The sequence below is a fragment of the Mesoplodon densirostris genome, chromosome 4, assembly GCF_025265405.1.
Source record: "Mesoplodon densirostris isolate mMesDen1 chromosome 4, mMesDen1 primary haplotype, whole genome shotgun sequence".
Taxonomy (NCBI): domain Eukaryota; kingdom Metazoa; phylum Chordata; class Mammalia; order Artiodactyla; family Ziphiidae; genus Mesoplodon; species Mesoplodon densirostris.
Genome location: NC_082664.1, coordinates 167503960 through 167576048, shown reverse-complemented (window position 1 = coordinate 167576048; position 72089 = coordinate 167503960).

Below are 72089 nucleotides of genomic sequence, written 5' to 3'. Positions count from 1 at the left end.
GGTTGTGTTGTCAGAGTCTGCTTTTCTCTTAGATCCTTCCCTCCTAATGAGCCACATTCGCGTTGATAGTCTGTAACCAGGAGGCTATAACATATTTCCTTTGAAGTCTTTGAAATCTGCTTTCCTAAAGTCCAACATTTATGTCTAACTGCTGAATATTTAATTTCCTTGCTCCTCTGGACTCGTGGATGAGACTTTCACTTAATTCTAATGTCTCTGTCATATCTTCATCCTCAATAAGATCAGAATAAGTCTGAAGTAGACTGTATCTTCTGGACCAGGAAATTATCAGCTAAGAAAAGCAAGGCTGTATGAGCCCCATGTTGCAGTAATAACTGCAATGGTTAGGAAATTTAATTCTAACAACTTCTTGATGATGCAAGTATATTTATTCTCCTTTACAAATGGAGACCTGGAAGTTGTCAAGGATAATTCCTTGCCTGAACTCAGGCAGGTAGCTTCTTTCTGGGACTGACCACGCTTCCCAGCCTCCCTTGAAGTTCAAGCCAATGGAATGTGAATGGAAGTGATTCATGCCATTCTAGTCCAACCCAGTAAAAAGTCCCCCTCACCCCATCCCCACTCCCTTTCTTCTTCCACTGGTGCGATGCAGATGCCGGAGGGTCCTGGAAGCCAAATGTGGAATACAGCAGAGATAAAAGAATGAAGGAAGCTGGGTTACCGAGGCTGTGTTTGAAGAAGAGCCTCCCATTAATCAGGAACACCTTTTTTGAACTTAACATAAGTAAGAATGAATTTTTTATGTCATTGAGACTTGAGATTTTACCTGCTACTATCCCCAACGTTACCCACATTACAACAGTAAGAGCAATTAAAACTATCTGCAATGAAAACCCATATTTAGTTATAACCTCCAATCTTCAGGTTCTCCCCTTATATAATAGGGATGGTAACAGTACTATCTCAGTGGTTGCTGTGGGCACTTTGTGAGATAATGCTGGTGAAGTGCTTGGCAATGAACGGCCCAACATTTAGGTTCTGCTCAGCAAATACACAGCAGGACTAATATGATCAAGACATTGCACCTCCCTGGAGCCAGATCTGCCTCTAGAACCACTTTGTAAACTCTTTACAGTGACTTTATCGATGCCATTTCCTTGGCTGAGTGGTCTTTTATATCGTAACCCCGACACATTCTTTCTAATTATCTTTCCTTTACCTACACCTACATGTTCTTCTCTGTGATTTTTCCCTCAGGCTAGTACAATCTTATATAGAAAAATGAAGACCTTTTTTATTGAGTACTATGGGTGTAATCCATTTATTTCAGATTAAGTATACTTTTCCTTCATTGTCATCATCATAAAGCTCATGTTACCAAACATAATGATATATAGTCATCCCTCAGTATTCATGGGAGATTGGTTCCAGGACCCTCATGGATACCAAAATCCAGGGATGCTCAAGTCCCTTATATGTAATGGCATAGTATTTCCATGTAACAAATGCACATACTACAGTATACTTTAAATCATCTCTAGATGACTTATAATACCTAATCCAATGTAACTGCTATGTAAATAGTTGCTAGCACATGGCAAATTCAACTTTTGCTTTTTGGAATTTTCTAGAAATTTTTGAATTTTTTCTATCTGTAGTTGGTTGAATTTCCAGATTTGGAACCCACAGATATGGAGGGCCAACTGTATTACCTTGGAGATAAGATTTGACTGCTTGGCTAAAATTTTCAAGTGACTTTACTCCAACTTCTGTTTAAGGTCTGAGACAGTCTTTTAGAGCAGTGCATCACAAACTTTCATTTGTAGACAAATCACCTGGATATCTTGTTAGGATACAGAATCTGATTCAGTGGAGCTGGGGTGGAGACAGAGATTTTGCAGAATCAACGAGCTTGGAGTAGCAAGACTCTAGAGGTTTATAAAAATATTCATCAACCACCAATTTGGTTGCATTTCATTTAATTCATGCCAGGTGATAAACTTATTCTTTGCAAAAGCCGGATAAAGAGGAAACCAAGCCATTCAATAAAGGAGAAGAGAAATTAATAGGTCTTTTAGGGCCAGAATAAGAAAAGTCAATGCAGAAAGTAAAACTCTATTTTCAAAAGATTTAGAGAAACAATCTCAGAGTCTTTTAATGTACTATATAAGGAAATAGAGAAATACATTAAGAATGAGAAGGGTAAAAGAAAATGTTGTCTTTTATTAGCAGTAGTTCTCAAATTCTCAAATTGAGCACACATCAGAATTGCCTCAAGGCTGGTTAAAACATAGACTGATTATTCTGTGGTCAGGACTACCTGATAGTTTGCATTTCTAACAAGTGCCCAGGTAATGGTGATGCTGCTGGCCAGGGGACCACACATTGAGAACCTCTGGATGAAAGGATGGGAAAAATCGTTGGCAAATGTCCAAAAAGTCAGGCTATTCTATTTCAGTCTATACACAGGGAAACCTGGGAATAGAAGAAAGGAAAATGAAGCAAAATAAGAGAAACAGTTAAAATCCATTCCAGGCCCTGAAAACTTGAACTACAAACACTTAAGAACATGCCCAGGGGCTTCCCTGGTGGCGCAGTGGATGAGAGTCCGCCTGCCGTTGCAGGGGACACGGGTTTGTGCCCAGGTCCGGGAAGATCCCACATGCCGCGGAGCGGCTGGGCCCGTGAGCCATGGCTGCTGAGCCTGTGTGTCCGGAGCCTGTGCTCCGCAACGGGAGAGGCCACAGCAGTGAGAGGCCCGCGTACCACAAAAAAAAAAAAAAGAACATGCCCAGAGTAATTTCAGGATCATCAGCTATCATTTTAAAGATTTTTTTGAAGGGTAAACAATTTGACCAAAGCAGGAATGGAACAATTCAGATTCTTCTTCTAAACGGAGAAAGAAATGACCCTGAAAAAGCCCGGACTTCTAACTTCTCTACATAGGAAGTTAGGGAAAAAGACAGAGGAAATAATCACAAAAACTATTGTCAAGCACCTTGAAAAGAAGAGGGTGATGAGTAATAACAAGGATTACTTTCCAAAGAAAACGTTCTTTCACATGGTTTTGGATTTGGAAAGGATCTTAGAATCACGTGGCCCCAGCAGCTTATTTTAAAGCTAAGAAAGCTGACGTACAAAGACATTTTTTTTGTACCCAAGGTCATGCAGCAGATAGAGATGAGGGTCTCAGTCTCCTGGGTCATTCCTGAAGCAGCTGCGGGTTCTGCTGCTTTTAACTGGTAGGCTCAGCTATACCTAGTCCTTGAGCTGGTCTGATGAGGGAAGGCAGCATATTGGGAGCCCCAGTGTACATCGTGGCCAAGTTCAACCCATGTGCAGCATCCTAGGTCCTATTCCCAAGCACTGTCCTGTATGTCACATGGCCACTCAGACTCTTCCAGTCAGGTGGGACAGGGGTGGCAGAGAGGCAGCTATCTGGCTGTCCTGGAGAAGCCCTGTATCTAACTGCCTTATGACAAGACTGCTCATTCCATGTGTAAAATGGACTCATCAATACCTTGGGGAAGAATAAAGTATATGGTAATCCATCCAGCACTAGTAAGTGCCTACAACACACAAGGGAGCATTGCTCCGGACACCTGGGAGCCTCAAAGGAGAAAAGGTTTCCTTATCCCCAAGTGCTTCCTGGGTCCACGGCGGTATCACCAAAGGGCCATCATCTCCACACTCACAGAACAGAGCACTTAGTACCATCTTTGGCACAAAGTGTGCAACGTGAGGGGGTTTAGAATCCTTCAAGTCCGACAGCTTCAGGTTACAGCACCCACAGGTGAGGCTTGGTGCATCAGATCATCACTCATTTGGTGAAGAGCTTGGACTAAACTCTGATATCCTGGCTCCTGATTCAGAGTTCTTTCTACTTCACTGCACTGCTGTCAAGACAGATCTTCTTAATGTTAATGAAAGGCCTTCCTATTATTGTCAAACTGAGGGAGGGAGAAAAGGCTGTGGAATACGCGTTTAAGTCACTCTGTTCCGTGAATAAAAGGGATTCTCCATAGCAAGCTCGACTTCTCAGCCTCAGCTGCATGCTACACTCACCCGGGGATTGAGGCCTGGCATCCACCCCAGAGACTTGTACTCAGTAGTCTGGTGTAGTCTAAGCACCGGGGGCTTCAAAAGAGGCCAGATGATTCTAATGTATGGACCAAGTTGAGAGAATCATTGCTCTATAGGAATTACCCTGAGTCCATTTTGACCTAATGGAGGCAGAGAGCTTCAGAGATGCTGGCGGTGTGGCTTCTTACAAAGAGAACACACATCCCAATAAAGGAATGAAATCCAGAATCTCCTGGTTCCACTCGTGAAGGGAATTTCCAGGCAAGGGGAAAGGCTGAGGGTCCTTCATGCCCTTTGCCCAAGTTTCAGCTTTCCTTGGGAGTCTCTCCTACTATCACCACCATCACCATCGCCATCACCACTGCATGTTCACATCAGCCGTGGCCCAGAGGCCTTTCCTTTGTGCAGTTGATAAAGGCTCTAACATCAGTCATATTGCAGAGAACAAGAGGAGAGAAGCAGAGCCAGAGCATGGGATAGACATGTTCTGCCTTCCAAAGTACAACATCTGGAGTCTACCTGAGCCACCTTGCCCCCTGACATATTGCCATTGAGTCATGAGTCCAGGAAAGGGGTCCCTTCCAGGGAAGTCCCCTCTCAACCCCCCTTTAATGTTCTGTCTCTTTTCCCCGGTTGAGATCAGGCTCTGTGTGGCTCTCCAGCACCGCCTTCTGTGATGAGGGAAACATCCTGCACCACCCTGTCCCATGCAGCAGGCACTATCAACACCAGTCACAGGAGCTACTGAGCTAGTGCAACCGTTGAACTGAATTCTTGTTGTATTAATTTTAATCAGTTTAAATTTAACTTGTTATATGTGGCCAGTGGCCAATGTGTTCAATGGTAACACATGAGGATGCTGTCTAGGACGTATTCTATTCTGCAATACTCACTCGTGTAGTTCTTAGTTCTGAAATGAAAAAAAAAAATAGTGCCCTTTTGTGGAGTTGCTTCAGAAAGAAGGACAGTGAAACACTGTTCAGGACCTCAACATGAGCTAGAAGGCTCTGTCATCTGGCCAAGCCACGACCCAGGTAAAAGTTAAACGCATCATTGGCAAAAACCTCTGAGAAACCAACGCTTTATTTGAACTGGGGGAAAAGTCAAGTCGAAATGTTGCAATAACCACCTTTTTTCAACAGTTTCCAGCACTTCCTGATTTCTTTGGTATCAAATGACTCTGCCTGTCACATTCCTGTTACATTAGCACTTCCTGGTTCCATAAATACTGGAAATAGACATTCAGGATCCCCAAACCAAACAAAGCAAAACACCAAGGGTTTTGTTTTTAGTAACTTAACCTTTTGAATCTCCTTGTTGTTCATTCCAGTGGGTAACAAGGGCCGGACTTAGATCCTCAGATAATCTGAAAGACAAGGAAGCAGTATTTAACTCAGAGTTGGAAAGTAAACGATTAGTTAAGATCTGCAATTAACATCTGAGCTCATTAAACCTTTAACAGTTGCCTTGGCCCTAACTGACTTGCCCCCTACCCGTTGTCCCTCCCTCTGTCTGGCCCCTCGGGCTCTGTGCCCTTGTGGTTAAGAGCTGACCTCTGGACTCAGACTTCCTCGAGTTAAAGACTCACCTGAGTAGCTGGGTGACCTTGGACCAGCTACTTAATCCCCTGGCTGCATTTTCCTCACATGCTAAGCGGGGATGATAATCATCTCATTCACAGAGTTAAGAAATAGATGAGTTCATGCTTATAAAACACTTAGAAAAATGCCTAGTACATACTCATTTCTTAACTCACTTAAGCCATTGCAACTAGTGACATTAAATTTTTACTCTGCAGCCCAGCCCACTGGTTATGTAACCTTCGTCTACCTGCTTCCCTTCTAGGAACTTCGGTTTGTCTCCATTGAAAAAGGACAATGCTCAGAGGGCTGTCGTGAAGAGCGGAGGAGAGAGCACTCATGGAAGTGGCATTAGACAGGAAGCAGGTGGGCGTTTCCAAAGGTTCAAGGGGCAATGGCAGCTGGGCTCCCCCAGAGCCTCAGGAGGGTCCAGGTCTACATGCTGGACCTCAGCTTTGCAGACTTGAAATCTAATGGGCAGCACAAGTGTTAGACCCATCCCACCGGGGGGAGAGGGAACTGACCACAGCCATGCCGTGGTGCACTCCAGACAAAGGGGTTTCCTGGGCACAGGTGGTGACTCCACGTGTGTCCCTGTCTGCAACAGGCTGAGGATCCAAGCTGGGGTCAGACGGGTTCCTTCCTCTGGCCTGAGCACTCTCTCCCATTCGGTGTTGAAATCAGCATCACCAAAATCTTGCCTCCAAGACCCACCCACACGGATTGCTGACAAGCACGTTGCTTCATAGATGCGCACATGCTCACTGGTTATTTCCTCATCCTGCGGACCAGGAAGTCATCTGGTCCCTTTTCACTGGTCTCCATGCTCATCCTTTAGATGTCAGTGTCAGCGTTTGATGCTCACAGGATAACCTTTTTTCCTCCCCGTTCTCAGGGACTGCTTCCCACGTGCCTATAACAAAAGGCTAAACAAATATGTGATTGCTTTTATGCAGCTAGTGATTTCAGTTACCTCCTGAGAGAGTCTGAGGCCATTTTTGTCCCTAGAGTGTGTTTATTTGGTTCTTTGTGTGACGGATGCCTTCTCTTTGATCCTCCAGATCCACACTCTGTCTTCTCCACCCTCCTTCCTGCCCCAGAAGGCTGATGGATATGGATTCCGTCAATGGACTCCCTGACTCCAGACTTGGCGGAAGGCAGGGAGGTAAGAGAGGAGCTCAGGTTATTTACTGCCCTCAGCCCCATTTCTGAGATATTGCGATGGCCTATCTGCGTTGCTCAAGCCAACGTCCCTGCCCCTCTCCGGAAGGTCTCCGCTATTAGTGGCTTAAGAATTCCAGACATCACTCCCTCCCGTCGTCTCCCCGGCCTTAGTCATGGTGGCTTCTCTGCTGCTGTTAACCCCAGGTTACTGCAATATTCCTTTGTGCTTCCCTACATTTTCATAAAGAGTCCCTTTGTGAACCAGCCTTTGAAATTTCCTAATTCAAGTGAACCATCTGTTCCTTGTTGATATCCTGAATGATGCGCTTTGTTTCGGGTCTTAGTGTTTGCAATTTTCCATGTCGATGTATGGAATGTTAACATCTGAAGGGGTGAGTGAGCGACCTCACGGCAGAAATACTTCAATGGCGTGGGAGGCAGGGACTCTGGGTTCCCTGGCTCAGACCCCAGTGGCATCAGCCACCACCCAAAATCCCTACCCACAGCCCCATGCCCCGAGCTACAGCTGCAGGGATACAGGAAATGTCTCATGAGTGTGCACGGCCCCTCTGACATCCAAGAAAGAACAGGCAGGGACATGAACAGCAGCATCAGGAGAAGTCACATTTAGTGTATTTTTATTAATTACAGACACAAAATTTTTAGAGCCAAAAAGTTCATTATAGACCCCAACCCTTCATTTCCCTTGTAAGGAAACAAGCCCAGTTCTACCAAGCCATTGGAGATAAGATGTTTCACAGAACCTGGTCAGGGACTCAGCTTCTTCATTTCCAGTCCTGTGACTTCTAGAAGAAGACAGCTACTCCTTAAAATTTAAAGAGCCAGACTTCCATCAGAGGTTTTTAAACATTGAAGACATTTCATTTGCTTAATGCAGAAGTTGTACCAACTTGCTTACGATTTAGAGTTCCATTAAAACGCATCAAAAAAAAAAAAGCACGGGAATAAAAAGAATTTTTCAGATACATCTATTATATTTGCACATATGTGCATGAAGGTATGTATACCCATACGTGTGTATGTGTTGTGTGTGTGTATGTTTCCTTCTTAGCCTGATCTTGGCTCTCATTAGTTTAGCTTGCTGTAGCCCTAGGCAGTGCCTCTCTTCATGGCTGGTTTAGCATTCACACTTGGGAATTGTGACAGGCTCTTTCAAACCATGAGGAGAGAGCTGGATATTCGATAGAAAAATAACCCATCAAATCACATTTTCTTGATGTGAGTTAACTTACAAAAAATTAAGAAGAGTCATTTCTTAAACTTGCTATCTGAGGGTAAAAAGGGACTTAAGGCAATGTCAGAATATTGAAATTCAGGCAAAACAGGGAGGATTGGGCTTACCAAAGGCTTGTCATATGTACTTTGACTTTTTACTCAAATTCTTTATGGGGGGACTTTTTGAAATTTGAAGTTTCATTTTGTCACTTGAGCATGTCAAAAGCAAACATTTTCCCTTTTGATATACTTTTCTTATTTGGACAAAATCAAGTTTAAAAGGCCAGATGGCATCTACAGAGCAATATTATACTTCAAAACCCAGGAGTTAAACCCAAACTCTGCCACCTGGGGGCCCAAACCCCAGGAGTCAAGGAGTGAGATTTCCTTCTGGGCTGTCTCTTGTCTCTGGTGAGCTGGAAGACACGGCACCAGCACGCAGAAGAAGGCTAACTCTTGGTTCTGCAACAGAAAAAGTGGCTCTTAAGAAAAAAAAGCCAGGAGGGGATTCAGTGGAAGTGTCTGGAGGCTCCTGGAGCAGAGGGTTGCCGAAGGAGAGACTTGGAGGATAGCAACTAGAGCAGCTCGGGAAATCCACGACCCAGGAAACACCGGAAGTGCCTCTCGGCAGAAACAGTCTGTCTAGGAAGCTGCTGCTGCCCCTGGCCACCCTCTCACTACCACGAAAGTTCCCATCCACATTTGTCATGTGACACTAGCATTATTTCAGCATCCCTGGCAGGGAATTCTAATCAACCAGACCAAGACCACACATGCACATAAAGCTTGGCCTTCAGGGACAGGGAAAGGGATGGTCTGCCACCTTATCTCTGCTTTCTGTAGAGGGCACCATCTCCCACTCAAAGTGCAGGCAATGGGGGACTTCCTTGGGCTAGGCAGGGTGGGCAGGTGCTGAGCAGCCAAAACACTTAAAGATGGAAATGGAAACAACCAACCACTCTACTTCCTAAGGGACCAGCACTAGGTTCTGTGTTTCCTACCCAAGGCACGTGGTCAAGGAGGCCTTGTGATAGCGTTTTCTTTGGTCCCAGATGAGAATTGTCAATCTTCTAACATGCAAAGTGAGAATAGGTGTCTGAGTGGATTTCCAGCCAGAGTGGGAGGCAGTGGGAGAGATGGGGCTTTGAAGCAAGAGAAAATAGCTCAGCCAGGTCATCTCACCTAGTGGCCCCCAGTTCCCTCCTTTGTGAATGGAGCTGGCAAACATCGGGCTGGTGCGGGAACTAAATGAGGTAACGCCCAACTGTCCTTGGTCCAGATTTAGCCTCCATCCCTGTAGCTCTTTCCGTCAACGTAAGTCTTTGCAGTGGGGTTTACACCGCATTCTGGAGTCCCTGAAGCAGGCTTTCATTGGATCACAGGACACCTTCCTAGACTTGTTAGTTAAAAATGTCTGAGACTTCACCATGTGTAAACAAGGTCACTGACATCACCTACCTTAGGAGAAGCAGCTTATCTCCTGCTCACTTGCTCCACCCCTGTGCAACCCAAATCATAAGCACACAGAATACCTGGGTCTCACTTCCTTACAGGAACTACCCCCAGAATGGGTCCCCACTCTCTAGCATATTTTGGATAGATTTGGCTGAACTTATTTGAAACCAAATTTTAAAAGTAATCAGTTGATATAACAGAATTTTTTTTTTTTGCGGTACGCGGGCCTCTCACTGTTGTGGCCTCTCCCGTTGCGGAGAACAGGCTCCGGACGCGCAGGCTCAGCGGCCGTGGCTCACGGGCCCAGCCGCTCCGCGGCATGTGAGATCTTCCCGGACAGGGGCACGAACCCTTGTCCCCTGCATCGGCAGGCGGACTCTCAACCACTGCGCCACCAGGGAAGCCTTTAGCTTTTTTTTTTTTTTTTTTTTTTCCCAACAGAATATTTTTACTGACCTCCCAGTTCTAGAAAACTTCGTACCTTTGGGTTGAACGTGAACATTGGACTGAGGTTTGGGGAGGACCACTGAACGACGACGGCTTGATTGTTCTCCGATACCACTGATATGCGCAGAAGGGAAAGTGCAAGCCTCTGGGGCATGAGATGTGTAAGGGCGATTCCAGAGGAGGTGCCCAGTGAGCTAGTGAGGGAAGGGCAGGGGCCACTAAAAGCCAAGACAAAGCTTCCTAACAATACCCTGGGCTTCTATTAATGATTCCAGGATGATTTCCAGAAGCTTCTTCCTGTTGATAAATGCTGGCATCTCAGCTCATGTAAAGAAAATGAAACCTGACCTTGATGTGCTTTTTTTTTTCCAACTTCCCTCCCAGAGCAGCACCTGCTGGGCTGGTGTCTCGGGGCCTGGGTGTCAGTGGTTAGACACGGAGGTCTCCTGGTTAGCATCCAGGAGAAAGCTGTGCCTGAGAGCACACAAACGGTCCAAAGAGGCATCAGTCTGAAGCAGCTGTTAAAGGCAGGTCCAGGTGTGAAGCTGCAGGACTCAAAGCAGGAGTGAAAGGGGTTGTCATGGGGACGAGGCAGCATCTGGAGGGAACACCTGAGTCACTGGAGCACGACAACCAGGAAGTTTTATGGGAGCCTAGAGGGGCTGCTAGGACGACTTGCTGCCCCAGAGACGGAGGGCCTCGCTTTGGAAAGCAGTTTTTCTTTGCCTGACAATTTGTGTTTGGAAATCGACCTACTTAGAAAGATAAACTAAAAGAAACTAAAGCACAAAGGAAAGTCTAAGGCTTTCTCATAAAACGGGTTTGCAAATGTCCGGATGGCATCTGGAAAGTAAGAGCAGCAGGGAGGCGGGTAGAGGAACGCACTCAGGGGGGGCCCAAGTCTGTGCTCTTCAGCTCAGCCTCATGGAAGTTTCCGTGATCTTCTCCCCTTGGGGGCAGGGCAGGCCTGCCTGAGGTGCAGTGGCCTAGGAGTGTTAGAAGAGTTAACCTGGTTTGTAACCCTTAAAAGTCCAGGGGTCCTTCAGTGGCAAGAGGCGTATATGCCTGTGGATTTTCATCAAATGGACTTTCTCTCCACCATGCACCACAAGGAGAGTCACTGTGGCCACGAGCCACTCACTGAGGAAGGGGCCTTACCCTGCAGAGGCTTTGGGGCATAAAAATGGATGAAAGTGCAGCCTTTGTTGGTTCCACTCCTGCCTTTGTGATTCCTTCACCTTTATCTGCCCTCCAGTCACATCCCGCGGTGGAACATTTGGACATCTGCTGACGCCGAGACCCTGGTGAGTCTTACACACATAAACGTGGATATACTAGGGCATCTAGTCCTTAGCGCTGACCACAGCATGCCAACTTCTGTCTTCCCACTTTCCATTTTTATTTCTATTTATTATGCAGCCATCATATTATTTCACTGACAACATAGATTTAAAAGGTTCTATTGGCTTGAGATTTTTTTCCCCTCCAAGATTATTCATTTGGGGAGAGGACAAACCACAGGAGATCCTGCCAACTTGAGCTCCCCAAAGGACAAGACCTTGATATGTTAAAACAGCACTAGGTGCCTTCCCAGCCCCGCTCTCAGGATGCTGGTTCTGGTTTTGAAAGCTGACCAGCTGGGTTCATGTCTCGTCTCCACCACGGACTGGCTGTGAGAACTTCTTCCACAAGCTACTAGACCTCTCCTAGCCTCAGTTTCCTCCTTTACCCAGTGGGGATAATGAGAGTGTCTAACTGAGATTGTTGGGAAGATTAACGGTGTTTGTATCTGTAAACACTCAGAATGGAGTGTGGTGCAGACTAAACTCTGGCCCTGGGGATTGGTGATGATGGTGATTCTACTCCACGTTGGTGTGAGAACTTTCTTGGGTTCCAGGAGCTGAGTTACAATACCAAACAGGTGTGGGATAAACAGGACATTTCCCCTACCACTGGGAAGGCCCTCGTGGTGAGGCATATTTAGCTTGAAAACTGGCCCTGCCCCTGCACCAGTGCATGCCAGAGACCTTAAAACAAATACTGATAGTTCTTAGGGCTCTGCAAGTGACTGTTAAACAACCCTCTCCACTTCCCAGGGTCATTGTCAAGTATCAAAGCCTCCTCCTCACTTACATGCTGACGATTTTCCTTGAGATGTTGAGCCCCCTCTCTGAATAGACCAGCAAGTAATCACCAAGGATTGGGAATTTGTGTTTATTAATGTACCTTTATCTTCCATTCAGACTGTTTTTAATCTTGTAAATCAGTAACCAACCAAGGTGATTGCTGCTGATTTTAAATACTTCATGTTGTTTTTAATGGGTTTTACAGAGCTGGGGTCTGATGAGCATACATGTAATAAAAATACATCCTCCTCTTTTTTTTTCTTAAACACATTTTCCTCATACGATTTGGCAAAAAGCAAGATACTTAGAGAGTAAGTTCTTTTGCTGTTTATATTTCTCCTGGCAGAGCTCCAAAGAGCATTTAGCAGTGTATTAATCAGCCAGAATGTGAGCTCAACAGACCACTGCATTTTCCTACCACACCTGAGAACTCCAGCTGAATACTCAGCACTCTGGTTGAGCCAAAAATGTCTTTCCAGTGTATACTGAATTCATGGATTGCCTAGTCTCACCTTTTCCTTCCAGGTGAAGGCAGAGATTGCTAGTGGGACCTCCTAGCCCTGGGATTGAGGCAGATAGGAAGCATTTGCCCCTCTAGACCTCGGGGAAAAAAATGGTGAGCTCTCTCTTACTCATATTACACCTTAGAAATGTCCAACAGGATTGCCAATAAGGGTGTAAGATGAACATAGCCATGAAAATGGGACAGTGTGATTAGTTATCCTCTCCTTGGTGATGGATTTGAACAGGGGGGGCAGGGGCAAGCTCGACTTGAATGAAACTCAGCTGCTAAGTTTTTTTTTAAGTAAAAATGGAATAAAAGGATGAAATGGATTTTGGATATTTTTGTACAAGAAAATCCAAAAAGTCAATTTATCTTCCTTTATTAGATTTGCACAGATCCAGGAACTATCATAAATTTCAAGTAATCTAGCAACTTTTCTCTAGAAAGCTGTGCTTCTAGGTCTTCCGAGGCAAGAGTTGCTTCTTACCTTGTCTGTTCTTCTTGGAGACTTTATATAATAAGCTAAACGTGTGAGTTGCCAGCTCTGAATTACACAAGAGAAAGGAACGCTGATCTCAGAGGCACTGAGCGCTGAAGTAATTGCCTCAAGGAGTATGAAGTCAACAGTGTGCCCGGCACTGGCAGGAATAATCTAGAACGCATAGCCACCTTTTAACAGTCCTGCCGTATCAGCAAAATTCAATCCCTGGACATGAGCATTTTTTTTAATTTTTATTTATTTATTTATGGCTGTGTTGGGTCTTCGTTTCTGTGCGAGGGCTTTCTCTAGTTGTGGCAAGTGGGGGCCACTCCTCATCGCGGTGCGCGGGCCTCTCACTATCACAGCCTCTCTTGTTGCGGAGCACAGGCTCCAGACGCACAGGCTCAGTCATTGTGGCTCACGGGGCCAGCTGCTCCGTGGCATGTGGGATCTTCCCCCAGGGCTCGAAACTGTGTCTTGCATCGGCAGGCGGACTCTCAACCACTGCGCCACCAGGGAAGCCCCATGAGCATTTTTTAATTGGACTTATTGCCTCTAGTTGTGAAGTGTGTGTGTGTGCGTGCACGCACACGCATTTGCACACAAACAAAGCTATGAAGCTATGCCATGAAAACCTAGCTTGGTTTACAAACTGCCCCAAAGCAAACTTCTGAGTATAATATTTCCGTAAAGGTATGTCTTGCAAACAAGGAAGGCTCCTATATTTGTATATTTTCTCTAGCTCTGTTTTATTCTTGGAAATCTGAGTTGATTCCCTGGAGCCTGTTTATAACGATGCTTCGGGTTCAGCTGTGTGTCCCCTTTGGCTTTCTTCCTGAAGCAGAGAAGCATTTGCACAGAGCACACCAGGTGTTACTTTCATATCCTTAGACATACTAGAATACATTAACGCAAACACTAAATCAAAACATAGCAAAATTAATGATCATCGCCAGGGTATCTAGACCAAACTCCTTATTACTGCGCAGAATCTGTGTGCATTGCGTCTCTGTTCTCATTTGATATTGAGATTGGACAATTTGATACTGATACTAATCAGTATTTTTAACAGTTAGTTGATGTTCACATAAATTATAGACCAGAATTCATCTCTTTTAGTCAGCATCATGTCATCCGTTTCCTTTGGCTTGTTAGGTAATGACATATCCAAAGACCGAGTTCTTGGGGTTTCATTTTGCTGGCCTGGACCCAAAGAAAACTCACTCCCCTGGCTTGAGCCCCAATTTCATGCCTGGGAGCTAAAGCACATGACAACTGTTCATCATTCCCATTTCTTTCTTTTATTTTTTCCCCCTACTATCTGGAAACCAAGTCAACAAAGGAAACTGGTAAAACTCTTTTGTAAAACGTTAATGAAACTGAAGTGTGTGGGTGTAGCTTTCCTAAAGATGCCAAGGGCACAGGGTTACTGGACATTCCACAGACCTTTTTAATTGTATCCACACCAGGCAGCTGTATATGTGCCCAGTCCTCTCAGAGATAAACTCCATCCCATGCAGCTCAAGCAAAAACATAATTACCTGTCACCTCTTCTGTTAGCTGTACATTCTTCTATTAACTCTTAATACAAATGTTTCTATATAAAATATCATCTTTCTGATTCTACTTTCTGAGTTCAGCCATGGTAACCCAGCAAAAGGGAATGTATAATTTTCTCAAAACCTATGAATTTGGAAAACAAAGTTGCTGTAAGCTACCTCAATTTATCCAGCTTACAAAAACTGCAGAAGTGAACATAATCGGTTGCCATGAAGAGAGGAATGCAAACAAATAAATCTCATTCAAATTTCTCAGTAACTGAGTGTTTCCCCTTCCCCACAAAGGAATGACCAGTTTTCCTCTTACAGTGGCAATGGAGGATTGAGGAAGATCCTGTCAATCCACTGGAAAAAATATTGGGGAAGGATTTGACCCACAGGATCCTTGGGGGACCACCTTTCTGGACTCCAAGTACATCTCTCTGTCTATGATAAACCTGAATTACATTCCTGAGAAAGTTCCTGAAAGGCCAGGACGTGTATTGAATGACAGGTGACCAAAGGAGATAGGGAGTTCCCCAAAAGAAAGCAGAAAATGATTTATTCATCAACAGGGGAGTTAGATATTGTGAAAATTATTGAGTCAAAACTTTGCCCTTTCATTCACAAAGGAAGTTGGGGAGAGCTATCAGAAGCAGATGGTAACTTCCCAGATGGGGATGGAGGAAACCCTACGTAAAAGAATAAGGAATGTTCTGGTCTCATAATGAGTCAAGGACTTAGAATTCTTAGGAGATTGTGCAATTTCATGGCCCCATAGGTCTGTCTCTAAATTCTGAAGTAAAGAGAGGGTGAAATGAAAAGAATTAACCTGTCTAAGCTTTAATAAGTAACTGTAAACTTGAGTAAATATTTTAAGAATCTGAATGAGGACAAAAGATGAGAGAGTGACAGTGCAGGGGATTATTTTGGGGTCCGTCAGTGGTGCTTCTCTATACCTGCTGCCTGAACCTCCCCAATTCTCTCTCTGGTCCGTATCTACTCCTAGGCACTCCGCGGCAAAGGAGTTCATGTCTGGTTCATTTTCTCAGTTCCCAGGATCCTGACAAAGAGAAGATGCCTACAACAAACCTGCTCGCCTCAGAAATTGCTGCAGGTGTTTCTTCCTACTCTTTTGTTTCACTTTGATTTACTTCAATTCGAACCCAAAAGTGACTGGTATGCACTTAGTGTGTGCTAAGCCCTGGACACGGGTGACAAAGATGGGCAGGACCAAGTCCTGACCACGAGATGCTCAGAATGTAGTGTGGGGGTGGGAGGGGGCAAGAAACCAGCCAATGACCGGGTGATGGGTGTGATGTGGTGACGCAGAGGACGAAGAGCAGAGGAAAGGGCGGCTCTAACTATGCCCCAGGGGATCCGGGAAGGCTTCCCAGAGTACATCAGAGACATGTCTCAAAAAGGGAGGTGAAGTGTGCAGGGAGGGCAAGGTGGAGAGGGAGTCCAGGGAGTGTGGGGAAGGGCGCTGAGGAGGTACCAGGAATGCGCCATGCTTTAGAAGCTACAGGGAGTTTGATGTGGGTAGGCTTTTTTCTATGGGAGATGAGAGGGAGAGAAGAGGCTGGAGAGGAGGGCAGAGTCCAGAGGGAGCCGGGCCTCACGTGACAGACCAAGGAGCTCACACGTATCTGTAGAGGATGAGGTGCCACTAAAGGACGGTAAGCAGAGAAGTGACACCATCAGCTCTGGGTACCGGCATGGGGCATAGGCTGGAAGAAGGCAAAACTAGAAAGTCTGGTAGGCGTGAGGTCCCTGCAGTGCTCCAGGTGAGGAAGTGGAGCATCCAACTGACCGATCACCAAAGGTCCTTCTGTTGACCAGACAGATTGAAGCAAACGCTCTGCCTTATATCAGGTCCTGCTTTCCTTCTTGGGACAGTGCTGTGGTCCTCCAAGCTCATGCAGGTTATGCAGTCAGGTAAGGAACACCTGAGAATATGGACAGAGAATAAAAATGGGCTGCTTCTCTGGGCTGCAAATGGTCCCAAAGTCACCTGGTGGAATACATCCCCATTAATGGTACCTGTCACATAGTTCCATGAGTGGCAGCTGTGGAAGTGACCAGGGGTCTCAGCAGCCCTCGGCCACAGACTGGCCTTCAAGTCCACATTCTGCCTCAGCACCAGCCAGAGCAAAAGCTCACCTTTTGGGGCCACCTTAGTTAAGTGCAGTATTTTGAGCACTGGCCAATTTAAATCTATAATTCAGCTAAAGAGTGACAATAAAAAGTTTTTCAAAATTTTCTCTTAATGTGATTTTTCCAGGGTTCAGAATTTCCTCACCCATCAACCTCACCACCAAAGTCAAGACTTAAAACAACATAAAAAACATTCCACTTACCTGAGTGCTTTAATAATGCTATTTTTTTTCCTACCAGAATTTGCTGCCACTATTGGTCAACATTTAGAGCTTTAGTTCACCAATATGACCTGACTTAAGGAAGGTTTCATTAGTCGGTAAGTTAACAAATATTTATGGTATGTCTCCTGGATCAGGATGCTTTCAGTTGTGGAAGATGAAGACCCAATTAAAAGTAGCTTGAACAACCACAGATATGCATTATCTCGCATAAGAAGTTGGCCGATAGGTTGGTTCCAAGGTTGGTTAATCAGTCGTAGCTCAACAATGTTGTTAAGTCCCCAGAACCTTTCTTCTTCCCACTCTGCCATCAATGGATCTTAGCTTGTGGTCTTGAGTTGACTCCCCTCATGATGCCAAGATGGCTGCCACAAATCCAGGCATCACATTGTCCTTTTCTAGGGGCAAGGACAACAGTCACAAAAGCATAGAACGTGCCCATTCCTAAACCAACCACTAACAACAAGAATAGGAAAACCTAGGATTGACTTAGAATGATTACAGCACACCCTCTGGGCCAGGTTGAGGGCTAGGCTTTTCTGAAGCAGTCAAAACTAGGGTCGTGTCAGCAAGGAAGCAGGGGCAGCAGTTGATAGCTAAGCAGCTAATGAGAGCTGCTCTGTTATGCTTAGCACCAGAGACCCATCAGCACACAAGCCCCACAAGATTCTGGCTCTCAGGAAGTTTGCTTTCTAGTTGAGAGATGGGAATGCTGGTGGCCAGCTTAAAAGGAGAGAGGGGCTTAGCTGAAGTAGCTACCAACCTCAAGAAGTAAAGTAACCTGATGCACATCTCTCTGGTTGGGTGAGTTTTAGTTTCATCAGGTGTATATGAAATATATTAAGTATCAGTACAATAGACTTCACAATTGAGAGAAACATTTTAGATCTGGGAATGTAATGGGCAAATAGGAATAGGATGGGAACAAATTAATCCTCACTTAATTTCTGAGTATCTAATGCATGTAGAACACTGGGCAGGACTCAGAAAAGGTGTAAGATATAAACCTTGGCCCTGAGAACGTCAGCGTAGCTGGGTGACAATGGACATGTGATGGGTATGAAATGTAGCAGGAGTTCCGAAGAGGACCAGAGATAACAGGGTTGTCACTGGAATAAATCCCATCAACTCGGTGTTTGGAAAATAATATAGGAGGAAAGAATATAAAGGGAGTAATTTTAAAAATTATATAAATTAATGGGTAGCTAAGAAGGAAGGTAACAAAATTAAAATTGGAAGGACCAAGTGTAAGAGCATAAGCTTGAAAATAATCCCAATGCATGTCATTGACTAATATCTAGAAAAATTAATTATATAAGAACAAGTTCTACACACATCAAGCAAGATTCATCTCAGCGGTAACTACTGGATAAATAATACCAATATGATAATAATGGTAGCTAACACTTACATAGCACTTTCCATATATGAGGCCCTCTCTAAGCACTTTACATATCAGATTATGTAATCATTACATACACCCTAAGTGTTACTTTTATCCTTATTTTACAGATGAGGAAAATTCTGGAGTAGGGAGATTAAGTAACTTGCTCAAGCTCACATAAACCAGTGTCAGAGCCAGATTCAATCCCAGGCAGTTGGATTCCCAAGTCTCTGATTTCAACCACTGCTTTAGCAGGAAGGAAGCAAGCCCTGAAATAGCCAGATTATCAGAGGGAAAATAAAGCCCATCTGAGCAGTTTCCTTCTCAAGTTGCAGAAGAGGCCCGGTGAATCTGGAGCATACTTCTTTGCAACTCCGGCCACCTACGTAAAAGCTGTTTAAAAAATGAGGTGCTCGCATGGGTGTCTGGCTGCTGTCAGGGACGTGTGGGCAGGAAGCATCCTACCTGCAGAGGATTTAGGGGGGCTGAGGAGAGAGCTCCCGTGGTCCTACGCCCCCGGGCACACATGCGGAGGGGTCACCCCGGGAGTCTGTAGCTAAGGCCATCAGGTCTTAAAGGGTGCTGCTCCCATCCTTCTGATGGGGACTCATAGAATGAAAGCTCAGCAGTCATAGCAGGGACACACAGCGTAGAAGCTTCCAGAGCAGCCGACAGCCAGGAGGACACATCGCAGGATGTCCCCAGCTCACGCCTGACGCTTCACCTGCCCATGCTTCCCAGCTCAGCCTCCACTGGGTTGCCCCAGGCTTGTCTTTTGGCATCACGGTTGCCAATTCCTGCAGTTTCCATCTTGTCCTCCGTCTCATAAAAAGACCCTGCTGGGCTCCCTCATAGCGGCTCCCCAGCTACTCCACACCTGGGAACCGGGCCCCTTGGCCATCATACAGATGCTGAAAACCACGAAAGAACTGAAGTTTTCACCAGCCCAGCAGAAGTCCCTCGGCCTCATCCACTTGGAGATGCTCTGCATAGTGAAAAGAATACTGGATCAGGCTGCGGTGGTCCCGGAACACCAACCCTTGGGGCGATTTCAGACAAATTACATAAATTATGTAGCCTGTTTAATACCTCAGTTTCACCAGCTGTAAAAAGGCAATAAAACAACTGGCCACCGGCAAAGGGTCATAAAGGTATTATGAGAACCGAATGAAATGCCGTGCGTGAAAGCCACCCGAGAGGGACGAGTCACAGGACAACAGCACAGGGTTATTTTTCCTCTAGTCCTCTTGCCACAAACCTGCTGTAAGGGAGGGCACACACCTGCCAGGGGGCTCAGACCTGCCCCCCCACTGATCACCACACAAACAGCTAGGCTTGAGGGTACCTCTCAAGATACCACAGAGTAGCGGCTTAAACAACACAAACGTACCTTCTCACAGTTCTGCAGGCTGGGTGTCCAAGGTCAAGGTTCTGTCAGGGTTGGTGTCTGCTGGGGCCTCTCCTCCTGGCTTGAGGGTGGCTACCCCTCTCTCCACATGGCTTCTCTCTGTGTGGGAACAAGGACAGGGACCTCTGGCATCTCTTCCTCTCCTTATGGGGACACCAGTCCTATCCGATCTGTGCCCCACCCTTACGATCTCATGGAGCCTTAATTATCTCCTCAAAGGACCCATCTCCGAAGACAGTCACATTAGGAGTTAGGGCTTCCAATAAGAATTTTAGGGGAGCCCACTTCACTTCATAACAGACACCCAGAGACAGGAGTGGGCTGGCTGAGTCTTTTTAAGGAGTCCGGCGGTCTCTGCCCTGTGCTGTGGGCATTGTCTGCGACAGGGAGTCCTAGCCAAGCCCCTGGGGCGTCGGTTTTGGCTATTTCTAGAACAAGAGGACTGGTGACCAGTTGGTATCCATCAGCATAAATCAATATACAGGAGGGTGCTGTGCTTTTAAATGAAAGGAGAGGGTTTTTTGCTAATGTCGTTGTTTTACTGATTTGGACAGAACCACCTGAGAACAGGGCAGGGGGACATCGGCCCCAAGACACACTTCATGGCGGCTTGGAGTCCTCTGCAGGGGAGGGTTAGCGGCAGAGGCTGAGGGTGGGCTTAGAACCCATCTCTCCCGGGACTGGGTAGATCTGAAACATGACAGGCTGGAACCTCAGCTCCCCTTCCATCGAGTTCCCAGCCAGCGGAGGTGGATGGATAGGTGCGGGGTGGGAGCTGTCTGGCTGCATCTGTGAGCATCCCAGACCTCAGGGGACAAGCGTCAGGGGAGGGAGGTGAAATGGAGATTGGCTTCACAAGATTGCAGGCAAGAATATTTAAATATCGTATTTACATGACTTTTTGAGTTAGATGCTCACGGTGCTAGATTTCAGGGCCCAGGTTGAGGAAAGGGATGAGAAAAAGCTGAGAGAGCAATTTCTGACGGTGACCTCATGGGGCCTTACGTCCCCAGTACAGGTAGAGCTCAATCCCGCAGGTGCTTACAGAGAGAGGTTTGAGGCGGACTCTAATGGTGCCACATCTCCTGGGACAGGACACCCGTGGTGTCTAATCAAAGCACAAGCTACCAAGAGGATCAGCCCATTCAAGGGTTGTAGGTGAATAGAGGAGCCAGGGTCCAAGGCTCTCTTCTCCCCTGGAGCAAGGTCAGCAGAGTCAGAAGACCTGCTCTAATCTTGACCTTGTTCATCTGACCAGGGTAGTCGGTACCTGTCATAGCAAGGATTTAGTGCCATCCTTACACCCTGATAGAGACCAGGTGTAGGGACCCTTAAACTTTACTAATCCTTTAACCAGGGAGACAGTTTCCTTGGGTCGCTCACTCGCTCGTGTGAATGCCGTCTGAACAAAGCCCGTGAACTCACAGCAGGGACTGAGTGCCAGCAGCAGAGCGGCCCGGTGCCAGGGATGGGGACTCAGGAATATGCTGTCCTGGGCTCGGAAATCTCCCTAGCCATGGCTCTGTCGCCAGAAGAGACAGCCGGAGTGTGCAATGACTTAATCAGAATCCGCTGCTGCAGCCAACAGGGCAGGTGGGAGGATGTTTAGAAGTTGGTCTTGGGAAAAGCCAGAGAGAATAAGCATCCGCCTCTAGTTTGCTGGAGGATCGCAGGCAAGCAGGCAGGCAGGGAGGCTGGACCCTGAATAAAGCTCACAATTGTGAAAGAAAAAAACATCTCCATTAAGATCTCCTGCTCGCAATCTCTGAATGAGCTCCGATTTATTTCAAGAACACATTTTCCCCCAGCCCTGAAATAAGTGTGAACCGAACTGTGAAAAACAGACCGTGACCATATTGTTGTCACTACCAACTCACAGCAACAATCTTCAGTTTCGAATTCTCACCCTCTCTTTCTTTTTTGCATGGAAGGATTTGGAGATTTAAAGAAATCTCTAGCCAAGATGACTCCAAAGATTTCCATGTTTGAAATTGTGATGCTTCTTCTCCCATCCTGCAGCTCTGCAGAGCATCACCCAGGGGTGCTGCCTGGGATGTGCCTCAGGAGAGGAGACCTTCTTTCCCCTGGGTCTCCGGTGAGGTCCCTCCAACATCACTGAGCTCTCCTCCTCAATGAGGGGGGACTCCCCAGGGAAGTCAGACCTCCAGCACACACCAAGCCTGTTCTTTTCCATCATGTTCTCAGTCCATTTGAATGCATTACAAACCACAGAGTCGCAAATTGTATTTGATTATTTATAACCATAAAATAAATGGAATAATGTAGATCTTGTGAATTTATTTTTCAGTGACAGATAAGGCAAGGAACAGAAAGCCCCAGGTGGGGCTAAATGATTAATGCATGATGAATTCATAACCTTCTTGCATTTGATGACCTTTCTTGAAGGAGTGGGAACAAGTGTCCAGGGTGTGATGCCTAAAGTTTCCGCAACTTTCAGGTTTCCTAGCCCTGAGCTCTTTCATAAACTACTGGGGTTCAGAGAAATGCATGAAATTTGAAGAAGAATACATATTTTTACCCCCACCTGGGCAACTCATCTTCTCATGGCAAAGGCAACAAAATAGTATCCTTTCACCTGCTTTTAATTTGGTATAAAGGCAGAAATAATATGCCTAGGTATTTACTTCTAAAATCATGCTAGAAGAATACTTTGAGATGAAAGGGAGTCTTGTGAGTTACTGTCTGTCATTGGCTTCCCATGATTAAAGGTAGGGTACCTATGCAACCTGGACAAACCACATCAAAGCCTTTATCAGGCCGACAGGTACGGTGCCTAGCATCTGACTACAGTGATGCTCTGAAGTTAATATGCTTTCATTTGATGAAAGTCTGGACTCCTGACAAAACAGTGATATGGAGACAGCGATGCTGTTTCTCTATGCTCCCTCCTTTGCACGGACGTCTCTTCTTTGTGAAACTTCGGGTAGCTGGACCACAAATTCCCTTTGTTGTTGTCATTAGTTTGTTAATGGCTGACATTCGTTGACTTATTTGCTCAGCACATAAGTGTCAAATACTTCAGCCACATTATCTCATGTAATTTCTACACTGAGACTCTGGGATGGGTTTTACAGGTAAGGAAGGTGTCTAACAGCCCACAGCAAGGAAAGGACACAGCCAGGGTCCCCAGGCTAGACTACCTCCCCATTTCGACTTCCTACTGTCTACTCAGTGAGAGGAGCTAAAAGACCCAGAGCAGCCTGGCCTGTGAGTTCATTCAAGGATACCCTCAAAGGGCCACTTATTAGCAAGGAGTCGTGCAAAAGTCAGGTTAGCCTGCCTGGTGGCTGCTCTCTTTTGGAGTAAAAGCTAAGGAAAAAAATCACCCATTTGTTTCTTTCTGTTCCTAAACCTCAAAGTCTTTGCAAAGCAGTCTAAATGAACCCAAGAGTTCCCCTGCCCCCTAAAGCATTCATAATCCTATACTGGTCCCCTAAGGGTTACAACAATGAAGATCTTATGCTCCAGCGGAGGGGAAGGGGAAAACAGTAAATACGAGAAGCTTCCAGCCCCACAGTGCAAGAACCTTCTTTGAGAACACCTGCAGTTCCATGGGCAGGACGTGGAAGCTGGAAGTAATTGCCTATAAGGTAGATATTAAGGCTGTGAGAGCTGCCAACACTCCCATCTGACGTGTGCTAACGGGTCACACGTAGGATGCATGGAACTATTCCACCGGGAGAAATGTGTCCCATCAGCCATGCAAGTGCAGCCCGGAACAGCTCCTCTGAGCAGGCTTCATGGCAAAAACTACCCCTGCCTTGAAGAGAGAATGTGCTAGAAACTTAGGACCTCTACTATACCTAGACTTAGGAACAGAATATCCACCAGCCTTCCACAAACAGCTGTGAAGTCTGAACCCAGACATCAAATTGACATGACATTGCTGCTGAAACAAACATGCTGACCACAGAGAACTATTGTGCCTGGGACACTCTTTTTCAGTGGTAACAAACTCCATGGCTGCACAATTGGACAGGCATCATCTGTACCCATCTACGCCATCAAACTTCCTGGTGTTCCTGAAAGTTCGTCTAGAGTAAACGGTCCACATCTTAATATCTTTCCATACGTTTTATTCTCTAGAATTGGGGCAAGGTGAAGAAACGTTTGCCTAATACAAAATTAAATCGGCAGGTGTCAGAACACTCCAGTGCTTTCCTCTGCCCAACACTTTGCATGGTGAGAAGACAGAAAGGTACAGAAAAAGCATCCAGGACTGCAAGCATGCTGATGTGTCTGAAATCTGGACTTCTTTTTTGTCTTTTATTGCTAACTTTCAGAAGTAATTAGGGCACTCATTTCTAAACTAATGCCTTCTAATGGTCACTTAATTCTGCACAAACTGCAGAGTAGTATGCTTTTGAAACTAGAATTAATTGTTTAAAAGACATTATTGGGATTAGTCTGGTAAATGGAGAGAGAGAGAAAAAAGATCTTTTACTGAGACATTAAAAATAATGAAGTCCCCTCCAGTTCCAGACCTCATACGTTTTGTGGGTTTTTTTCTTTCTTTTTCGGAAAGTAATCAGCCAAGAGAATGAGGCAATACCAGAGACCTTTACACCTGTTTATGAGAGTTCAGTGATGTCTGCTATAATTGTATCAAATCAGTCAGACTAAGAAAGGGAAAACACAGAGCCAGAGTGGGCTTTGCTGCAATTATTTTTCTCTCCTCTGTCATTTCAAAACATCCATCTAATCACTGCTGTGTTCAGAGTCTCAAAAAAGCCCGTATAAGGCACAAAGGGAATAAGTTTCAGTCTTCTATAGCTACAGGCTACCGAGGGACAAAGGCATGTAAACTGCAAAGAACACAGCGGCAAATGCTATGACCAAAGTGCAGAGAGGATTCAATAAGAATCCATCAGGTTACGGGCTTCCCTGGTGGCGCAGTGGTTGAGAGTCCGCCTGCCGATGCAGGGGACACGGGTTTGTGCCCCAGTCCGGGAGGATCCCACATGCCGTGGAGCGGCTGGGCCCGTGAGCCATGGCTGCTGAGCCTGCGCGTCCGGAGCCTGTGCTCCGCAACGGGAGAGGCCACAGCAGTGAGAGGCCTGTGTACCGAAAAAAAAAAAAAATCTAACAACTGAGACATATTTCTGTCGTGGAATCCTCTTGGTGAGCATTAGTATGAGACACAAATATCTCATTCTGGACCCATTCCAGTAGGTCCAGTAGGTCCACCAGCATGCTGCCCTCCAACCCTCATTGTCTCACAAGTCCTCCAACATTTTTCCTTCTGTGCAGCTGACAATAGACCTACCATTAACCAAGCCCTGAGCATAAGCTGGTATAGATTTCTGATCTCACGTTCTCTCTCCTTTCTGACAGCGTGGCTCTGAGATATTCTATTCAGTTATTTGTGCTGGAAAAAAATGTCCTTTCTCCACTCCCCTGAGGACCACCTGTGATAAATGCAGCTGTAATAACACAGCAGTCCCTTTCCAGTGGGACTAGCACACTCACACTTAGCAGAGCCATCTGGAAACGAGGCTTAAAAATGATTCCTCTGTAGCCATTTTTCATGGGGACCTCCTAGAAGGTTATAGGGCAGATTCAAGAGGGTGTGGCGGAGGGGGGGGAGTAGTTACCCTGGGAATGTGAGCCACGTGCTTATGTAATTGACTTGTGCTCTCACAACCTGCTTGATCCCTGCCTCATAGACATTGCTTCCATGTGATGAAGGCTGTCTGGGGATGTCTGAGTTTATGGCGAGGGGAATCAGATAATCCTTAATCCATCACCAGCACCATGAATCACATGGTGGCTTGAAGTTTGTAATACCAAAGCCCAGTATAAAAAGCTTTCTTTCAAAAGGAGAATATTTTCTAAAAAAGGCATTGTTTTGCTCCAAAATTCTGGTGATATCCCATTAGGTGTTGCCAGTGTTTCATGTGGTATTTCTATTTTCCAAGATGCTTAAAGCACCAGAATTCTGCTGGGCCATGAGGATTGAATAGTTAAACAGCTCATCCCCAGCTTGCGTTGACCAGATCAACATTTTGCTCTAGTTTGCACCCAAGTCTTTCAATTCACCTTGTAAATGGATTAGAACAGGATGTGCAAATGTTGTTTATATTACCTCCAAAACCCAAAGAGGCGCCCCTCTTAGTGATATGAAGCCCAAGGCACAGTTTTGTCTGGAGCACCTAGAAGTTAGCAGTCCCCATAATGTCACCAATGCAGTTGTGCCCTATATTTTCAAGGGATTTATCTCAGATCCTCTGGTTAGCATGTGTCTTACTGAGGCATCTAGAACTATCCTTTCAATTTTCTAGGTATCAGCAGCAAAACACTATAAACGTAATGGACCAGCACGATGCTGTGTGGGCTGGAGAAAAGATCAATTTGTTTCTGGACCATATGTGGCCCAGAGTCAGAGTAATCTGAGGCAAAATTGTGACAATGTATTATAGACTTTACCAGATAAAAGCAAATGAATTCTGGTATTCTTTGTTTAACGAGACTGAGAAAAAATATTCTTTAACTTAATACCATATTCCAGGTTGCAGAAATGCAATAATTTACTTCAGTAAAGAAAACACATCTGAAACAGCAAGTGAAATTGGAGTCACCCTTCATTCGATTGATGTAACAGTAATATACTATGATTCTCCAAGACCCATCAACAAGCCACAGTGGAACATGAAATTAGGATGTAATAAAAATCACCATACCTCTGCACTTTTCAAGTCTTTAAAGATGCAGGATTGCTCTTGTAATACTATGTTGGTGAAGAGAGGACATCCAAGGATATTGATTTGGTCCTCCCTTCACAGATCAGGGAGCCAGTGTGCGTGGCTTTTGTCAGTTGTCAATGTTACCTGTTAACTTGATGTGGTTGGACTGGGGTAAACACAAGGGGTAGGTTTAGGGTCCCACTGAGTCATGATGAGGCAGACGTGGGTCAAAACTCCATTTATCACCTGACCTACTGCTTTTTCTCCTCCGTCGAGGACTTCTCCCTCTCCGTCAGATCTCTAATCACCGAGAGCAGTGGTCCAGGGCTCTGATTGGCACTCATCTCTCTTTTCTATGCACGAATACACGCATATATACATATATGCCTGAACTTCTCCCCTGGGCTTCTATCTTTTCCCACTACATACCTCCATTTGGGTGTTAATAAGCATCTTAAACTAATAAAAGAGAATAGTTGATTTCTGCTCCCCACCAGACAAGCCTGTTCTTTCCCACGCAAGGCTTCCACCATCTACCTAGTTTCCCAGAATAAAAATCTTTGATGTTATTTTTTATCCCACTCCCATGTCCACATTTAATCCGCCTGTAAGATCTACTTACAAAATATACCTCGAATCTGATTATATTACTCAATAGCTGTGGCTACAGCAACACTTGTCTGTACAGTACCACTATCATCTCTTCTTTGACTAAGGTAAGAGGACCCTAAATAATTTTCACTCTCCCACCCTTGGCTGCCTGTACAGTACACACCAGAATCGAGGGGGTAGTTTTTCCAAACAGATATCAAAACATGTCCCTCCCATGCCTTAAATTCTCAAACATTTTTCCACTTCGAACCCTTCAATGGCTTTGAAATATGGACTGTGCAGTAACATCCAAACTCCTGGTCACAGCCTACAAGTTTCTTCCAGGCCCAGCTAACCCTCTGCTACCAACTCTTCCTAATCTCCTTCACCTTCTATATACTGCGACCTACACTAGCCTTATTTCTCTCCCTGGAGACAGTGACGTACTTTTCCATCTCAGGATCCTTGATCATCTGTTTCCTTTGTTTGGAACTCTATTCCATGACTGTGTCTTCCTCATAATTCAGGTTACAATTCAAACAGTACTCCTTAGCAGTGCCCCAAATCACTCTTTAGTATCTTCCCTCTTATCCTTCTGAGAGCATCTATCAGTTCCTGAAATTAACTTATTTATTTATTACCTCTTTCTTCCATTATAATATAAGCTTCTTAAGGACTCTATTTTGCTCACCACTGCATTTCCTGCATTTATTTATTTATTTGGCTATGCCACATGGCTTGTGGGATCTTAGTTCCCCCACCAGGGATCAAACCCGTGCCCCCTGCCGTGGAAGCATGGAGTCCTAACAACTGGACCACCAGGGAATTCCCCGTATTTCCTGCATTTAGAATAGCGCTTATCACATACTAGGTGTTCAATACATATTTGTTGACTGAATTACTGACCCCCTGCAATTCCTCACTTTGCTTGGTAGACAGCAGCATTATTTGGGGTACCAGAAATTAATATTAGCTCAATCCAAGGTCTAATGACCCCTAGAATGGTTTGGGTATCTCCTTTGTCTCATATATGGTTACCCTGATTAACAGCCCCTTGCTTTTTTGAGGAAACCTAGGAGGATGTTTCTGGGCCCTACTTGGGATTTTATTGCACAGTTTTCAAGGATTCTGTCCTTTCCCTTCACTTCAGGGGCTCCAGCACTAGCACAGCTCTGGGAATAGAATGAGGGGTTTTCACTTTCTCAATGTGCCTCAATTCAGACCTTTCTTCATGCATCCTAGAATTTTGTTGTCTACTTAATATAAATAGGGTTTTAATATAAAGTGGGACCTTAAAGGAACGCCTCTCTCTCTCACTGTTAGGAGCCATCATGGATTCACTACAAGCCCTGGGATATCCTGTTGGTCAACACATTCTGCTCACCAGGAGGAACCTAAAGCCAGTCATGCTCACCTTTCTCAGTTTGCCTCTAGCTCTTACTCACTGTTGCTTCATCTCTGTCACCCCAGGATTCTGCTAACCACATGGAAAGAGGTATGTTAACTGTAGGGCTCATAGAAAACAGGCACTAACAAGTTTTTCAGAGATGATGGTCCATTTTTACCAAAGTCCTCATGAATAATGTCTTCTAGGCACCCTTGAGGGTGAAAAAATAGGACAACTTACAAGAGTAAATTCACTCCAGCATTTCTAATGCTGAGGAATTTGAATTTCTTATTTTTAATTTTACCAAAGTACATCCCATCTCAACTTCATGTAATATAGTCCACTGTTGAATATGGGTTGAGTCATCTAATGAGGAAGGATGTAAGCCACTACTGCAATCAGGAAGAACAAATCTGACTCCATGTTAGATCTGCTCCTTTTCCTGTGCTTAGTCATGCTGGCTGTGCACCTTTTGTAAAAGAATGTTGCCTATACCCAGAAATATACAGGATAGCCCATTCTCAAGGCTTTGACCTTTAAGAGTCCATTCACATAGAGATAAAAAGTTGCAGAACAGAGAATAACATTTGTCTCCTTGGAGGTTTACAGGAACATCGTGACCTGACCTACATGGACAGCTGCAAAAAGAAAGGATTCTGACATTAAGAAGTTTGCAACAGCTAACCACGCCCTTCCCTCAACTTTGCCTTTAAAAGTGCTTTGCTGAAACCCTTAGAGGAGTTCAGGGTTTTCTGGGCATGAGCTACCCATCTTCTTGCACAGCCCTGAAATAAACCTTTCTCTGCTCCAAACTCTGATGTTTTGGTTTGTTTGGCCTCACTGTGCACTGAACACATGAACTTGTGTTCAGTAGCACTACCAGGGCTCAGAGTAACTCACTGGAAGAGGTATGGTCTTGTCTCTCACTCAGATTCACACAGTGATGTGTTCTCGCCCAAGTAGGCAGGGGGATTCAGATTCTAGGAAGCTAAAAACTGTTACATATAGACTATGCAGGGGTGGAAGGAGAGGATATAGGCTATGTGAAAGGTGGACTATCAAGGGAAAAGAGTAAAAGCGGGAATCCATCTGGGGGGATATGGCAGCTACCCAGGTGAGAGAGGATGGTGGCTTGGTCTAAGGAGATAGCCAATGAGATGGCGTAAAAAAGTAGGACTAGGGCTTCCCTGGTGGCGCAGTGGTTGAGAGTCCGCCTGCCGATGCAGGGGACACGGGTTCGTGCCCCAGTTCGGGAAGATCCCACATGCCGCGGAGCAGCTGGGCCTGTGAGCCATGGCCGCTGAGCCTGTGCGTCTGGAGCCTGTGCATCCGGAGCTTGTGCTCCGCAACCGGAGAGGCCACAACAGTGAGAGGCCCGCATACCGGTAAAAAAAAAAAAAAAAAAAAAAAAGTAGGACTAGAAATGGATTTTGATCACAGAGCTGACTGGATTTACTCTCTGGATATAGACGGGACATAAATAGAGAAAGAGCAAGAATGAGGTCTACATTTTTGGCTTGATATCAGGAACTAAGGTGAAGAAAGCATGTGGAGTAGTGGAAAGTGAAAGGGGTATTCTGACTCTGCCTTGGTGCTTCCAATCAGTTTGTGACTCTAAACAGACACCTGTTAACAACTAACAGAACTTGGTCTGTGCCACAGTTGTGACTGAGGTAATCAGACACAAGAGAGGAGGTACAGCTAGATTTGTTAGGAGAGACTTTACAAAAACGCTGAAGCCAGTGATCCTGCAATCCCACTCCTAGGCATATATCCAGAGAAAACTCTAATTTGAAAAGATACATACACCCCAATGTTCACAGCAACACTATTTACAGTAGCCCCAAGACATGGAAACAACCTAAATGTCCATCAACAGATGAATGGATAAAGAAGATGTGGTACACACATACAATGGAATACTACTCAGCCATGAAAAAGAATGAAATACTGCCATTTGCAGTACCATGGATGGACCTAGAGATTATCATATTAAGTGAATTAAGTCAGACAGTGAAAGACAAATATATGATATCACTTATATGTGGAATCTAGAAAAATGATACAAATGAACTTATTTGCAAAACAGAAGCAGACTCACTGACATAGAAAACAAACTTACGGTTACCAAAGGGGAAAGGGGGGAGGGATAAATTAAGAGTTTGGGATTAGCAGATACAAAATACTATATATAAAATAGATAAGCAACAAGGTCCTACTGTATAGCACAGGGAACCATGTTCAATATCTTGTAATAAACTATAACGGAAAAGAATATATATACATATACATATATATATATAAAACTGAATCACTTTGCTGTACACCAGAAACTAACAAAATACTGTAAATCAACTATACCTCAATAAAAATAAACAAACAAATAAATAAAGCTGAAGCCAGGAGGATGAGCAGGAATTCAACTGAGAAGGATGGGGAGTAGGTACCTGGTCCCAGGGAAGAGGGACCTGTACAGGGCCACTGCATCTGTTGTGCACCACACACCTCTGGGTCTGCCATCACCCTGGCTGTGTGTAAGTTCAGACTTAGAGGCGGAGGAATGCCAGGCACAACATTGGGATGGTAAATGAACCAGCATAGCCAAAGCAAAGGGTAGAGTTAAAGAAGGTTAGTGGAATTAAGACATTAGATGAATCTATGATTTGGACATTAAAGGATTCATTTTTAGGCATATTTGAATAATCTTAACTCCACAGAATCCAGCAAGCATGGGAAATGTTAGTAGGCACTCTAGTCACCCAAATCCCCTGTCAACTCATTATCAAGTATTAGATCATCCCGGCTCCAGGAGCAGAAGGGTCATAAACATTTTTTATGAGAAACTTTTTCTTTCATTTGTTCAGGTGAGACAGATGAATCTTCTAGTCCTTGTTCCAAGAAAGCACTCTGACTGCTGAGATTAGACTTGGTTTCATCAATAAATGAGCTGTTAAAATTGATTTCTCCTCATTGAAAGGCACTTCATTCACAAATATCCTCTGCCACATGGAGACCATTTTAGTCCACAATCTGGGCTATTCCAAATGGAACTCTTTCATTACAAGCATGCCTTTCAGAACTCTTACTGGTGGTATCAGCGTGTAACGTCCTATATTTTTCCACATATTCGCAGTACCTCCAACTTGAATGCCAGTCGGGGTTTCAGGGCTCTTTCATCCTTAGAAACAATGTTTGTGTAGATAGAAAGCATTTTATTCCTGTCACGGCCCCCAGTGAGCTATTTGGGAAGGATAAGTATCACTTAAGGAAAGATGATTTGTGATTGCCTTCTTTATATCTCGTGATAGCATGATTCCATGTAGCACGTGGGCAAGAGAACATTTACTATGTTACTGCCATTTTCAGGGAGAAAAATACCTCTACCAGAATAACATTGCTCATATTTTTGGAAATCAGGGAAATGTACAAAAATATAGCTTTAGAAAAATATGTGGGCTGTCAAATAACATCTCCATTCTTTTGACAGACTATAGCGAGAAATTAACAAGCCAGCACAGGGTTGGGAGACCTCAGGAGTGGGAAATGCCTGTGGACACCATCTCCCTGTCCCTTTTTTTTTTTTTTTTTTTTTTTGCGGTACGTGGGCCTCTCACTGTTGTGGCCTCTTCCACTGCGGAGCACAGGCTCCGGATGTGCAGGCCCAGCAGCCATGGCTCACGGGCCCAGCCGCTCCGCGGCATGTGGGATCCTCCCGGACCGGGGCACGAACCCGTGTCCCCTGCATTGGCAGGCGGACTCTCAACCACTGCACCACCAGGGAAGCCCCCTCCTTGTCCCATTTTTGCTGCCTATCTATTTTGTTTCATTCTGAGATTCAAAGAAGGAACATATAACAATGTGTAAATTCAATGGTAAGCACATTTGAAAAGATGTCTGGGATCAACCTATTGTGAAATAAATATAATTTTATGGATAGTGTCCTGAAAGTGCCTGATGAGAAATGTTTAAATTACCGAGTCAAGATGGTTAATACTGTTTCATTAGGACACAATCCAGACTCAGCAAACTCCTTGCCGAACCCCTGGTCCACTCTTCCCCACACAGTCCAAGGTGGACGCTCCTTCTGTACTACTCCACACCCAAGAAAAGCTCTTTATTTGTCTGTGCCTAGTTCTATACGTTTCTTGTGACATCTGCTGGTATTTCCATTTAAAATAAGAAGATCGTTGTAATTTCCAACCATATCTGTTCTTATTTTGGGATGTGAGCCATTTTGCAATGCCTTATCCTTGAAGACTATGATTTGTTTGGGTTCTATGTATAACATCTTGGTTTAGGAAAATGCCTTTTTTTGCAAAAATATTTGCAAACAGTCCAGGGCGGGAGCTCAGCACTGGGGTAGACATGAGACAATGAAGTATTCTTATTCTTTACCTTTTGCTTTTTCTCAAACTGTTTACAATAAGAAAGGGAGGGCAGGTTTTGTTCCTTAGAAATTAGGAAGGAAAGAAGAAAAATGATTATCCATTACAGATAATGGGTGGCCAGCAATTACATAAAAATGGAACAAACATTCCGAAGGGCCAAGCTATTCCATCAGCACAGCTGCACAATGACAACCATATGCTCTGGCCTGAGGGGTTAACTATTACATTGAAACTGATTAGAGTAGTTTATCTTCACGGAAAATAGCTCCATTTGAACTCATCATTACTAGCAATAGGTAAACATCAATGGGTTAAGAGCTTGCTTTACATACCTCCAACTATGCTCAGAACGATATGCAGGTTAAAAGAATTGATTATCCAATCAGATGTAAATTCACACACTGACATTAAGCAAGGGTTTTTTTTTTTTTTTTTTTTTTTTTGCGGTATGCGGGCCTCTCACTGTTGTGGCCTCCCCCGTTGCGGAGCACAGGCTCCGGACGCGCAGGCTCCGGACGCGCAGGCTCAGCGGCCATGGCTCACGGGCCCAGCCGCTCCGCGGCATATGGGATCCTCCCAGACCGGGGCACGAACCCGTATCCCCTGCATCGGCAGGCGGACTCTCAACCACTTGCGCCACCAGGGAGGCCCCAAGCAAGGGTTTTAATAGCATGAAGTTCTAGGCAGCTGAAAGGAATTAGGAAAAATTGAAGGCAGGAGACTGTTCAAGAAAGATTCCCATTTTGTTGGAACCCCATGTTAGAGAGACGGAGCCTTAAGTATGTGAGACAGTGGTTCTCAGTGGATGGGAGAGATGCACAGAGTTATCTGGGTGGCCTTATCAGTCTGCCTACCAGCCCCACACTTGCCCTCTTCAATTCTGATACGTCTCAACATGATCAAGGTAGTGTGTGTGTGTGCGTGTGTGCACGCGCACACATGCATGTGCGCACGTCAATCTTTCTTCCACTGTTTTAATTTTTTTCTCCAGAATTACAAAATACATGTGTGAACCCAAATGGAAAGCTGCTTCTTTTCTCCTGGATTGATAAACTGATTCATCCATTCATTCAATGATGTTTATTGAGACATTGTTTTAGGCGTTGGGATGTATTGGTAAACAAGACATAGAAAGGCACTAAATAAATGACAGATATAAACGTCGACTTATCTTGAACCTAAACTAGGATGTAAAGGACAGGGACAATCCGTAAAATAACTTGCATGACGGGAAGTGGTAAAGATGATGATCATGCTTATTGTTAATAAAACATGATGCTTGTAGAGTAATTTAATGTGTATAGGGTTTCAATTGTTTTGAACTATTATCAAGTGGTATGCCATCTGTCTACATTGTATGCATCAGTTTATAATGACTTGCTTGACTAATTATCTTATACCTGTATATGTGTGATCTTCCTGGCTAGGTTGTAAATCCCACAAAAGCAGGTACTGTGCCTTTCATTTCTTGATCTTTCCTAGTGACCATCAATGTGCTCAGATTAAAGTAGTCACTAAAATATTGCCTCCCATTTATACAGGTCTTAATAGTTTTCAAACACTTTTTATAGATTATCTCATTTGATTTTTCTAATATCTTGTTAGTGAGTTTCAATGATGAGAAATGAGAGGTTCAAACAGGATACATCATTTATTTACTGACGGTCACATAATGAGTTAGAAGCAAAGTCCTTTGTCTTTTGGCTTTTTTATCTTTTTGTCTAATGCTTTTTTTTTTTCATTGTACTATGTGGCTTCTCATATGCTGTGTATACATATCAGATTTTTCAGGCCTATGTCAGATATATATCAAATATCTATTTATATACTCTGAGGAATAAACTCATTTTTGGAAATTAGAGATGCAAGCAGAGAAGATTCGATTGCTTGATAACTCAAATCAAGCTGTTTATCTTTGGGTAGCCAAGATGGTCTGAGAATTATGTGAGCAAAGGCAGAGATGTAACTGCACCACAGCTGTGGTTCAGGAGGAGTGATGAGCTGAGGGCAGGATAAGCCATGAACACCCAGAGTCAGACGAAGAGGAGGCTCCATCATCAAAGTACACATTCGAGGGCGTGGCAGCAAACAGAGCGCCGTGGAAACAAGAACAGGGCAGAAGTGAAGGAGTTACCCCAGCCTGCACCCCAGCCATGCTCTGTACATCTTCTCCTTGCTTTTCTGAAAATGAATGCCGATACCATTCTAGGGCTTTCTTAATTCATGCTGGAAGCCCCCAGGGCTTGACATAGAATATGACAGTCTGTCTACAGAACGTGCAGTCTGTCTGATTATCAAGCAAGAGATGTAAAAACGGTTAAAGCTCCCACTAGCCCTAGAACTCACAATGGGAGACAGAACAGAGACTGATTATGTCTCTGCTGTTTCTGGACATCACACGGTTCCAGCCAGACTCAGCCTTATTTGTTGCAAATGCACACACAGAAAAATCCATCAGGGATTCATGTCTTGCTTTTCATTTGACAGCAAGCATCAAACAGCAGCAATGTCAGCCATGGAACATAACTTTTATGCCAGTTACAGCTATACCGTAGTAAGTTTTTTTCTCAAATCCATAAGGTCACAAAGACTTTCTCCTTCAATAGCACAGCTTAGATGTACAAATTAAAATTCCAATTTCTGTATACCTTCCATCCATAAGAAGCAATTAAAGTAGAGGATCTAATATACTATCTGATGCTGGTGAGGACCTTAATCTTTATTTACCTCAATGGGCTCTGCCAAAATATCTCTTTCATTTATTAAACCCATTTGCGATTGCCACCGACTTTGAGCTGAATGGCATCCCAAGGCCAAATCTGTTCATTCATCCACTTGTTTAAAGAAACAAGAACCACTAGAGGAGCCATCAACTGATGAACCTGTGGCAGTTCATTACATTAGCATCTTTATCTGTATGTTGAAACAAAATATACAGTAATGGAAGCAGCTTTTTGCAGGAAACGCCCTCAGCAGGAAACCCCTTTTCTTGTCAATTGAGCAAAGCTACCTTGGAACTAACTTTTTAAAAAAGAGATCGTTATTGGAGTATAATTGTTTCACAATACTGTGTTAGTTTCTGTTGTATACCAGAGTGAATCAGCCATATGCATACATATGTCCCCGTATCTCCTCCCTCTTGAACCTCCCTCCCACCCTCCCTATCCAACCCCTCTAGGTCATCACAAAGCACCGAGCTGATCTCCCTGTGCTATGCTGCTTCCCACTAGTTATTTTACATTCGATAGTGTAAATATGTCGATGCTACTCTCACTTCATGACAGCTTCCCCCTCCCACTCTGTGTCCTCAAGTCTATGCCCTATGTCTACATCTTTATTCCTGCCCTGCAACTAGGTTCATCAGTACCATTTTTTCCCCTTTGATTCCATATATATGCGTTAGCATACGGTATTTGTTTTTCTCTTTCTGACTTACTTCACTCTGTATGACAGACTCTAGGTCCATCCACCTTGCTACAGATAACTCAATTTCATTTCTTTTTATGGCTGAGTAGTATTCCATTGTATATATGTGCCACATCTTTATCCATTCACCTGTCGATGGAACCATGTGCCCTCATGCTCTATTCTTCTCCAGCCCTGGCACACCATTCAAATCTTTGATCACACAATACCTTACCTAACCTGTTTGTTCTGTCCATAGATCAAAGAAGTAGAAATGAAGAATAAGTATTTAACAGAGGATCAGATGTCTTCCCTAGCTTCCCCTTCAGCCTTCTCACGAACAAACTCTGTGAACAAGATGGCATCTAAAGAAAGATCACAAGAAGTGGACAAGCTTGCATGCAGTCTGACCCCCTATCTCAATGATTAACAGAGAGTACTTCCCTTTTTCCCTTTAAAAACGTTCACGGCTGAGCAGAATCTTTGGAGTTGGTTTCTGGGGGTCATGAGTCCACCTTCTCCCCAGATTGCCAACATTCTGATTAAAAGTAATTTTCCTTTCTACCAACACTTGCCTCTCTTGGTATTGATTTTCGATCGGCGAGCAGCCAGACCTGAGTTCAGTAGGAGTAAGCCTCTATAGAACATGCAGAACTGTGCCAGAAGCTACAGGGAGATTGTTCTGCAGTTTTAACCTTTTGTTTGGGATACTCAGAGTTTGACTACCTGTGGCCATACACCCTCAGGAATCAAGCTGGGCTGTCCAGGGAGTAATAGAAGCCCACCTGGCCACGCCCCTTGGGCTGCTGGTCATTGCAGATAACAAAGTGGAGAAATATATGTAGTCTTCCAATGATATCTTGGATAGTTAGAGAAAAAAAATTGGGGGTATATATTTTTTACTTCAAATGGCAGATATGGTGGATGATAACAGAAACACTATTGTAAGGGTGGAAGCTGGGGAAGACAGTCGATCAGAATCCTGTCCTTTATGGCAATTCACTGAATGCTTGCCTAAAGTGGAATCCATATGATAACCCAAGCGGAAACTGCCCAGCTTCTAAGAACCCTCCAAATGGGTCTGATAATGATTTGTTTATTTTTAATTCATTTCCCTCCTAAATATTAATCATACAGAAAACCTACTAGATTATGTCTTAATGACAGGGGTCATATCCAATTTATCTTTAAGTACTCAATGGCTTGAAAGTATCTTGGTATATGGTGGGTATTTATTAAATATTAGGAGAGGAACATTAGCCAAGTGAAACCTACCCTTCAATAGTTGGCATCGTTTTAGCTGACTTGGTTAGTCAGGGCTTTACTGGAAGCTCACCAGTTAAGTGGGACAAGAGAAAGGATACAGCCCATTTCCACATGGAAAAGCTTAACAGTCTAGCCCAGAGAAGAAACATATTTTTTTAAATGTATACTACACAAAGCAGGTACCAGAAACGTGTGACTGAGATCTAGCTACTCAAAGAACTTATTATGCTTGGGACATCTTCTTAGCTCACAAGGATTCCTCTTTCTTGGGGAAATGACTTTGACGTCCAGACTGTTCTCCAGAGAAAGCAAATGAGTCTCTACAAAACGCTGGTCCTCTTGGCTCTAAGTCCTTCACGCAGGACTGGGCCATTGGGCAACCAAAGCTAAACTGGGTCAATCAGGTTCTTCTCTGTGGGAAGTCAGGATTTTCAATCAAGGGTCTCCTGGGTAGGAGTCTTGGCAGCTGAATAATGTTGGGGGTGATACTCAAGAAAGGAAGTTCATGCTGTCTTGTCCCTGAAGTCACTAGAGCTGCCCTTCTGAAGTTTTATTTGTTCAGTTCTTCCTGGAATTCTGTGATGTATTCCACTATCCTTCCACTTCATTCCTTCTCTTGCTTGAGCCGCTCAAGAGGTGGCTTCTATTAAGTGCAACAGAAAGAAACGTAAATGCTTTGGAAGTGCAGATGGATGGCTCTAAGAATCAGTGTAGCCAGACCTAAGTGGGCTGAAACTGGAAAGAAAGCAAATATGCAAAGGTGGATATAGGAAGAAACACTTTTGTAGTACAATAGAGTGAAACAAAGCAACCCGAAGTGAAGGAGTGGAGTAAGTGACATGGAAAACATAGCATGGAGTCAAATTGGGAAATTGAGAGTGAGGGGCAAAGCTCTGTTGCCAGGGGAACAGTGGGATCCATGGCAACAGTCAAGAGAAGGTAACTGTGATGGAGGAGGCTGGCCAGATACTTAGGTGAAATTTAACGGTATCTTTTTTTTCTTTGGTCTGGGGCTTTATGAAGTGACGTTCCATTTTACAGGTGCAGATCACAGTAACTTCATGCTGTGGCTTGGCATATCATAGCATTGCTGGTTTTGCTATATGAAAGGACATTTAATGAGGAACGTCTTGAATAGAACTTCAAATTTGAGGGACTTCGAGGGATGAATGGCCCTGGCGGCTGTCACAGAACAGCTGAACCCCAGCTGCAACATGGGGCTGCCTTGTGCTTGGCCAAGACCTTCCACGCCACAGCCCTGAATCTCCAGGTCCTCCTGGTGACTGGACCTGCCTGAGGACTGGATGGGGCACTCATGGTCATACCCAGCACCTCCCTAGGCAGGAGAGGTCACCAGTAGCTACACACTGGCAAAATTGGGGAAAGGGACTTGATTTGAGTTTTATTTTGGAAGATGCAGACCAAGCACCTCATTGGCCCTGGAGAGGTAGGGGGCGGGGTCCAGCCCATTTCAGTGTCAGCACAAGGAAGTGGCATACACGGGAACAGAAACTGTGACTGCACAGCCCATCACAAATCTGGTTTTCTCAGATCATCATCTGCTGCTGCAGCTTTTGGGTTCAGTTCTCCAGTGCTGTCAGCCCAGAGGAGCGTATGAGGCTTTTATTAATTTTACTTGTTCAACCCAATGGAAGGAAAGTTAAGACATATTTTTTTCCAAGGCCCAATTTTCCTGAACTAAGTTCATACATATCAAAAGCCCAAGAAATCAGAAGGTAGTGTGGTTCTTTTGTTAAATCTGTTCCTATCACATCATCTATTCAGTGTCTTCCAATATGTCCTTTGAATTCTTCCAGTAAACTTAGTCTGAGGAGTTGGAAACCAAAAGGTAATTTTGAGAGTGATGGCTGAATATATTTGACCAATTGGATCTTCTTCAATTAAAAGTTAAGGCTGATATAGACTATTTCTCACCATGTTACAAGCATTTAGAGAAATGGTTAATTCTTAAAATGATGAGTAACTATTTTCATTCAGGTGGTTATATAATTTTCATTGAGAACTAAGATTTTGTTCTATAAATTTAAGTGCTAAATAAACAGTATACCCTAAACTCCAGTCCAGACTCTGTCCTGGCCCAGAGGAATTTGCTAAACAACTTTTCATTTGTACCAACATTTTACTTTTTCTTTTTGTCAGTCATAAGTGAAGCACAGATATATCCCCAGAAAGTCCATCCTCTTGGTATTTGCAACCTGGCAGGAAGCTCTAAAAGTCTCCTGGGAGCAGATTAAGTAAGTTCTATGAAATTTCCAGTGTACTGTAGGATATTTATCCCAACCCAAATCTTAGTTTTTAAAAATATTCATTTATTCCTAGTTTCAAGTTTCACACCAGGCTTTTCCACTGACCACAGAAATGTAGCAATAATCTTTGCTTGAGCCTCTGCAGAAAATATTAGGCATCTGAAGCAGAATCATGAACTATAATAGTTCTTAAGCCACCAGTTCATCTTAATAACATATCTCCCCCATCAGCTTTCCCAAACCATTCCAAGGCATTTGGAGACTGTGTTTTCATATTATAGTTTTGAGAACCAAAATTTGTCTGAGTTCCTCTTGCAAGATTAATTAAAATGGACATGCTGTGGAAGCATAAACAAGACTAGGATTTCTTTACTATAAATGCTTGTCATGACAGCATTTGCTATAATGTCATTATGACATCTTGCTTTATTTCTTTAAATATGAAAAAATAAATAAGGGAAGCAGACTTGCAGTGAAAAATAGAAATTATGCCAGATCCATTCCTTATCATGAACATAAAGGAATGGAGGGCTAAGAGCTCTTACCTCTCTGTGGTGGGATAAGAATAGCACTATAAAGAAAAGACAAATCTGGCTTTAATAAGACAGGATCATTAGTAATAATCAATACAGAGAAAAATGCTTTCTGAAGACCAGCGTTTGGCAAATAATTGGGAAACATACAAAATCAGTGTACGTATATGTGTAACTGAATCACTTTGCTGTACACCTGAAACTAACACAACGTTGTTAATCAACTCTACACCAATATAAAATTTAAAATTTTAGAAAGTGCTCCTAATAACTTACTTGGGGAGTAAGAAATAAGAATATGGGGCAAGTTAATTGTGAAAGAAACAAGGTATAATAAGTTCTTTCTGAAAATGGACTTGACTCTTGAGGTTAGGATGATTGGGAAAGACTTAGGGAAGGAAACAACGAGGTCTTCACATTTCAATGTTATGTGCAAAGTCAAGGAGAAACTGGTTTGAGGAGGAAGATGATGAGTTCAGGTTTGGAAATGCTGGGAGGGGTGGGTGCTTGAGACTCCCCGGTGGAGAGCCTGGTGGAGCTGGAAACGTGTAACTAGAACTCAGGGGGCCTTCGGGGCTGGAGATGGAGGTGGCAGATGTCAGCATGGGGGCATTAAAGGAAGTTGTGGTCAGAGTTGAGCTCATTCAGGAAATGGAAGGAGGGGCTTGCTGAGGACAAATGCCTTCAATATTCCAGGGTGGAATAGAGGAAGCATTCTGTGAAAAACAGACGGAGAAAAGCATTTGATGAAAGAAAACATGGAGGGAGCAATATTGGGAAAGACAGAAACGGAAGGATCTACAGTGAGAGTGTAGACCCCAGTGTAAGGTGCTCTGGCGGAGTCGGGGTCTGGGTGTGTGGGGTCTTGGAATCACATGGCCTCGTGCCTGCAGTGCTCTTGTAAGGAAACCAAGACCAGGGGAAGTTAAGGCACTTGTTAAGCACACAACTAGTTAGGTGGGAGCCAAGACCAGAACGCAGATGCTGGACCCCTTTCTCTGCTGTCTCTGCTCTGTCAGGCTGCACCTTTGGGTGAGTGAAGCCCAGGTTTCACCAAGAGGAGGAGTGGGAGATCAGGCTTATCAAGATAAGTCCAGGCAATGCTGGAAACTTGCTAAAGTAGGGGTTGAAATATTATCCTGAGGAATGGAGATTCACTAAAGAGCTTTGAGCAGGAGAGGCTTCCTAATCAAAGAAGTACTTGGGGAATTTTTTTTTTTTTTTTTTGCGGTACGCGGGCCTCTCACTGTTGTGGCCTCTCTCGTTGCGGAGCACAGGCTCCGGACGCACAGGCTCAGCGGCCATGGCTCACGGGCCCAGCCGCTCCGCGGCATGTGGGATCTTCCTGGAGCAGGGCACGAACCCATGTCCCCTGCATCGGCAGGCGGACTCTCAACCACTGCGCCACCTGGGAAGCCCCTACTTGGGGAAATTTTATGTGGTAGTTTTCAGATGTATTGTCACTATTTTGTTTAGCTCGGTCATAGATTAAACAATTATGAATTAATTGCTTCCCCAAATAGTTGTAAGTTTTGTTGAATAAAAGTCCTTAATCAAATCAGAAATTAATAACCAATAAATAAGTAAAATCTCAATTATAAATTAACTCATCTGTTGCTTAGATCTATGATACCACCTAAAAAATATCTAGAAATACAATGAAAGTTCACCCCAGGCCTTAGATCAAGGTCAGCTTTGGCCTGAGTCCACTGTGGCCCACCCTTACATACTTCCATAACTCTCCTAAGATGAATGATTAGTGCCATATGGTGATAGATTATTTTACACGAGTCCTTCCTTTTTCTCTTTTTCTTCTGTACATGTACATCTATTAGAAAGAGGAATAAAAACATAGTCCTGTACCTTTGGAAGAATGCCTTGGGGAAAACGCCCCTCACACAGGGTGGGCTTTCTCTGAAGGAGTTGCCATTGCACAGGCAGGTTGCACTGGGTCCAGCCGAAGCCCTGGATGAGCTTTGTCAGGGCCTCCCAGCCACTTTATCCTCTCTCTCCTCAGAGCTTTAGAGCTTGGAGATTCTCCAAAGCCAAGATAATGGTCTGCCTCATAGGGGGCCGTACACCAATGGGTAGAACTTGACCTGACACTCCAGAAACCCCAAGGTCCCATGGTCCCCGAAATCTGATTAGGTGGTTCATTGCAAGATGAACATCAAGTGTGGAACACAGAAAAATGTCACAAATGGTGCTTCAGACTGATTTTAGGGTCATGGCCACCTGCACTTCTGACCCGGACTTTGACCCTCCTCACATCTTGCTTTCCATCTCTGCTGCTATTCTGACTGATCACACTCAGCAGAGAGAACCTGCCCTGCTTTACATGTGCCCGGCTGAACACCTCCGTGGGATCGTTGCTGGGCAACAGCCGCCAGAACAATTTGTTTGGGGAGCATTTTGAGGATGATTACACTTGCGGGGTTGGGGTGGATTGGTCGTGTGTCGTGCTTTTTTTTTTTTTTTTCTTCCTGTGGTACCTATTCCTGGAGGTTGTAAATATTCATCTGAATTTTGCATATATGAGGGGAAAATGTTATTTAAATGAGCTGGGGAGGGTGATTTGCTCGGGTGCATCACTGCACTCTTTTATGTGTTGCAGGTAGTCTGCCGCAGAAGGACAAAAAGCCATTTTGTGACCGTTATTGACATAGATGACAATGCTCTCTGCTGGCTTGTTTCAGTTCCGTAGAACAATGGGAGCAGAAGATACCGTTTAGCAAAGGCATTTAGTAAATTGTTGGTAAATGGTGAGGATGCAAAAGCCCCAGTGAAGTCATCAGGCACATATCCTCTCTAATGTGGCTGCAGTTACTCTCCTGGCCTCCTCTCTCCCCCTTTCGAGAGGCAAACTTCCTCTTCCTCTCCTTTACATGCTGAAATACGGCACTTGGCTAAACCCGGGAGAGCTGATTTGAAAGGTAATGGGAAGAAACACTTCCTTTCGAGAGGAATCTGGCAGCCTTGAAGGATTTGCAGTGCACTGATTTCAGATGAATCAGTCGGGGAGGAAGTGCAAATACTTAGAAAATCATCGGGCTCAATATTGCTCACACCCCTGGAATATTAATATGTACACACCCCCATGTACCCCCCTGGAGATGTGTTTATTTCATAATTCACAAATGGTAAAGACACCTTTTCTGAATTGTTTTTCTTAGGGACTTGGGGAGCCGGCAGTCAAATTGTGATTCTTCCAAATGCTTCCCCATATGCCTTAAAGATTCCCATTAAAGATAATTTCCTCGGTCTACACACATTCTGTGAGTCTTAGTGACCCCCTCCCTACCTCATGAAAGAGAGTCTTTCCTTGAGGCTGCTGTTTCCCCTCTCGGCTATGACTTGGTCAGGCGCCTCTGACACCATATGGCAGAATTCGAGGCTGTATCGTCAGCCAAACACAACAGTTGTTTTCAGGGCCCAGTCAGTTACAGACTCCATCTCTCCACCCCCAGGGACACGTCTGTGGTTATAAAATATGCCTCTGGGCCATCTGACAATGTGGGCCCCAAAGCTGTCCCGTGGCCATAAGCCCAGATCCTCAGGCTAATTTTGTAGGCTCTCTTGCACAGGAGGCAGCCTTTGGCCAAGAATCCAGTAAAACTCTTCCTGGTTCCTGGTTTACCTCAGGAACATGAATTAATGATGCAGTTTCATTTTGGGTGAGAGCACTTAAATGTCCAGGATTCAAATTGCAGTGGAAGGAGCCTCCACACTGTTCTCCATAGAGCTACCATATGATCCAGCAATCCCACTGCGGGGCATATACCCTGAGAAAACTCTAATTTGAAAAGATACATGCACCACAGCAATGTTCACAGCAGCACTGCTTACAGTAGCCGAGACATGGGAGCAACCTAAGTGTCCATTGACAGATGAATGGATAAAGATGTGGTACATATATACAATGGAATATTACTCGACCATAAAAAAGAATGAAATACTGCCATTTGCAGCAACATGGATGGACCTAGAGATTATCATACTAAGAGAAGTAAGTCAGAGTGAGAAAGACAGATATCATATGATATCGCTTATATGAGGAATCTGAAAAAAACGGATACAAATGAACTTATTTATAAAACAGAAATAGAGCCATAGACATAGAAAACAAACTTACGGTTACCAAAGGGGAAAGGTGAAGGGGAGGGATAACTTAGGAGTTTGGGATTAACATACATACACTTCTATGTATAATAAGATAGATAAACAACAAGGACCTACTGTATAGCACAGGGAACTATACTCAATATTTTGTAATAATCTATAAGGGAAAATAATTTGAAAAAGAATATATATATGCATATATATACTTATAACTGAATCACTTTGCTGTACACCTGAAATTTATACAACATTATAAATAAACGATACTTCAAAAAAAAGACAAATTGGGGTGGAAGAGGCCACAGTAAGAAGGACAGAGATGTACAGGAGAAGAAATTCAAAAATGAACATATTCTTTGCCATTCATCATGGCCGCCCGTGCTGAGTCACAACATTAGGTCCTTCAAACGTCTCAGTCTGGACACTCCCTTCAAGATGGCCTTGGAAGCCCACACCTTCCATATTTCTGCCAAACCTTCTGTTGGTTGAGTGCCTGTTAGGTGCAAGCCATGGTCATAGGTCTTGCATAAGCTGCTAGAGGGTAAAATGCCCACTCTCCCCTCAAGATTGCGGGCACAGGCTTTCTCTTGGCTTTGGGGAGAAAGTCAGCCTCAGGCAACAGCACCTGCATCAACCCAACACTGGAATACAGCACGCAGCTCTCAGAGACCACGTCTGACTCCACTGAAGACCCGCAGCCCCCTTTGCTTTTACTTTCCTTTGAAAAATGTCCTACATCTTCTGATTCAAAGGTTACCGCTAGGAACAACCCTTCTCTTTTGCTTACACCTCTAGGCAAAGAACATATGTCACAAATGCCACAGCTATGTTTAGAAATGTCTGTTGTTCAGTTCCACTGAGCCTGCCCCCAAGTTACCTTTTCCATGGCAATTACTCATGAAATCTGAAAACGCCTGCAAATTAGTGTTAGGTTGCTTTCATTTCCCAATTAACTGCCCACCTGCTAGTATAAGATTCAAGTGCGTCATGGTCAGCCTTTTCCCCTTCAGCATTTAGAAAGAAAAAAAAAAGGTTCCCACTTTCCTTATGCGGAGAATAATTATTGTGCAGAACAATCTACCAAAGGCAACAATGAAACATGCACTGTGGGTGTATTCTAAGAGCTGGGCAAGGAAGAAAAGAATTCCATGGTATAAACATTGGACAGACAGGTGGATGGGTTTGGATAGACCATATGGCCCCCTTTCTGTCTTGAAATATACTGTGAGATTATATTTTTGCAAAATCCCTTCAAGAACTAAGTTGATGTCTAAACAGTAAACTATGGCAAAGAAAATGCTCGTGGTACCTTAACCACGTCCATTATTTCAATGTCAATTTTGTATTTCTGGGAATATGTTTTCAAGATGGAGCTAACACACTTGTCATAGCATAAATGAGGTGGCGGAAGGTAAGGTGGAGAGACAGGGAAGAAGAATTTAGTCTTGTTTTCTCAAGAGAAATGGATACGTACTTGTCAAACTTGTAGCAGAGGAAAACTGGTACCCCAGTGCAGCCCCTGGAAACAACCACTGTGATGCGAATCCAAGGTACTGAGCTGAACGACAGACATGAAATGCACCAGATAATGAAAAACAGTGTCATTTCTGGAAAACATTAGAGAATATTTTTCTCCCCCTCAGGAAGGCAGAGCATATGATTCCCATTCTCACATTATGACAGAAATGCTGCATGCACTGTATGTGGAGGATTGCTGCCTGAAATTCCAAGAGATCATACGTGATGGGGAGCTACAAACATGCTTCTTCAAGCCCAGTTTAATTGACACCCCGGCTGACAAGATAACACGGTTTTGACAGCAACTCTGCACTGAAAGAGCTTCTCTTCGGATTTTCAAAAAGTAATTCTTGCCAACAGATGGGGATACAAGAAATCCATAGCCTTTCCGAGCAACTTAGTCTGAACCTTTGAAACACGGTGTACGTTTGGTGACACCACCAGCCCCAGCCTAAGAACAGCAGTAAGGTCACTCTCATTGTGACAAAGCAGAATTTCTCCGTCACACTCTCCTCTGACCACACAAATGCAGAAAGGCCTGCTCCTCCAACCCTCCTGCTCCCTCCCAGGGGACTCTGCAGGTTATCTCCTGGGTGATTGAGTCCTCTCAGGTACTGTGTGGTGCCTGCCATTGTCTTTTTTTTTTTTTTTTTTGTGGTACGCGGGCCTCTCACTGTTGTGGCCTCTCCCGTGGCGGATGACAGGCTCTGGACGCGCAGGCTCAGTGGCCATGGCTCACGGGCCCAGCCACTCTGTGGCATGTGGGATCCTCCCGGACGGGGGCATGAACCCGCGTCCCCTGCATCGGCAGGCGGACTCTCAACCACTACGCCACCAGGGAAGCCCTGCCTTTGTCCTTTAATCTGGCTTCTTGCTGAGATGCTTCCAGTTGCTACAGACACACAAGTTGCCACAGTTGATGCCAGTGGGCTGATGCTTCCACCAGTGTCTAAAGGCTCCAGGGCCACCGTGGTACTTCTGAGATGGCACCAGAGCCTGAAATGCCCATGAAAACGCACCTGCCCAGAAATACCTGTGCTGCTACAGTGCTGGGGCGAAGGCCCTTTGCTGGAGCTGTTTCACATCCCAGCAACAAGCTTAAAGGGAGAGTGTGCCCTCTGTCTACACTGGTGCTGTGCTCTCAGGCTGGCCACGAGGCTGCTGCCCGTAGCGTTTGTTACGGGGCTGTTAGGAAAACAGCTCTTTTCTGTGTCGTTGAGGTTTTTATTATAGCTTTCTCTTCCTAGGACTGCTGTTTGAGCCTTTGCGGTTTTGGGTGAATGATACTAGAGAAACAGATGTTAGAGTGCCCTTAATGGTGTCTTCCACGGGCCTCAATACATACCTTACTTAGGCTGAGACTTTCCCCGGGAGGGTTCCCCTCATCATGCAACTAGATGCCTAGAAGAGTCACATCAGGACTCTCAGGACACTGTCACCAAACTGGGTGCCATGTCACAGTGTTAAGAATTGAACAGAATAATAATACTCCCTTGAATTTCGCTTTTTTTTTTTTTTTTTTTTTTTTGCGGTACGCGGGCCTCTCACTGTTGTGGCCTCTCCCGTTGCGGAGCACAGGCTCTGGACGTGCAGGCTCAGCAGCCATGGCTCACGGGCCCAGCTGCTCCACGAAATGTGGGATCTTCCCGGACCGGGGCACGAGCCCGTGTCCCCTGCATCGGCAGGCGGACTCTCAACCACTGCACCACCAGGGAAGCCTGAATTTCACTTTTATATAAACCAATACTCAATTTCCAGTGAGATAGTCTAGTAGGTGTTAGATGATTCTAGCAAGTAAAAAGAGAATCCATGAATCTATAAAGAGGAATTTTTTTCACTTTTTTCTCTGTTCTCTTGTCATGGATGAGGCTACGGGAGAGTGTCAGGAGGTAAGTTGTTCCTGCTGAGCTTGGGAGAATCACATTGTCCTCAACAAAGAGAAAAGCAGTAAAATAATACTAAACATATAGAAAGCAAAGGAGCTAATCAGATAGTCCTTTCAGTCTTGGGTCTACTCTGCCTCCAAAACTAATGTGGACTACAGCTATAAGACATCATGCCAAACCTACTGGCCAGTGAAAAAATTAGGTCAGTTAACCAATCCTTTTAGCTATATAAGGCCAAGTAATTGCTTTGACCCACTTTTGCCCCCACGAACACGACTGAATCATAGATTTGCTTGGTTGATCGTCATTTGATAAACACACTCATAGGAGACTCCAGAAGGAAGTCATCACCAGCCTCCATGTTAAAATATCCTTTCTTTTTTAATGCATCAAACACAATAAAAATAATTTTGTAAGCACTGTTATATGTTTTCTCAGTTCATTTAATCATGCATTCTGTATGGCTCAAGAAATAAGGAACATGTTTATAACCTTTCAAGGAATATGATATCCTTCTAAACTTTAAAAAAACTTCTAAATTTATTTTTAAAAGTTCATGTCTGGGTAAAAGATAATGCTTTTCAACTATTTCCCATTATGAAAAGGCCAACAGTACAAACGTTCTTGTTTTATTTTATAGCTTAGACTTACTGAAGCTATGCAATCAATATTTGTTAGAAGACCAACATGAGAAATCCATCTCTCAGACCCTGAAAACTGAGAAAGGGTGCTATGCCCCTCCCCATAAACTACCTAAAATGCTACATACATGTCAGGGTTCACCCTGATGTTAGAAATCTGCCAGTTTCAGAGGGAGATAAGCATCTCCTCCGAAGTATTTATAGCCTTTTCACCATTTCCTTGTATCATTTTACAAAACAAATACAGTCATCCAATACATCCCCAGAAAGAATATCAATGTGTTGCCTTTTCAGTTTATTGTGAATTCTAGGCCATTAAAGATATAATTAAAACACTTCCACAAAAAGAAAGCCCAAACTGAGGCCGCTTCAATCCACAATCCCTGTCTCTTCAGAACCTATAATTACTCCGTTTACTCAGTGCATGAAATAACATTTGCCTGTGATTTGGGGACCATACTGTTTCGTATACATACAAAGAAGCACCTGTATCAAACGACACCCACTTTCATGGGATGGCAGCTCTTCCTGCACTACAAAAAGATGGCAGTCAGCTCTTGACCACCCTGATGAGGTCCCAGGATGGGAGGATTACAGTGAATATAACAGAAAACTCACATTTTTTATAAACTATCTCAAGAGATAACAATAATTTTAATTCTCCTCGCATTATAGCTCATGGGTCTAAAGTATAAGCTTTTAGAAGACAAGGAGAGTTGAGGACAGCAGAACCCCGGTGATAAAGTGTTGGCAGTTACCCAAAGATTGGGAGTCCGCAGGATAATTCACCTATCAAAAAGCAGCAGCATCTGTATTTGGGAAATGGGCACCAAACAGTGGCTTCTCAGACTTCCCACCATTTCCAATTTACCCTGAGTTATGGGCTGTCCTGGGTCGGGGGAGGTAGTTCATTTGTCTCTGCTGGGTGTCTGGTGAAGCCAGAGGTGGTGGGGATGGATTTCTTCTGGAGATCCCTCTGTGTGTGTCCTGATAGAGCAAAGGGCTTAAGGAGGAAAAAATGTACTGAAACACAAGCATTTGTGCTCACCCACTCCCCTTAAGACATTCAAAGCACCAACCAGAGCACTCGTTTTGTGCTAAAAACAGTGACAGACACTTGAGACGAGAAGCCTTCAAATGTGCTTTACAACCAGGGGCTGGCACACATCCATCACTGGTTGAATCTCTCATTTCTCAGCTACTCTCTGATGCCTAAGTGTGAAAAAGTCAGTATGCCTGAATCGAATTTTTATATTGCTTTACGTCAATACACATTTGTTTGTTTTCCAAATCAACAACAAATGCAACAGTAAATACTTGGGCTGCTCAGTTGTGCAGCCTTGGCTACTGCCTTGCACTGAAACGGGGTTCGGCTCCTTCACTTCCAGACTGAGCCAGTGGTGCCGGTAGACTCCTCATTCCTTGAAGTGGAATAAATGATTTTCCCTATAGAAAACAAGCATGGGTATTTGTGCATGCCTCTGTGTGTGTGTGCATGCCTGTGTGTACACGTGCAGGCAGTTGTTTCCACGTAGCTCAGAAATAGCTAAGAGGCAATCATAAAAGGGTGGGTGCAAAAGCAGTGTACCCAGTTTTGCCTGGGGCTGACAGAGCCAACTGGAACCCATGTTTAGTTCTGATTCTGAAGTGAAGCTGCAATTTGTACTGTCCACAAGATGGAGAAGGTTCTAGTCCCTCTGAAGAAGCAAGCATGTGGGAAAAGGCTGACTGGATTGAATATCAGAAATTTTGTTTCCAATTAGTTCCACAAATCCCATGGATACAGCCTAGAGTTTTAAAAAAAAAAAAGGAAAACAACAGAAATATGCAAACGTAAAAAAATCCATAACTTAATAAAGACAAAACCCTTCATGATTTCTGAAAAGAATTTCTTCTTAACCAAGCAGTGGAAGAAGTACCAGCTGTTCTTCCTGTAAGGGAGAGATGTTGCCCTCCTCAGATCCCAGAGGGCATGCCTGCCTCCGGGGGAGCACCACCCACCCAGGCATCTTCTCCTGCTGCTCTTTCATCCTATGAAAAGTATCAGGTTGAGAAGCTTCAGCATATTAATTTAGTGAAAGACTCCATCCACTCATTCATTCATTCATTCAATTGTGTACTAACTCTTTCTATCTATGTATGTCTATGGATGACTCCTTGTTACTAAGTCCAAGCTTGTACTGCTCATCACACAATAGGCCAATAAGTTGAGAGTCACAAAGAATAGTGACTCTATTCAGAAAGCCAGCAGAGAAGATAGTGGACTAGTGTCCCAAAGAACCATCTTACCTGGGTTAGGATTCAGGCTTCTTTTAGACTAAAAGGGGAGGGGCTGTAGCTGGTTGCTGCAAACTTCTTGGCGTGGAATCCTCGTTCTTGCAGCTGTCCAGGTAGGTCTGGTCACAGCGTTTCTGTAAACCTCCAGCAAGACAATTGTTATTCTCTGTTCTGCAACTTTTTATCTCTATATATATGGAAAAGTGTTATACCTTTAAAGGTCAGAGCCTTGAGAATGGGCTTTCCTGTATATTTCAGGCTATAGGCAACATTCTTTCACAAAAGGAGAAGAGCCCACATGACTAAGCACAGGCAGCAGAGCCCAGAGGTTAGAGCTAAAGGAAGAGATCCAGTATGGAGTCAGGTTTGTTCTTCGGTGTTACATCCACAGTGCCACTTGCACTACAAATGTGGAAGGGGGGAAAGACTTAAACTTTACAGCATTTCCTTGAACTGAAGTCAGGGAAAGTATCTATGGATAAAGAGAGCAAAAGAAAGAAACTCAAAGAAATGGAAATGTATTCAAATTTCCTGTAGCTCCCTTGCAGCTAGAAGAGTCTGACCACAAAGGTTGAAGCCATGTTTGACCATGGACGTGGTCCAGTGCACATGGTAGAGCCGGGAGCAGTTACCTATTGTGGGGACTTCCTCCTGCCTGGGTGTCAGTGATTCCACTCCTAGGTAACCTGACCAGAGACAGGCTTCCTCTGAGGACACCTTTCCTCTGGGGCTCCCAGTCTTATTACACCCATACCCTCTGATGCCCCTGCATTCAATAGTGACCACAAACATTCAAATTCTATGGGGAAGGGCTATACAGATGTCATGCTAGTTAACTTGCACTGGTCTATTTTATAATTTGCTTCAAATTGTATTGTATTTGTATTATAAGTCTTTTATCTGACCAGGTAAGTTTCTCCACCTGGGGAGTAGACATCTCATAGTCAGAGGTCACTATGGTCTGACAGAATCTGACTGCCTTTTTTTCTGAGCTTACCTTCTCTGTGGTCTCCAGGGCCTGACCTGAAGATAAAAAAGCTCCTGGTGAGACACAGGTATCTGAGGAGAGGCTGCTGTGTGCAGAGAGCAGTGGAGTGTTTGCTCTGCTGGGTTCAGGTTGGGGAGGCAGGTGAGGTGATGCATTAGTTTCCTAGGGCTGCTCTAACAAATTACTACAAACTGGGTGACTTAAAACAACAGCGATTTATTATTTCGTGGTTCTGGAAGTCGGAAGTCCAAATCAAGGTGTCGGCAGGATGGGTTCATTCTGGAGGCTCTGAGGAAGAGCCAGGTCCGTGCTCGTCTCTTAGCTCCTGGTGACTCCTTGTAATCTCTGGTATCCTTTGGCTTGTAGCTGCATCACATGTCTCTGTAGTCATATGGCTTTGCTCCCTCTGGGTGAGTGTCCCTGTCTCTCTTTTTCTCTTCCTAAGAGGCCACTAGTCATGTTGAATTTGGGACCCACCCTACTCTCCAGGATGACCTCACCTCAACCATTTACATCTGCAAAAACCCTATTTCCAAATGAGGTCACATTCACAGGTATCAGAAATAGGACTTGAATCTCAGGGGGGCACACAATTAGCCTACAATAGGCAGCAAGCATATTGTAGTAAAGGACCTCTGTATACTAAAATGAGGTTTTATTAAAATAATGTTAATATTATTCAGCAGGCAATACAAGGGAGCCAGGGAAAGACATGGGAGACATAGCAAGAGAGGAGAAGCCTGGAAACCTAGACAGAGGCCACTGCAACAGCTCAGACAGAGGAGGTGTGGCCAGAGCAGTGACCCAGCACAGGGAGGGGAGGAGAGGCCACAAATCCCTCCTGTTTTCCTGCTCTGTGGACAGGACATCCCACACAGAGCCAAGGTCCAGGGTTTGGACCTAACAGCCTGTTTCCGCCACGTCAAACCTACAGTTGGCTACATGTTTATCACATGGTATCTTAAAAGACACAAACAAAATAACAGGGATATTTCCAACTGCTAGGGGGAGGAATCTGACTTGTAAGTAACTCTAGGGCCCTGAAAAACTCATGGGCAGAAGGAGTTCTTCAGTGTTCAGATGACCCTGACTTGGGAAGAGGTGGGTGTGTGTCTTCTCAAGACGCCCTTGGGATGTAGGAAGGCACGGGAGAGAGGGAGTCGATTCCATCCAGGAATCCCTCTGTTGGGACCTGAGAGAGAAGGAACAAGGGTAGACCCCCCAGTCTGTGGGTGGCCCTGCTCTCACCATAGGAGAGAGGAAACCACACCTAGCCAGGCACTCGGGGGTGGAGCTCCCATGGGGACACAAGGAGCTGCTGCTGGTAGAGGGGACGATGGGCTGGAAGTCCATCCTGCAGGTCAGAACTCCTGTCTCCTCCCTCATCCTCCGGTGCTGTATTCTGTAAAGCATATGCTTTTCATCAATTTGTGTAGATGGAAACCACCTAAGAAAGACATTTTTTAAATTTTCGGAAATTGTCAAAAGAAGGGAAAGCTTCTAGAACTTGTCGGTGCTGGCTATCATTTTAACATCATTCTGGGGTTCAATTGGCGGGGATGGGGGTGAGACTAACGTCGTTATTTGTTGTGAGGAACCCAACAGGGCCAAAGAGTGAAATTAAAGACTGAGGCACGGGTTTCCCTGGTGGCACAGTGGTTGAGAGTCCGCCTGCCAATGCAGGGGACGTGGGTTCGTGCCCCGGTCCGGGAGGATCCCGCATGCCGCGGAGGGGCTGGGCCCATGAGCCATGGCCGCTGAGCCTGCATGTCCGGAGCCTGTGCTCCGCAACGGGAGAGGCCCGTGTACAGCAAAAAAAAAAAAAAAAAAAGACTGAGGCACCTCACCTTCTCTGTGAATGGTTGTACTGTTTCCCATAGATTCATCCTGCTGCCCTCACCCTCTTGCCACCAACCAAAGATGGAATTTTCTATTTGTCTCTCATCATAAAGCTCATCACTTAAAAAAAAAATTGTGTTAAATTTGACTCAGGTAATAGAAATCTACAGGCTGCTGACTTGTGAGAAAAGTAAGACAGCTGTTTTCATGTGTTAAAAAGAACTTGGATCGACAGTTCACATAATCTACTGTGAACATTTTTCCCCACTGTGGGTAGATAAGTATGTTTGGCTTGAGTTGTTAAACCTCTAAATTTGCACATATGTATTGATATGCGACGAGCCGCAGAGAACTAATTGTCCCCAGGATAGTTTGACAGCTCACATTCTGTACTGGGCACTCTTTCCCAGGGTCAATCACCTTCAAAAAGAAAAATAAATCTTAATGTTTTCCTCTCAGCCAACAGGGACCATTCCTGTGTGCCACTGATAAGATGTGGACAGACCAGGAGTTCCCGAGGCTAACACTGCACAGGCGCCTGCGTTCACATTCAAGTGAGCACAGCCAGTGAACACAACCGCCCTCCAGTAGTTGTGCGAGCAGAGATGAGAACTCTCTCCCCTCCAGGGAGAAGGCAAAGCTGGCTTAAGTTGAAGGCAGGCCTGTCGGAGGGTTGGCCACAGGCAGGAAATGCTGATTGCGTTCTCTGAATTTTCAAAATGCCCAACAGGAGGGCAAACCCAGAAAAATAAGCATCCGTTCAAGGTAAAATGGGAAAGGTTTCAACTTGACAAAGGAAGAAGGTCTGCGATCCAGAGAGCGACACGCTGAAACGATGTACCGCATTTGGCGATCTCTATGACAACACGTATGTAGTGAGCGCTTGCTGTCTACCCTGCTCTCAAGAGATTTTCTTCTACCTTATTAAAAAATATATACAATAATAAATATGCAATATGTAAATCTTATCATGAAGTAATAGCGTAATATCAAAATTAAAAGCAATAAATAAATGAACTATACACGTAATAAATAAACACTAGTTATCCAAAATTTAAACATTACAAATAAAGCTGAGGTTCCCCTAGACCACGCTCCTCCCCCCACACCTAATTTCTGTTTCAAAATGTGTGCAACACAATAGTTAATTTTCTCTGTACTTTTCCAGATCCTTTACTTACATTCACAGGCACACCCACACCCAGTACATGTATCTAGTGGGGAGCATTCTATTTATATATGACAGATACTATCCTACTATACATATTATTCTACATTTTTCGTTTCAAAAATATTCATCTTGCTTCTCTTTCCCTGTCAGTATACATTGATTCACATTTTACAAAGTAGTCCATGAAAAGGATCTAAAGAGTTTATTCCTTTACTGTCATTATGTAAGCTGTTTTTAATGTTTTCAATTACAGACAATGCTGAAAGTACCAACTTACAGGCAGCAGTGTCTAGTGAGAACACATTTCCTCCTGTACTTACCAATACTTGCTATCATCATGGGGCTCTTTAGGAACAAAGTATAAGCCTGGTCTGTTGTGGGTGACTTGGTCATTCAGTTACTGAAAGGCATCAGATCAGAGCGAAGATCTCTCAAGGTCCACAGCAACTCCTTGATGCAATGACAATGAGTAAGAGGATTCTATGTGATGTTCTACAGGAAGTTTACCTGGAATGCACATATTTTTTATAAAATATTTTTGCTTTAATTTTAATACACATCCTCACTAGAGGGAACAAAATTAGCCACGGGACCAGCAGAGGCACCTCTTCCCAGTTTTTTTTCCCTAGTACAAATCTAAATGCTATAGGAAATATCTGTTACATTAAGGCCCTTTCCCATGGATTCCTAGCCACAGTGTGGGCTCGGCCAAGTGCTGGGCTCTGAGGATGGAGATGAAGGAGGCACTGTCCATGTCTCCTTTCACAGAGTGCACATCCAAAAACCCATCACTTTCCAGCCCAAACCACAGACAGACAGACTTGCTGAGGCAAAGCAGTGATGTCTGGACGGTGTGGATGCCTCCCATGGGGGTTCCAAGTGCAACTGTAGTTATTAAACACCTGAGTGTTCTTTACATGGACGTTGCCAACTGCTTCACTCCCACACGTCCTTTACATTGTCCCTGTTGCCTGATAAACCTGGCTTCCACATTGGCTGCCATTTCAGAGCTGCTGTTTGAGGGCAGCCTGGGGAACCAACAGTGGCTAGAACGGGGACTCCCTGAAGCCCCAAGAATAGTGTAATAATTGAAAACAGGGAGGCTACGTTTCTTTGTGACACAGAGGAAAACAGATGTTTGCACAAAGTGACCGATGACCCTGGGTCACTGCCCTCCTTTAAACTTTAAACTACCCTAAAGTAAGATAACCATGTTTTTAACTTTGAAAATCCAAAGAAAACCAACTCCTCTTTGTTGTAAGGATAAATCACAGGCACCAACTTTATAAATGAGCATATTACCTAAATCAGTACTTAGGTACTGACTCAATTGAATTCACAGGTGGTAAAATCTGAATGTGCGGTAGACAAAGCAATTTATCCATAGATGCTCACATTTTGCCAAAAATAGAATACAGCATCTTCCACCGATGCTCTTCCCACGTTAGTTCTTATTTTTCTAAAGATAAATTGCTTCATCTAGTAGACATTCGTTATCCTTCTCCCTCATATGGATAGGAAGGGCTTTTGAGGGGTAAGCAGTTCACTTGGCTCTCCAGGGGCAGCTGGTGAATTGAAGGAGAGATGCAGCATCTGCACAAAGTTTATACCTCCAGCCAGCATCTCAATGGCCAACATTGTTTCCTCTGCCTATGATGAGCTCGTTGTGGATGGACGGGCCTTCCTCCAGGGTCCAAAATGAACTCTGGGCAGGTGGAGGTAAAATCAGGCTTGGATGGAACCCACTGCTGCCGAGCTGACAGAGGCTTGAGTCTGCCAAATGGGATGATACCCATCATAAATTGGAATTGCCCATTGTGATGGTCCACCCCTCGCCAAAGGAAACTGGTCTCAAATCAGTAACTCCTGGCACGGATGACTTTGAAAAACTGACCTGGGATCCAAACTTGGATTGCAAAAATGCTCATGATCTTTGACATAGTAATTCTTCTCCTAGACATTATTCTAAGAAAATGATCTATTTATCCAGCTGTCTACACACAAGCACATACACAATTGTTCATTGAGGTAAACCTTTATAATAACTAAAATTGGAAACTAAATGGCATACACTGAGGTAATATTAATTTGGGGAGATCTGTAAGATAGTAATCTGTTCGGTCTTCAAAAACCGCATTTCTGATATACAGCTAATGTTATGGTAAATGCTCAAGATAAAAAATGTTACATGGAAAGAAGTGGGCATGTAATTGTATATTTAATGTGATGCTAGTGTACTTTCTTTGTGTATGTGAATGTGTATTTCTCTGCCAGACTCCCAAAATAATTAAAGGTGGTAGGATTACGAATAGTTCTATTAAAAGGTTCATTCTTCTTATATTCTTCTTATTTTCCACTTCTACAATCCACATATATTACAGTTAAAAAATAAATATGTATTTAAAAAATTTTAGTTTTACAGATGAAGATTTGTTTTTATCATTCCACATCTCCTGAAGACATTTACTTGACTCCTAATTGTATTATTTTAAAAAGTGCAAACCCCAAGTATCTCAAACTAGCCGAAGCCTTTCTAAAGGCTTAGAAGTATCTAAAGATACTTCTAGACCTATGGAATTTAAAATTCCAGTTTATTAATCCCTTAATACTACCTTTGAAATATTTAGCAGTTTCAAATATCCCTCTACCTGAAGGAGGGGGAAGGGTAAAGGAAAAAGAAATTAAATGATGAGTAGATATTTAACATCTCATATTTTCCCAGTTATAGATTTTAAAATAAGCTTTCTGGCTGTTAGAGCCTAAAAAGTTGCCAGAGGTACTGACGACCCTGAATTTTGTTTATATACCAGGTGTGACCTAGACTCTCCAGTCATTTCTTTCCATTCCCTTCTCACTCAGACCTTCTGGAAGCAAAGGAGTTAGGAGTCAGGCAAATGCACTGAGAAGGCCCATCTGTGGCTTGGCTTTTCTATGAGCTGGGAACCCCTCTGCTCAAACCCTGCTTCCCCGAGCCCATGGCTGATGATCTCATGTCCGACAAGCACTTTACTCTGGGGTTAATACAGCAGTTGTAGCAACTCAGGACATTTACCATGGGCTGGAGGCCTTCGTGTAAAGCGCCTTGTCATTTTTATTGCCTCTCTTTGAAGAAATATTTGCACAACAATTTTTATTTTATTAATAGATATATTTTTATTGTAGCAAGAAAGGATTATTTGCAGACACTAAAGTATTTATTTTTCCCATAACCTTTCAAAGTATTGGCCTCGGGTTTGGAATTCACTTTCCCTATCAGGAGACTTGGGATAGAAAGAATTCCTCAAACGTGACCCGTGAAGATAAACAGGCCAGTAGAGGAGCCTGCTTTTAGCAGCGCCAGTCATGCGAACATCTTTGTCTTGCCAGAGCAGAAAGGGCACATTCTGACCTTCTCACTACCATGTTCCCTTCTAAATCAGCCCAGGGACTCAGCCATAATAAAGAAGGAAATAATGCCATTTACAGCAACATGGATGGACCTAGAGATTATCATACTAAGTGAAGTAAGTCAGGGAGAGAAAGACAAATATCATATGATATCACTTATATGTGGAATCTGAAAAAAAATGATACGAATGAACTTATTTACAAAACAGAAATAGGCTCACAGACATAGAAAACACACGGTTACCAAAGGGGAAAGGGGGGAGGGATAAACTAGGAGTCTGGGATTAACAGGTACACACTACTATATATAAAATAGATAAGCAACATAATATTGTAAATCAACTTTACTTCAATTAAAAAAAAAATCTTCAAAAAAGATAAATAAATAAAGGTGCCCAGGGCGCCTACATACACTGAGAGTCAGGAAGAATCTGAAAAGACTGTAGCTGAAAAATCTCCTAAGTTGATGAAAAAAGGTAAGGCAAATCAAAAGGAATCAAAAAGCCAAGTATGTTACTGTTCAATTAGACTTTTAAATATGCCATTGATATCAGAGGGGTTTGAGTGTAATTGTCTCCTTAAATTTGGCAGGGAAATCATTAATCATTTGATGTTAAATTTATACAGATTGTTGAATAAATGAGCACCAGGCCCACAGGGTGGTGAACCAAAAAGAAAGAGATGAGAGAAAAGGGAGGGCACAAAAAGGGAGATTTCCTCTTTGCAGGCCACTGGAAAAGCAAATCCAAATTCGTGGTCATCGCAAGCCTCCATCTTTGGACTCTTGCCTTCCTAAATGGAAAATCATTTTAAGATCTCAATAAAAACTTGCCAGGTCCAAAGATAGAACTTACTCTAGTATCAAGCAGCTTTTAATAGATGTGAACTCAGGGCAGATATGAGTGTTGCATAACTTCAGGGCTTATAGCGTCCACTTTATTGTCATCTGATGAGCAGCCAGGGTTCTTTCCTGTCATCACCGGGCCCCAGCCAGCACAGCACAGCTGCAGAATGGCGTTCAGGGGACTTCATGAGTGTGACTTTAGAACGTTCAATCCATGTGGCTCCCAGGTGACATAGGTTCCCTCCTGTCTCCTAACACAACCATACCAACCCAGGTTTAGAGACCCTGAGTTCTACTTTCTCTCACTGTTTGCCTAATAGCAGAGTGAGGGGAAACCTGCAACCCAGCCACATACAGACAGCAGATCAAGGAAGCCGGAGAAATAGAAGTCTACCAGATTTCTGGAACAGGCTGTTTAAGCATGTCTTCTATTAACTGGCCATCTTATACAGTGAAAATTGTCAGTTGTGTAAACCTTCAATGGAAAAAACCCTGAACCAGCCATCCTGGACCTGCTTTGCCTTGTGATTATATAATTCAGACGTTCACAGGTTATTCAGTCAATTATCCATCAGAGTTTTTATTGAGCATCTATGCACTCAGGTCATAACACTATATAAAATACAGGGAACGCAGGAATGGAGATGTGGTCCCTGCCACCAAAGACCATGCTGTTACCAAGCTTACTATTTATTTCCTAGCAGGGATTCCTAAATCACCTCCCCTTCCAGTCAAAGGCCTGATTATTTTCTTGGGCAACTTGGGACTATTAGAGTCATCTCAGTCAGCATGAATATCAAGCCATCACTAAACTTCTTTATCCACCCACTACCCACCAGAAGCATTTCCCTTCCAGATCCCTAGGCCATGGTTTCCAGCCCACATGGTTTCAATGGTTATGGTCTCCTCTTGTGTCTCCAGACCTCAGGATCTGCCAATCACCCTGCAGAGGTGAACAAATTCATTTCGCAAAAATTCCAGTTCCATTATATCACCCTCCTGAAGAACCCACCGAAGTTCCCCGCCACCTACAAGATCCAATCTGAATCTCTCCGTGGGCCCTCAGAACAGGACCCCATCATGGCACTGATATAAAATTAAGAGATGTGGTAACTAAAATAATCTAGCCAGTGGAGTTCCCGGCCAGGCCTAAATATGTTAAGTGAGAATCACATTTGAACTGGCCTTACCTGCAGTACTTCGGGCTGCATTAATTTTTGTGAGTGGCACCCCCCTTTATGCATATAAATTGGGTGATGACACTAGTAAATTGGAATTTTAGCATTTAGAATCAGCACCTGTAAATAACGGGAGGCAAGGGAAAGAAGGCCAATTGAAACGTTGGCCCTTAATATTTGAAAGCAGCACTTTGTAGACAGCTTGAAGACCAAGAGGTTTTGAAGAGATCTCACAGAAAAAAGAGTGGGAATAAAAAAAGAGTACCTGACCATTTTGTTTGTACATTATTTTCTATTTAAAGATAATAAGGTGGGCCTCCCTGGTGGTGCAAGTGGTTGAGAGTCCGCCTGCCGATGCAGGGGATACGGGTTCGTGCCCCGGTCTGGGAGGATCCCATATGCCGCGGAGCGGCTGGGCCCGTGAGCCATGGCCGCTGAGCCTGCGCGTCCGGAGCCTGCGCGTCCGGAGCCTGTGCTCCGCAACGGGGGAGGCCACAACAGTGAGAGGCCCGCATACCGCAAAAAAAAAAAAAAAAAGATAATAAGGTGGTGCAGAAAAGTTGAAACACGAAAATCATATATTCGGTCATCTCATCTCAACTTCCCGCAGAGTAAAAATTGTCACAAAATTACCATACTTGTGTTGGACATAATTTGTTACAAGTTGACGGCCTGAAAGCTGACATCTACCCTAATACCACGAATCCTGGCCTCTGCATTTCCAGAAAAAGCAGGGATGGTAAACAGACTTTGTTGAGGATTAACTTTGTCAATCAGCCATCATTGGTAAAATTCTGTCAATTTCTATTGTACTGGTACATAGAAATATCTGCGCTGATCTGGAATAAATCTTGAGTAAGTCAAAGCCCTATTTCTACCGTAAGGAAACTGACTATGTGGGAAGTGAAACTAACATTGTAGGTAAGGCTGCAACGCACCTAGCTCTGTACCTGTGTTGTCAACTCATCTCAATGACACTGCGAGGGCTTCCCTGGTGGCGCAGTGGTTGAGAGTCCGCCTGCTGATGCAGGGGACACGGGTTCTGTGCCCTGGTCCGGGAGGATCCCACATGCCACGGAGCGGCTGGGCCCGTGAGCCATGGCTGCTGAGCCTGCGCGTCCGGAGCCTGTGCTCCGCAACGGAAGAGGCCACAACAGTGAGAGGCCCGCGTACCGCATTAAAAAAAAAAAAAAAAAAGACACTGCGAATTAGGTAGTACTGTCACTGTTTTACAGATTTAGGAAACTAAGAGAGCTGGTGAGTGGCAAAACTAGGACTCAGCACCACTTGGTCGAGGTGAGTCGGTTCTTAACCAGAGATGCAGGAGTTGGCAGGAAGTCAAGTACCTTTTCAAGCTACTCGGCCTGGGCTCGGCCAGATGCCCGGGTGGTAAGAGGTGCAAGACAGCCCAGCCACAGTGGCCGCTAGGAAGTTCTTCAGTAATGTTAATGCAAGAAGCAATATCGAAAGCTTTCAAAACTCTGCCACTATGTGTCTCCCCTACGTCTTGAAGTCCTCTTCCAACAGTAAGCATTTTAATTTTTTAAATCACTAGTCATGAAGCTTAGGTCAATCAGGACCTTTGGATTTGGCCTACACATCATTTTCTCTCTAATATTATTTTCAAAGCCAACATAATATTCAGGCCACTCATATCGATGTTGCAGGACCTGAGAGACAGAGGAAACAAATTCCTTGGGCAACTTTCCCTACTGGTCCTGACTCTGTGCCCAGGACTCTTTTTTGGAATTAGGTCATCACTGACGTTTGCAAAACTTTAAATCAAATCTGGGAGTTTAACAAGCTCAACCACTAACATCTTTTGCAACACCTGCACTCGTGCTTCTATGCATACACAGACACATACATGTACACACACCCCCACATTCACATGGAAACACACACACACACACACGTGCACGCAAAATTCATGGTAACTAGACTGAGCTTATCAGGTTATTCCTAGCCAAGTGCAGAGTCATAAGAAGACAGGCAAGAAAGCAAGTCTGTTTATATGGAAAATGAGATCAGAGCAGATGCAGAGTCTGGGCACTTCCTGAGGGTCCATCAGATGGGGACACTGAGCAGCACAGAAGGAGAGCAGAAGTGGTTTCAGGGCATCTGGTGAGGCCAGAGCAAACCCCCCTGCTTCCCAGCCACTCCTGGAGCTGCCTCTGAGGACGCTGCAGTACCCAGCGCTCTAACTTGACAGTGTTGGCTTTCAAGACTTGGGCCTCAGACTCCGGGAGGGCTCCTGCCAAGGAGTACTTCCCAGAAGTTCTGCTGCCAGTGTCCTTGGCCCTGCGGTAAGCCACAGCCACCACCCACCTCTGCAGGAGACCCTCCAACAGTAGCAGCTGTGTGGCTGACAGGGCCTTGGTGCTCTGGCCAGGTATCAGGCCTGTGCCTCTGAGATGGGATAGCCAAGATCAGGACATTGGTCCACCAGAGACCTCCCGGGTCCACATAATATCAAACAGTGAAAGCTCTCCCAGAGACCTCCACCTCAACGCTAAGACCCAGCTCCACTCAACGACCAGCAAACTACAGGGGTGCACACCCTATGCCAAACAACTTGCAAGACAGGAACACAACCCCACCCATTAGCAGAGAGGCTGCCTAAAACCATAATAAGGTCACAGACATCCCACAACACACCATCAAATGTGGTCCTGCCCACCAGAAAGACAAGATCCAGCCTCATCCACCAGAACACAGGCACCAGTCCCCTCCACCAAGAAGCCTACACAACCCACTGAACCAAACTTAGACACTGCGGGCAGACACCAAAAACAATGGGAACTACGAACGTGCAGGCTGCAAAAAGGACACCCCAAACACAGTAAGGTAAGCAAAATAAGAAGACAAAGAAACACACAGCAGATGAAGAAGCAAGGTAAAAACCCACCACACCAAACAAATGAAGAGGAAATAGGCAGTCTACCTGAAAACAAATTCAGAGTAACGATAGTAAAGATATCCAAAATCTTGGAAATAGAATGGAGAAAATACAAGAAACGTTTAACAAGGACCTAGAAGGACTAACAAGTGAACAAACAATGATGAACAACACAATAAATGAAATTAAAAATTCTCTAGAAGGAATCAATAGCAGAATAACTGAAGCAGAAGAATGGATAAGTGACCTGAAAGATAAAATAGTGGTAATAATTACCACAGAGCAGAAAAATGAAGAAAGAATGAAAAGACTTGAGGACAGTCTCAGAGACCTCTGGGACAACATTAAATGCACCAGTATTCAAATTACAGGGGTCCCAGAAGAAGAAGAGAAAAAGAAAGGGACTGAGAAAATATTTGAAGAGATTATAGTTGAAAAATTCCCTAATATGGGAAAGTTATTGATTTGTATGTTTGTATTACCATTTTCTTAAGTGTTTTGGGTTTGTTATTGTAGGTCTTTTCCTTCTCTTGTTTTTCCTGCCTAGAGAAGTTCCTTTAGCACTTGTTGTAAAGCTGGTTTGGTGGTGCTGAATTCTCTTAGCTTTTGCTTGTCTGTAAAGTTTTAATTTCTCCATCAAATCTGAATGAGATCCTTGCTGGGTAGAGTAATCCTCATTGTAGGTTTTTCCCTTTCATCACTTTAAATATGTCCTGCCACTCCCTTCTGGCTTGCAGAGTTTCTGCTGAAAGATCAGCTGTTAACCTTATGGGGATTCCCTTGTATGTTATTTGTTGTTTTTCCCTTGCTGCTTTTAATATTTTTTCTTTGTTTTTAATTTTTGATAGTTTGATTAGTATGTGTCTTGGCATGTTTCTCCTTGTATTTATCCTGTATGGCACTATCTGCGCTTCCTGGACTTGATAGACCATCTCAATAGCTGCAGAATAAGCTTTCGACAAAATTCAACACCCATTTATGATAAAAACCCTCCAGAAAATAGGCATACAGAGAACTTACCTCAACATAATAAAGGCCATATATGACAAACCCATAGCTAACATCGTTCTCAATGGTGAAAAACTGAAACCACTTCCTCTAAGATCAGGAACAAGACAAGGTTGGCCACTCTCACCAGTATTATTCAACATAGTTTTGGTAGTTTTAGCCACAGCAATCAAAGAAGAAAAAGAAATAAAAGGAATCCAAATAGAAAAAGAAGTAAAGCTATCACTGTTTGCAGATGACATGATATTATACATAGAAATCCTAAAGATGCTACCAGAAACCTACTAGAGCTAATCAATGAATTTGGTAAAGTAGCAGGATACAAAATTAATGCACAGTAATCTCTTGCATTCCTATACACTAATGATGAAAAATCTGAAAGTGAAATTAAAGAAACAATCCCTTTACCATTGCAACAAAAAGAATAAAATACCTAGGAATAAACCTACTTAAGGAGACAAAAGACCTGTGTTCAGAAAACAATAAGACACTGATGAAAGAAATTAAAGAGGATACAAAGAGATGGAGAGATATACCATGTATTTGGATTGGAAGAATCAACATTGTGAAAATGACTATACTACCCAAAGCAACCTACAGATTCAGTGCAATCCCTGTCAAACTATAAATGGCATTTTCCACAGCACTAGAACAAAAAATTTCACAATTTGTATGGAAACACAAATGACCCCAAATAGCCAAAGCAATCTTGAGAAAGGAAAAACGGAGCTAGAGGAATCAGGCTCCCTGACTTCAGACTATACTACAAAGCTACAATAATCAAGACAGTATGGTACTGGCACAAAAACAGAAATATAGATCAATGGAACAGGATAGAAAGCCCAGAGATAAATCCACACACATATGGTCACCTTATTTTTGATAAAGGAGGCAAGAATATACAATGGAGAAAAGACAGCCCCTTCAATAAGTGGTGCTGGGAAAACTGGACAGCTACATGTAAAAGAATGAAATTAGAACACTCCCTAACACCATACATAAAATAAACTCAAAATGGATTAAAGACCTAAATGTAAGGCCAGATACTATAAACTCTTAGAGGAAAACGTAGGCAGAACACTCTATGATATAAATCACAGCAAGATCCTTTTTTGACCCATCTCCTAGAAAAATGGAAATAAAAACAAAAATAAACAAATGGGACTTAATGAAACCTAAAAGCTTTAGCACAGCAAAGGAAACCATAAACAAGATGAAAAGACAACCCTCAGAATGGGAGAAAATATTTGCAAATGAAGCAACGGACAAAGGATTGATCTCTAAAATTTACAAGCAGCTCATGCCGCTCAATATCAAAAATCAAACAACCCAATCCAAAAATAGGCAGAAGACCTAAATAGACATTTCTCCAAAGATATACAGATTGCCAACAAACAAATCAAAGGATGCCCAACGTCACTAATCATTAGAGAAATGCAAATCAAAACTGCAATGAAGGGCCTCCCTGGTGGCGCAGTGGTTGAGAGTCCGCCTGCCGATGCAGGGGATGCGGGTTCGTGCCCCGGTCTGGGAGGATCCCATATGCCGCGGAGCGGCTGGGCCCGTGAGCCATGGCCGCTGGGCCTGCGCATCCGGAGCCTGTGCTCCGCAACGGGAGAGGCCACAACAGTGAGAGGCCCGCATACCGCAAAAAGAAAAAAAAAAAAAAAAAACTGCAATGAAGTATTACCTCACACTGGTCAGAATGGCCATCATCAAAATATCTACAAACAATAAATGCTGGAGAGGGTGTGGAGAAAAGGGAACTCTGCTGCACTGTTGGTGGGAATGTAGACTGATACAGCCACTATGGAGAACAGTATGGAGGTTCCTTAAAAAATTAAAACTAGAACTACCATAAGACCCAGCAATCCCACTACTGGGCATATACCCTGAGAAAACCATAATTCAAAAAGAGTCATGTACCATAATGTTCATTGCAGCTCTATTTACAATCGCCAGGACATGGAAGCAACCTAAGTGTCCATCGACAGATGAATGGATAAAGAAGATGTGGCGCCTATATACAATGGAATATTACTCAGCCATAAAAAGAAATGAAATTGAGTTATTTGTAGTGAGCTGGATGGACCTAGAGTCTGTCATACAGGGTGAAGTAAGTCAGAAAGAGAAAAACAAATACCGTATGCTAACACATATATATGGAATCTAAAAACAAAAATGGTTCTGAAGAACCTAGGGGCAGGACAGGAATAAAGATGCAGACGTAGAGAATGGACTTGAGGACATTAGGAGGGGGAAGGGTAAGCTGGGATGAAGTGAGAGAATGGCATGGACATGTATACACTACCAAATGTAAAATAGATAGCTAGTGGGAAGCAGCTGCATAGCACAGGGAGATCAGCTTGGTGCTTTGTGACCACCTAGAGGGGTGGGATAGGGAGGGTGGGAGGGAGACGCAAGAGGGAGGGGATATGCGGATATATGTATACGTATAGGTGATTCACTTTGTTATACAGCAGAAACTAATACCACATTGTAAAGCAATTATACTCCAATAAAGATGTTTAAAAAAAAAAAAAGACTTGGGCCTTTAGAGTCCACTCTCTTTATAGCGGTTTCTTGGCCAAGAAAGAAAGAACTGTGGTCCCCACTGAGCCTGTGTGGGGACTGAGACAGGAGGATGCCGATGCACTCAAAGTGGCTGTGGTCCACTTGCTCTAGAAAGTTTATTCAGATGCTCTTCCGGCACTTAGAAGCCATCTTCACATATGAGTTGGGCCAAGTGTGTTTATGCAAATACCCACGTTCTGACTTAGCCGTGGTTTATCAGTGAAACCCTCATTCATGATACTGAAGAGCAAAGTTTGACCCAGGCAGGAGAACTTTGACTATTGGTCAATAGTTGATGCTACATATTAAACAAATGAGCGGCTGTTTTTAGGCTTTGAAGTTCTATTTTATTTCCATAGCAGCACTCATGTTCTGCACAACACAGACTCCCAAGGAAAATAAAGGGAGCGGTAGGCCAAAATGGTGCTCCAGAGCTCCAGAAAATTGCCGAAAGAGATGCCTAAATATAAATCGGTAGTTCAGTGAGATACTAATTGTAGTTTAAATGATGACGGTGGGCTTCCCTGGTGGCGCAGTGGTTGAGAGTCCGCCTGCCGATGCAGGGGACACGGGTTCGTGCCCCGGTCTGGGAGGATCCCACATGCCGCGGAGCGGCTGGGCCCGTGAGCCATGGCCGCTGAGCCTGCGCGTCCGGAGCCTGCGTGTCCGGAGCCTGTGCTCCACAACGGGAGAGGCCACAACAGCGAGAGGCCCGCGTACTGAAAAAAAAAAAAAAAAAAAAGTAAATAAATAAATAAATAAATAAAATAAAATGATGACGGTGATAACAGCGAACTAGGTCCCACACATCTGTGCACTTGTTCAAAAGCCTGTTGAACTCTCCCAACAACAGTCACAGGAGGTAGGTACTAATATTATCCCCGTTTTATGGATGGAGACACCCAGGTACAGGAAGACTGAGTTGTCTTAAACCCAGGCAGGTGTGTCCTTACCCTCTTGAGATCTGAGTGACTCATGACACATCTCGGGGGTCTTACAGCCCTGCCTTTCCACAGGAGAGCATCTATTCCAGGGGTGGCCAGGGACAGAGGTATAAAATCAGAAGATAATGCAAAGGGCCCACATCTGTGCTGTTATGTGCCAAGTAAAGGTGTGGAAAACTCCTAGAAGATCTAAGTTTTCACTTTTCTTCCACTTGTTTGGCATTTTACAGCAAAGAGCTCTTACATGGTGAGCTTATAGGTGATGGAATCCCTGTTGGTCATAAATAGCCTAAAAAAACAACAAAAAGGACCCAAAACACACAAAAACTTATGAATAGCTTTAAGGTTTCTCTCTGGGAACTAAATACTGGCAGGATTTCTGTTATCTCTGGCATATTTTTGCAATAATCAACAAGAGGTCTTCTCCCCAGAGAGCAAATGAGGACTGGAAATATCAGCTGTATTAGGAGATGGTTTTTTTTTTTTTAACTGTGGATCTATTTTCCTAGAAAAATGAGCTACTGACACCTCAAAGAAGTAGTTTTGCCCCAAATGTCTATGACAGGCCTTCTGAGATGAGCCAAGCATGGAGTCACTTAATACAGGTCTCAGCACCCGTTGTTCACATAGAATTGTAGATAGGGCAGGAGCTGGGAAAGCTGAAAGGAAGCTATTTGAAGAGAGAGGCCTGAACAGTATCTGAAAACTAATTAAAAATAATAAAAATATCATCTTCCTTTATAATCAGGTAGTACTATTTTCTAAAGAGGTTTGAGCATAATCATCTTGTCTTTTGCTAAACTGAACCCAGTTTTGACCACAGCCATTACTGGCAAGGTGACCTTTCCCTAAACCATTAGCTTTGCCCCAGGCTTCCGTGGCCTAAAAGGCATCATTTGTTCTTTTAAGTACTGGCACTTGGCCATTTTTTCTCTCTCAAATTCCACATTCACATGTCTGTCTGGTGATGAGCTTTCCATTTTTCTCTCCTTGCTCCAAGGATGTCCCCTGTCATATGGCAGAGTTTTTTTTTTTTTAATTGATTCTCAAATGATCTTGAAGGTAGCTCATGAAAGCGGATCCCAGGGCTCTCCACATGACTATCAGCTCTTATAGCTCTGTATGAACTTTTTTAAAGTTTTGGAGAAAGATGTGTGTGTGTGTACACGTGTGTGAGAACTAATTCAAGCATCCCCCAGAGACCTTGTATTCCTCAGACCCCCAGCAGCCGCAGGCTGTGTTTCCCATTAAGGATTTATTTTCCTCTAAGAAGTGATCTTTCTGCCCCTGAAAGAGGTTCTATTCCCATTTAGTGCCTGTTAGAAGCTCCCTGAGATTGGATTGAGCAGTGGTCTCAGGATACAGATTTCACGGCACATTATTCATACAGAAAATAAGATCAGGGCTGAGAAAATCCAGTTTTTGTGATAGGTGAGATGGAGGGAAGATGTCACTCTCATCTGATTCCCAGTGATTCACTGAACCTGTGTCTTCACCCCTCCAGAGAACAGAGGGAACTCGTTCCTGCCCGCTCCTACCTCGTTAGAGCCTTGTGCGGGCAATGACTTGACGCTTTTGGAGTTCTTCTGTGTACTTGCCTTGGGGGTGGAAGAATGACTGGTATTATCATGATTCCGCACTTACCAATGGCCCTGTGTGAGATGGGCATTCCTGGGCTGCCACACCAATAAGAATGGATCCGAGTTATTTGAGATGCACCGAGTCACAGCTTGTTGATAAATAGGAATCCAGGAGTCACACACGGGCTGGCCTCGGGTAAACCACGGCTGGCTCACACTCTATTTTTAGTTAATAGAGCTCTGCTGAAATATGGCACCAAGTACAGACCTTCTCACCCGTGGTTCATCTGAGTCACATGTAATAGCTGTACAGAGTAAGGAGGTCACACTGAGCTATGTAAAGGTGTAAAACAAAAATCGAGTCCGGTGCGGGCTCCAATGGCCATACACACCCCAAAGTCACTGTCTCCCCCTGGGCAGTAATCATCCAACTGTCCCCCAGCGTTCTCACCAGGAGGCCCCACCAGCTGCTCAGAGCTCACCCCGCTTTCTGCTGAGCACCCCGTGTCCTCCACACGGGCGCACCCTCGGTTTGAGACAATTATGTCCATCTCACTTTCCTGCAGCAACTTGTCTCCATTTGGTTGTTTCATCCCTCCTGCCACAGCCAAGCCCTGCCTATTGACTCTGATACATCTTTCACAGAATCTCATTTTCATCCCTGTCACTGGAGTCCAAATGCCAACATACTGATTTTTCTCGCTGTGACGAATACAGTCTCTCTTTAGCAATCTCTTCAGATCTCCGTCTCCTGGGACAACATCTCCCTCCCCTCCGAGCCTTTTCATAATGTCGCACGCTCAGATCACCACCATCCCCCCACCCATCCTTCACAAGCTCATTCTGCACAGTTTTCATATCTGTTCTGAAATGGCATCTTTGCCCAAGTTCAGCCTCACTGGTTTCCTGCCTGTGTGTGTGTTTATCTCTGGGAAGCCCCTTGGTCCATGGGCCAAATCCTTTTGCCCCTGTAGGCTGTTGTCAGGCTTAATTTTAGCACTCCGCCAGTTACAGTAAGTTCTGTAATCAGATCAAAGCCTTGGTCCCTGCTTGCTGGCCAGAATGGGGATGATTCCTCCTGACATAGCAAACAACCTCAAGAATGTCTTCTGAGTCAGCTGTGGGGCGCTCAGGCATGTGAAATCACAGGGCAAGTTCATACGTTCAAACATAATGATAGAGAGGACCATTTGACATGAAACTCATGCTCATGTGCTTGCTGCCTTGTCAGCTGGGCTGAAGGACACACTTCTGCAGAGATGCCTCTTTGGAGAGTGTCACACTTAGGCCATCTCCAAACACCCCAACTTGGGCCAATGTGGCCTTTGTCCTAGGAGTCAATTTGGTGTCCTTTTGATGAAGAAGCCCAGAATGCCTGGTCAGTCCCTGCCATCTGTGACCACAGGGATGCTTTCCTTAAGCTTTTGGATTGAAAAACAGTCAAAGGAATATTTCTATCAATATTTGATCAATTATCAAAATTATCAATAAGAAATTATCAAGTAAATTATCAACCTTACTTCTTTCGGTTTTATATATGCCCACTAAACTCTTTAGCAAGCAAATGATCCCTGGTTTGTAGAATCTTTTTATTGGACTATTTTGCTATTAAAAAATGGTTGAGAAGACCTCTTCTCGGCTCTTCCCAATGGCGTTTGGGAGAGTAATGTGTGCACACAGCCGATTCCTGACTGTTTTCTCTGAGTATCTCTGGTATCCCAGGAATTTAAACGTTAGGGATGTTGACAGGCGGGCTGACATTCCCCATCTGAAGTCTGGAAGGAGATCAGTCCTGTGAAACAGATAGGCTGATCCTGAAATAAAGTTCCTTGGAGTATGAGTAAGGGAAAATCTCAGAAGCCAAGCATTATCAGGTAACAGAGGTGACTGCGGGGCCCACAGTGAGCAGTTAAAAAAATCAGAGAAGTTGCTATATGTGTGAAATCTATTTCACCTCAAAAATTGAGTAAAATTTTAAAAATAAAAAAAATAAATCTGGGCTTCCCTGGTGGCACAGTGGTTAAGAATCTGCCTGCCAATGCAGGAGACACGGGTTCGAGCCCTGGTCCGGGAAGATCCCACATACCACGGAGCAAGTAAGCCTGTGTGCCACAACTACGGAAGCCCGCACACCTAGAGCCCATGCTCCGCAGCAAGAGAAGCCACCGCAATGAGAAGCCCGCACACTGCAAGGAAGAGTAGCTCCTGCTCGCCGCAACTAAAGAAAGCCCGTGCACAGCAACAAAGACCTAATGCAGCCAAAAAATATATATAAATAAATAAATAGATCAGAGAAGTTGGCTTTTGTTCTTTTTTTCACATTCCCTTCCTTTATCATGTAGAAATGTAGGGAAAATAGATCATCTGCTCTTCTTCCTTCCACCCTACTTGCTACATATTTTATTAATAATCTTCCTATATATTATCACAAAAATATTCTAATCACCAAGTTAATTAAAATTTGATTCGAGTCATAAGAATTATGAAATACACAAAATTAAAAGGTCTGAGAAGACAAGGAACACTGAGTTCCAGCACTTTGCACAATGCCAGCACATAGTAGGTACTCACTAAACACTTTCATAAAGGGATGAATGAAGGAATTGAGGAAATCTACTTCACAAGCTTGGGTTAAGAATTAAATGAGATGACTATTCCTGGCACAGAGTAGGTATTCAACACTTTCTCTTTTCCTTCCCCCACAAAATAGCTAGAAAAATATCTCTCTATTCCAGACCACCACTCAGTTTTCCCAAACAGCAGGTCAAGGATGTTCAGTTCATTACTTGACCAGTCCACCAAGAATATCCAGGTCAGCAGGCAAAGCCCAATATGCTCATGAGGAGAGGTGGAACTCAGATTATAAAATCAGATACTGCTCCACATTGCCTCAGCTCTAGAACCCCCTGGATGGTCTCAGCAAATACCTCCCTATGGAAAGGCTGTGTT